We start from the raw sequence: 56,741 nt of genomic DNA, 5'->3' as shown, positions 1-56,741 counted from the left end.
AACAGCCAATCACAATGGACCTTCTTTAATTCTCTGATTGGTTGGTTTTGTGGCACAAATGTAACGCTGCTGCAAGTCGAGCGAGCGCGTGAGTGAAACGTCGAGCGAGCGCAGCGTGAAGAGGTGGAGAGAGAGAGCGCAGCAACGGCTGCCTGCGCGCAGAAAACCAGTTTGTGGAGACGGCACCTGAGTAAACTGCGCGCACGGGATGTTTTTCTTTGCTACAACATAGTTCTCTGTGCTCAAAACTTACAATTACGCGCTCAGGATTGTGGCACAAATATAACGCCATATGGCCCGCGTTCGGTTGAGGTGGGCTGCATCTGGCCCGTACCTGACTTGAGTTTGAGACCCCTGCTTTAGAGACACGCTGCATGGGTGTAAATTTAGACCTTTAGCCTGAAAAGCAAATCTACACTTTTATTCATGGTGCAAATTAATCAAAATTATTCAGTGTGCCACAGTTAGCAAAATATATATATTTTCTTTCTCAGGTCCCCGGGCACACAAACAATGACTTGGAACAGCTGTATTGAACAACATTATCCCCTCTGGCATTTCCTCTTGTTACCCCACCACTTCGATCCTTCATTATGCACCTATTCAGTGTGGAAGTGCAAGCACATTTAAAAACGGGGCAAACGTCTGCAAAATGTGGATTATGTGAATAAACACATTTAATACATGATAAATATGTTGTATCTATAAACAAAAGTATCAATATTTCATTACTTAAACCTGTTAAATCTCAATTAAGGTTATTGGAATTAACCATGATTTTCTAACCAAAGATTTTAAGAAGCAACCATATCTTTATTAATTTCTGAATTGACAGACTGTGTGTGCTGTGAAAAGTCCACATTACACTTAAGTGTGTGCTGATTCGTTTTGGGTGAGAGAGTCTTCCTCTAACAAACACTCTGGCCTTCATTTTATTGTGGGTTCATTTACATTATATATTGAATGAGTTATGTGAACACAGCACTAATAATTGGAGAAATAAGTAACAGCCTTTGCAGTGAGGTCATTGCATTCTCTCTACACATGAATGTGTGTGTGTAAATGAAAAAGAGAAGGAGAGAAACTAATATTTAAGGAGGCAGATTTTGTTAGTATTACATAACTCATTGGCTCTCAAACATTTTCTGTCACAACACACTTTTGAAGAAAAATTTTACTTACAGCCTCAACAATATTGTAAATGTTGAATTTTTATTGAAATACCAGTGTGACTCCTATGTTTTTTCAAATAATGGAATACAAAAACGGTATACACTTTTAGGTATTCATTACAATTGACATTTACAAGCATATTGTTATATCAATGGAAAAGTTTTCTCTCTGCAAAAAATAATATTAGGCAGAAAATAGTTTATTTTGGATGAAATTAACCTGTTTTTAACCCATTATCTTTAGAGATAATAGGGTGCAACCGGTGAAAAATAAAACAACAAATATAAGGCAATAAAGGCTTTTACACTGCATACATTTTCACCCTGTGCAAAACATAACAAAATTAGTGCAGATATGTATGAGCCATCATATACTAATAAAACACGTTTTATCAGTAATGGTGGCTGCATAAGCCTGCTTTCCACTACAAATCTTTTCAAAACATTTTTGTAGACTTGTTACGGCCTCTCTATTCATACATTATTGAGCATGGATTGTATTTTGTATTGAGAGAGGCAACAGCAGTCTGTGTACTTTTTAAAATATGGAATGTTCCCAGTAAAGTTGAAGGCGAAATACCTAGCCCTGAGCCAGCAGTTGGCTGAGTGAACTATTGAGGCTGGACCCCCTGTCACAACATATGGGGGTAATACTTGAGCCTACCTTCTCGAAAGAGAGGTTTTGGGCTATGTACAGTCACCGACCTGAAGTCTAATTACCGCAGTGTTGCCATTGCACATGTAGAGCGCAGCAGACACCTTGCGTTCTGTCTCCAAGGGAGAGTGATTCACGTCTGTCAACCTATTCTCATTTCCAGGGTGCGTCACCACAGGCAGCCCCTTTATTTACTGCCCAGAGGGCTTCCATTCTGACCCTCTCCGTGAGTACTTACAGGATGTGTTACTGCAGGGCGAAAGATACTGCTGCACTTAGACAGTTGGCTAAGGTTGCACCATGGCTAGGGCGTGGAGGGGGAGACAACAGTCTACTAGGGCGTGGTAGACTGTTGTCTCCCTCTCCACCTATTAGGTGGACTGACAACAGCCTCAGCTGTTGTTCCCTTGGTTTTGCACCCGGCTGCAAGGCCTCACTTGTATGGAGAGTCTCAGGGCAATAGTAGTATCAAAACGCTGCCTACTCACTTCATCCCCAGGGAGCCCCTGTGGCATTTTTCCTGTCACAGCTGATGCCTGCCTCCAGAGGTGATGCACAATGGTGTAGAGCAGGACTTTGCTCTGGACCACAGGGGCCTGCCAATGTTCAAGAGCTAGCGCTCTCCCGCTATACCGGGAGGGAAAGCAGGTGTTTGTCCGGTTGGACAACACCTCTGCTGTGTTATGACGACGATATCAGTTCTTACTCGGGCAGCCTTTGCCTGACCAGCTTTTGGGCAATAACCCAGCCAGGAGTGGCTACTGCATCCAGAGGTGATGCCGATCCACTGCCCCCACCGGTTCTCCCTGACTGAGAGGACCACCGCCAAGACCACAGTCAAGATGCTCTGGCTAGGCCTGTCGCGATATGCGATAAAATGACATATCGCACACTATCTGAAATCGCGTGCAATAATTTTTGGTGCTGCGATATTCATTTGACATATAAATGAACGTCACAAACATTTAAGTTGATTGCGCTGCCTGTCCTTTTTTTCTTGAGTAAAGCGGGGCGGGGCTTAAGCAGCACACACAGATACAGAGTGGAAACGGACCAGTGCGGAGAAGCAGTGAACCCAAATAAGTGGGTTTGTGGCTGGGGAGGCACTGACTCTTTCAAAGTCAGATTCACAAATATATTAATTCAACAAAGTAGCATAAATTCATAAAATGTCTTAGCATAAGACACGTGAAGTTCCCAGGAAATGAAGCAATAAGGTTTGCCAACAATACCCTTGAACAGTACATTATTGACGATAAAGTACAGCCTCTCGTACTTTATTGCTTAAATGTTCTTTTGGTCTTTTATTTTTGTTATGTAAAGCAATGTGTGCATGCTCTTACCTTTACTTGTAAATTCCATTCGCCTATCCTTCTGGAAAAACATCTATGACTTTGGTGTAAAAATACTCTTTATCTTCTTTTAGTTTCTTCAGTCTCCATGTCTTAATAGACATTATTGCTCGGGGTGAAAGTCGTCTTTGATCCGATTCAAACTGTATGTTTTCAGTTTTCAAGGACTGATAATGTGCACTTGTACGTCACTAATACGTACTTCACTAATACGTGAATAAAAACCACAGCAGAAGGAGCCTGCGTGCTTACAGACGCTCCCTTCAAGCCTCCGCAGCAGTGACAAGCAGGAAATAAGCTGCCAGTCCAGCTGCCTCCTTACCGCTTTTTAACTGCGGAGTTATGTCTGATTAGCAAGACTAACATACGTGAAATGCAGGACCCAGACTATGGGATGTGAGGACATGTGATAAAACTGTGTACAAACTTGGTGACATGTAGAGACACTTATTGAACAAGCTCAAATTGAGCAAAAACATGAGCAGCTCAACCGGGTTTATGCGGGATTGCGCAATATGAGAGGAGGCGCAGCTCGTCGCTGCCACCTCCCTGTATTTAAACAGGAAAATACAAATTCAAAATTGACAATCATCGGAATGATTGGAATCTAATAATTACACTATTTTTTTTTACATTTCATGATGACACAAGGGCCTTCGCTGCCTCCAATGACCGCACGTAGTTTGTGATGAGGGTCTCTTATGAGATGGTAGGTGGCAGGATTATCGAGTTAACCATAAGGATTACAGGTACTTGAAACTCTGAAATCAGGCAGGGTCCAAACCAGGATATCAGTCCAACAGGCAAACAAATCCAAAAAAGGGGCACGCAAAAATCCTAAATCAAGTAGTCAGGCAAACAGGGTCAGAACAGGCAGATCAGGAACAGTCAGGTTATGCTGGAGAGCTTGGCAGTGACAGACAGAGGTGGCAGAGGTGTCAAGAAGGTGCTGGGGATGAAGGCAGGACTCAAACGCAGAGTTTTTCGAAAACAAAAAGGGACTTTAATAGAACTGCACTGGGAAGGTGCAGGTGACTGGACACAGGTGGAAATAATCAGACAATCACAGGGGATGACAGGACAAGGCAGGAAGTGAAGTTACCCAGGGACGCAAGAGGCAGAAAGCTATAAAATAAGAAAGGAAACAAACCCAAACCGTGACAGTGAACAAGTGAGAGTGTGGGCACCTAAATAGTGAGGGACTAATGAAGGAATGGGCTGCAGGTGGGAAGGGCATGAGCACCAGGTCAAGGGAATGAGAGTTGATCTCGTGTTGATGACAGGATCTGAAATGACAGGAGAGTTAATTGACAAGCAGTCAAGCAGTGTTGTGGAAGATTTTGCACAGACAATCGGTAAATAAGAATAAGGCTCTGAGTCAAATATGTCTTTCCCCGTTTATTTCCTTGCAAGGCAAAAAAGGTCACAACACATACATGCTCAGTAGACTGCCAAGAACCTTCCTCCCCCTCACAACTGGGCCAGGCAGTTCTAATACCTACAGGTGGCCTCCAAACCAACTTGTTGTGTTTCTACAGCCAAGAGATTGGCATCTTATCAGTATGAGACACTCCAGCGCAATTATTTATCATGGCCACACCATCCCAGCATTTGCAATTTCTAACCTTGTTTATTCAATGAAACATTTTGAAGGGTTACATACATTTTTCCATTACAGCAGGAGAAAAAATAATAGGACAGAGAATTCGTGACAGTTAGTCCCCTTTAAAGGGCGCTCTGGGACTTTAGAGAAGCTTGTAGTTAGCAACATGTAAAGGTTTCTTACCTGCTTTGAGAGGTTTTATAGATCACCCTTTATTTGTAGGGAACATTACCTCATCTGTGAAAAGCAAGCTAACATTGACCAAGTCAACGCCACAATACCACCATTCTCCCTGAACTTTTCAGTTCCACTTTAAAGGATTAAAGTTTTGGTGCTGGTGCGATGCTGTCGGCTCACGCTCAAAAAGGCTTCGTCTGCGAGCGAGTGATGCAAGTGCCGAGTAGGCTAGAGTGAATAACTTTGTTTTAGGTGTTATTAAATGTCAAACTGATGTCACAATCTGGCTTGTTAAGAGTGTATGAATGCATGTACCTGTAACTGTTTCCTGGGTCGTGATATCAAGAGCACCATTCCCATATAAGGGCAGTGTTCCCTCCCCTTTTCTCTGTGTGTACCCGTCTCTCCCGTGAGCGGGCAGTTGAGCATGTTGTGCTTACATTAAAGAATGCCACGAGTCGGATGGCTAAAGAGATAAACGCCTGGACGTCCGTTCATTCTCCGAAAGTCATTGTTCCGCCGCGCAGGTAGGCCGAATAAATAAGCCTACCTGTCAACAGGTTATGGGCCCAGGAACCGGGAATGATTCCAAAGTTTGACGGACTTGCGCGTCGATGGCTAGCATGACCGCGCTAGCATACAGAAGTATCCAAAAGAGCTAGTTTAGCATCGGGAGAACCGGGAAGCTAAAGCTAGGCTAAATAAACGGGAGCTAAACCGAACTACAAACAGCCATGGCAACCCGAAGCAAGAGCCAGTGGCCCACTTTTGATGGGAGGGCAGAAGAGTATGAGCTCTGGGAAGAGAGGATGCTGTGCTGCATGCACGGGGTGGGGCTGAAGCAGACGATCCTGACAGAGCCCGCTGAACCACTGTCGGAGGAAGACAGGGCTAAAGATGATAAGCTGAATGCGGACGCCTACTGTGCATTGGCGCCGCTGCTTGACAACACAAGCTTGGGGCTGATATTCAGAGACACAAAGGACAAGGGCCGAGAGAGTCTCAGAGTGTTAAAAGAACACTACATCGGAAAAGGTAGGCCCCGGATTGTTCCCCTGTACATAACAATGACAGCGCTGAAGAAAGCTGACAACGAGACCGTAACCAAATACATCATCAGAGCTGAGCAGATCATTACAGCACTCAGGAGTGCAGGCGAAGCACCGAGCGAGGGACTGATGATGGCGATGATCATGAGGGGATTACCGGAGAAGTACAAGCCGTTCACACTGATGGTGACGCATGGTTCAGCTGACATGACACTGGGAGAGTTCAAGGCAAAGCTAAGAAACTTTGAGGCTTCAGAAGACGCAGACCCAGTCCTAGAAGAGGCAGGAGAAAGGGTGCTGAGGGCGCAAGCGGCGCCGAGGAAAAAGACTGGACCAGTGGAGATGGTGTGTTGGCGGTGCGGAGAAAAGGGCCACAGAAGGGATGACTGCACAGAGAAAGTTTGGTGCAGTTTTTGCAGAAGCAGGGGGCACACCGACAAAGCGTGCACAAAGAAGGAGCGTGAGCGGGGCGCCCGGTGCGCATGTGTACAAGATGGCGGCGGTGGCCGTAGGCCCGGGTGTGAACCAGACGGCGACCGGGGAGCCGCGGGAGGAGAAGACCGCACCTTCAGGGCACAAACAGAAGATGCCAGTCTCTCAAGGAAAATGCTGCAGACCCAGAGAAGGGGAATGATCGTGGACACGGGCGCGTCGTCCCACATCATCAACGATAGAAGCAAGTTCAAAAGCTTTGACAGCACCTTCAGGCCGGAGAGACACAGTATGGAGCTCGCAGATGGGAAGCGTACTGTCGGTGTGGTGAAAGGCAGGGGAGACGCACAGGTATGTCTCATAAGCAGTGGGGGGCACCGGTGTACAGTGACATTAAAGAACGCTCTCTACATTCCCTCGTACCCTCAAGAACTCTTCTCAGTGAAGTCTTCTACCGCCCACGGTGCCAAAGTGTTTTTCGACGAAGGAAAAGACGTTCTAGAGTCAACGGATGGCACAAGGTTTGAAATCTATGTATGTAAGAGAATGTACTACCTGCAAACCGAGTGTGATCTAGATGATGTGTGTCACGTCAGCTATGATATTCAGACATGGCATGAGGTAATGGGTCACTGTAATTACGACGATATCTTGAAATTGCAGGACGTGACAGAGGGCATGCACATTAAAGGTCCAAAGCGCAGGCCTGATAAAGAATGTGCAGTATGCATAGAGGGGAAGTTCACGCAGACGAGAAACAGAGACCCGACTAACAGAGCAAAGACGCCGCTTGAGCTGGTGAACACAGACCTAACCGGCCCAATTAACAATGAGTCCATAGATGGTTTTAAATACATGCAGTCTTTCACAGACGTGTGTACGGGGGCAGTGCTGGTCTATTTTCTGAAAGCAAAAAGCGATGCAGTTCAGGCTACAGAGAAGTACCTGGCAGATGTGGCGCCTTACGGCACTGTGAAGTGCATCAGATCAGATAACGGGACTGAATTTACTAACCGAGAGTTTCAGACACTACTGAGAAAGAACAAAATCAGGCACGAGACTTCCTGTCCTTACTCTCCGCACCAGAACGGGACAGCTGAAAGGGAAGGGCGAACTCTTTTCGAGATGGCCAGATGTAAGCTCATTGACAGTGGCTTACCTAAGAGCCTTTGGCACTATGCCATCCAGGAAGCAGCCTATACCAGGAACCGGTGTTTCAACAAGCACACAGGCACTACCCCATACACTGCACTGACAGGTAAAAAGTGTAATTTAGCCGATATGCATAAATTCGGGTCTGAGTGTTATGCCTACCAGCAAGACAGAGGCAAACTAGATTCTAGGTGTGACGGAGGATTCTTTGTAGGGCACGACAAGGGCAGTCCCGCCTACCTAGTTTACTACCCGGGCAAAGGAAAAGTACAGAAGCACAGGCTGGTAAAGTTTGTCACCAAGACAACCTGTGAAAATGAGACTCAGACTCAGGAGCTAGGACTGGATCCCAAAGGGGGTTGCGATAAGGGAGTGGTGACTTCACAGCCTAGCGTACCGAACACCGATGTATTGACTGACCGTCCACAATCCGCATCAGAGGACGACTGCGAGAAGCATCCTAGGGAGACGCCACACGACAGTGGGAGATACCCTACCAGAGAGCGTAAAGCCCCGGGGTATCTAAGAGATTATTCTCTGGAAGATGCTGATGACGACAGTACGCTAACTAGTGTAGATTATTGCTACCGAGCAGTTTGTGGTGTGCCTCTGACCTTTAAAGAGGCCATGACATCAACTGAGTCAGGAAAGTGGAAGAAAGCAATGGACGAGGAGATGGGGTCCCTAGAGGACAACCAAACCTTTACCCTGACTAAGCTACCAGAGGGCAGGAAGACAGTGGGAGGAAAATGGGTATATTCGATTAAGGGAGACATTGACGGAAACGACCAGTACAAAGCTAGGTTTGTAGCGAAAGGATACAGCCAGAGAGCAGGGATAGATTATGGCGAGACATTCTCACCGACAGCAAATCTGACAAGTATTCGTGTAGTGATGCAGAAGGCAGCCCAAGACGATTTGATTCTGCATCAAATGGATGTGAAAACTGCTTACCTACATGCCCCCATTGATCGAGACATCTACATGGAACAACCTGAAGGTTACAAAAAGGAGGGAGATGAGCTGGTGTGTAAACTAGAGAAGTCAATCTACGGCCTGAAGCAGTCGGGGCGAAATTGGAATGAGATGCTCCACACCTGCCTAGTAGATGACAACTTTATTCAGAACCCGACAGACCACTGTGTTTACACAAAAGAGTCTACAGAGACAGGGAAGGTAATAGTGGTCATTTGGGTGGATGATCTGATCATCGCAGCCAGCAACACCCAGAGTTTGGAGAGGGTGAAAAACATGCTTTCTAACAGATTTAAGATGAAGGACCTAGGTAGGTTGAAGTATTTTCTGGGCATGGACTTCAGCCAGTCTGACGGCTGGGTAAAAGTGTCACAAAGGAGGTTTGTTGAAAAACTACTGAATCGTTTCGACATGCAGGAGTGTAGGGTTAGAGAAACCCCATGTGAACCAAAGCTAGAATACTCTGAAGGTGCGCCTAAAATCTCTGATGTGAAGAAGTACAGGGAGGTTGTCGGCAGCCTCATTTACCTGACAACCTGTACACGCCCAGACATATGTTTCGTAGTGAACAAGTTATCACAACATTTTGCTGACCCTACAGATGAGCATTGGGTCACGGTGAAACATGTTTTGCGGTACCTCAGAGGTACTGCAGACAAACAGCTCTGTTTCACAAAAAGCCAAGGAAGCCTAGGCATACGAGCATATAGCGACGCAGACTGGGCTGCGGATGTTAGTGACAGACGCAGTACCACCGGGTATTGTGTGAGTATGAGTAAAGGTAGTTCCTTAGTATCTTGGAAAACCAAGAAGCAACCCACAGTAGCACTCTCCACATGCGAAGCCGAGTACATGGCTCTAGCTCTGACAATACAGGAGTGTATTCACTTGGAGCAACTACTGGGAGGGATGGATTCCTATGTGTATGAGAAAACGGTTGTCTACGAGGATAACCAGGGGACAATTGCGCTTGTTAGGAACCCGGTGTGCAGACAACGGTTTAAGCATGTGGACATAAAATATCATTTCATCAGGTCTACCATAAGGGAAGACAAGATGTCCCTTGTTTACTGTCCCACCGACAACATGGTCGCAGACGTTATGACAAAGCCTGCCTCCAAACTTAAGTTAAAGAAATTCGGGGAAATCATGTTTGGTGTATAAAATGTTGATATTTGACTATGCCATGTTTTTGTTCTGTTTTTGTTTATTTGGTCATGTAAGTTTTGCACAGTATACATGTCATTCATAAGTGGGAGTGTTAAGAGTGTATGAATGCATGTACCTGTAACTGTTTCCTGGGTCGTGATATCAAGAGCACCATTCCCATATAAGGGCAGTGTTCCCTCCCCTTTTCTCTGTGTGTACCCGTCTCTCCCGTGAGAGGGCAGTTGAGCATGTTGTGCTTACATTAAAGAATGCCACGAGTCGGATGGCTAAAGAGATAAACGCCTGGACGTCCGTTCATTCTCCGAAAGTCATTGTTCCGCCGCGCAGGTAGGCCGAATAAATAAGCCTACCTGTCAACATGGCTCTTAAGCTATGACAAGTATGGTGAAGACACAATAGTTGATAATAGAGAAGGAAGAGAAGAAGATAAAAGAGGCTGGGCAGTATGGCCAAAAATTCATGTCATGGTATTTTGTAAGATTCTGACGGTGTCCCGGTATATCACACTATTCATTCATTGACCCTGAAAAGGACCGCTGTTCACCGCTCATTGTTCACCGCTCTCTGGCCAACTTTCTCACTACCGGTCGGCAAGTTATTGGTTAGCGTGTTAGCTGGTAGACTACGGTATATGACAGCATTAAACACACACAATTATACAGTATCTGTCAACAATAACTGATATGGGACAAAGCACGAAATGAAAGACAACCGATTGAAAAATGAATGGTACGAAAGAGGTGAGTAAATAATAACGTGTCTTAGTCCTGCTAACTGCTTTACTGTTGCTATTAGCGAGCTAACACTAGCTTGATCAGCTGGATGACGAGTAAACAGCGGCTCGTTACGTTCCTCACGTCAAAACAGGACAACGTGGTGCTTCCGTGCCAGGTTACGTCGACTTTGCATATTTTGCCATTGACACACTTTCAGGGCTCTCACGTGTTGCGCATTGAGCGTGACAGTCACTCATTCCGGTCTTTAGTAACGCGTCATGTGACTCACAACAACTGCCGGCGCTGCTGGCTCCCCTTTCCTTTACGTCGGCTCGGCGCTTTTACTTTTGCTCCGTGCGCATCTCCGCAACTCATTGGGTGACGTAATAATCGTTCAACACAATGAATCGATAATGAAATTCGTTGCTGTCGGGATCTCCGATCCCCCCGAGTTGGTTGATGAGAAGGATCGCCACACGTTGATCAATTAAAGTCAAAAATGTAACATTTATTTAGAAGAGAAAAAGATTACATAAGCAATTCTCCGCAGATATCTGGCTCTAACTATTGCTTGCAAGCAGGAGGTCCAACACACCAGCATGTATTCCAGCGTTCTGTGTAATGGCGTTCCTGAGCAGTAAAAACGCTGAGTTTTTATACACTTGAAGACAGTTCTTAGCGCCAGTTTCGAGAAGCCACAAATCAAGTTGAGATAAGAACTCAGGTGAAGCTGAGGGTAACACACAATGCTCCTCTGATCGAAGGTCCGTGAGAGCAAGATGACCCCCTTCCCCAAACACAGCTGCAAACCCTAAATCTTTCCATCTCTACATCTCAGGGTCAACCACTGCGACCTGGCTTTTAGCACAAGACAATTGTTTACAGAATGTTTTTACCACTACATGCATCTCACATTGCCAACGCTTTTAATAATCAAATTTTATCGATTTCACTCGTTGCAGCCCTACTCAGTAGCAACTTTTGATTTAAAAAATAGTATGTAGATTACATGGTGTGAATTGTACTCAAGTTTGAGTAAAATGACACACAAAATACTAGTACCCAAAAAATCTACTTAATTACATTAACGTGAGTATTTGTAATTCGTTCTTCCACCCCTGCTGCACGGGAGTATTGAAATGCCACATTGTCCCATACAAATTATAAATGTTGGCTGATTTCTTCTCTCTGCATCCCTTTCCTCACCTAGCACAATCGTTCCTTTGAGATCATGCAGGAACGCAAGGAGACGTTCAGTGTTGTATGGCCCAATTAGTGGTTTGTGTAAAAGCAGTCCATCAGTGGCTATTGAGGCGCACATCGTGATGTTGGCACCCCTCTGGCCCGGGACGTCCAATGTGGCTCTCTTCCCAATCACAGTCCTTCCTCGTTGCTGTGTTTTGGCCAAGTTGAAACCCGCCTCATCCACAAAGATGAAAATGTGGGGTGATTTCCTGCTTTCAATCTCCATGACTCTAAAATAAATCCACGAGGCAACATAAGCTGTTGCAGTAGTAAACATTACCTCAAAAGTTGTCTTTGTGTGTGTTTGGTTTTGTTAAAAAACAGTTCTGTATATTATTGTGATCTTACTAGGGGGGTATTCCAGAAAGCGGGTTATGTGAAAACTCAGAGTAAGTTAACCCTGAGATCAGGGAAACTGAGTTATCCGTTCCAGATAGAGAGGTAACTCTAACTCTGAGTCAATCACCATGGTAACAGACTCTGAACATAACCTGCTCCCTGTCAGGTTTACTATATGAAACCCAGAGTTTCTACCCGTCTCCTCCCACATGAAGAAAGCTGGTAGACATGGATTGCCCATTCCTACCAAATCCAATTGACATCGAAGCTGTCGTGATTCAAAATGCTTTACGTCGCGAGAGAGTCTTCCGACCCAGATTAGACGTTTTATCATTTCCAGAGGAATTTCTGTTAGAATGCTACCGCTTTACTGGTAACTAGGAAACATATGGACGACAATTTAATTCCTACAGTTCCACATACAGATTTAACATGGTATAAACCGAAAATCTCACTGTTTCAAGCTAGAATGTGAATGGGCAGAGCACTGCCAGTAGATAATATTAAGACACACTTCAGTAGGCCCCTCTGGATCTCTCCCTGCAGCAGCAGACAGCGTTTCCTCCTCCTCATCCTCATCATCATCATCCTCCTGTGATGCAGGAAAATATACTGTTTCTGAATACTTTTAACTACCATCTGAGGCAAGATCGGAGTATCTGCAGGGTTTACAACTGTGCAGATGCCACCATCCACAACTGTTGGGTGGGTGGATATATATTAATTAAAAAGTAGGGTCTATATATATATATATACACACACACTACCGTTCAAAAGTTTGGGGTCACTTAGAAATGTCCTTATTTCTCAAAGAAAATTACTTTTGTTTCAATGAAGAACTTTAAATTAATCAGAAATACACTATACATTGTTAATGTTGTAAATTACTATTCTAGGTGGAAACATCTGGTTTTTGATGAAATATCTACATCGGTGTATAGAGGCCCATTTTCAGCAACTATCACTCCAGTCTTCTAATGGCACATTGTGTTTGCTAATTGTCTACATTTCCACAGATTACCTCAACAAGTGAACAGCTAGAATGCCAAAGGTCTGCAATGCTGTAATTGCTGCAAATGAAGTTTGAAGAACAAAATGAATATTTCAAATAAGAATCATTTCTTATCTTGTGTCTGTAATGTCTGGATTTTCTATTAATTTTTCCAACTCATTTGATAAATAAAAGTGTGAGTTTTCATGGAAAACACAAAAACTGCAGCGACCTCTCGACCCCGCTGGGCCGCAGCGCACAAACTCCCGCGATGGGCCGCAGCGACCTCTCAACCCCGCCGGGCCGTAGCGCACCACGTTCAGCGCTGGGCCGCATCGACCTCCCGATCCGGCTCCACGACTCAAGCCCCCGACTCCGGTACCGGCTCCACGACTCGTGCCCCCGACGCCTCCAGTCCCCACTCGACAAAGGCCCCCTTCCTCCCATCCCGTGGTCCTCTCCCACCCTCCCCTTGGTGTTCTGAGGGCCGTCTGGGATCCGGCTCTTAAGGGAGCGGTTCTGGCACGGGTTGGGCCGGCGCACCAGTGCCCAGCTCCATGTGTCCTGCAGCCGGCGCCCCCGAGCCCGGCGCCCCGTGTCCTGCAGCCTGCGCTCACAAGATACGTGATGCCAAATAAAAGAAAAGCTGCAGCTCAACTCAAAATCGGATAGGAACTTATAGGAAAAAGTCTGCTCAAGGTGTAAGGCGTTTTCAGCCTCAGCCTGCCTAAACCAACCCAAAGCAGCGTGGGAAGTGTGGCAAAACCCCTACACATGCATGGACTGAATGCTCTGCATTGCTCTGAATGTAAAAAATGTCAAAAGAGGGACACTTTGCATCTGTGTGCAGATCAGCTCAAAAGCTAGAATTATGTGGCGGCTTATTTAGGAGCTGTTGACCATCCACAGTCGTCTACATGAAATGAAATGCTTACCATAAATGGTGGCTCGTGACTGCGATTCCAGAAACAGAATACACGCAAGATAAATACGGCAGCTACAGTGACACGCTGACCTCTACTGGGCCCTGCCGGTCAACCTCTGGATTTTAAAGGGCAAGTGCATGCTGTCATTCAGAGAGGCAACAGAAAGATTGAGGGTGAGGTGGTCATCGTGAAAGATATGACCACACCCTTATTGGGCCTGCCAGCCATTCGCAGACTGCAGATGATTCCTCAGCACAATAGCATAGACAAAGCAGAGACCCACTTCTGCTCAACCTACCTACGGGGGTCGTTGTGGCGCAGGGGTTAGGGAAGGTGTGCTGGGAAGCACAAGGTTGTTGTTTCGAGTCCAGGCTGCCCCATGTTCCATGTCGAAGTGCCCTTGAGCAAGACACCTAACCCCTAATTGCTCTCAAAAAGTACTTTAATAGTCAAAACGGGCAAAAACCAAAAGGCCAACGGGCAAAAACACACACAGGAACAGGGGGCAAAAAGGCAGGCACATTCAGAATATTCAGGACGATTGACAATGACACGACAAGTGACACAAGAGACACACAGCTTAAATACACTAGGGAGGTGCAGGTTATGGACACAGGTGGAAACGATCAGACAATCACAGACGATGACAGGACAAGGCAGGAAGTGAAGTTACCCAGGGAGACAAGAAGCAGAAGACTACAAAATAAGACAGGAAATAAAACCACATAAAACCACGTATGGAAGAACCAACGGAACGGAGTACAGGCATGATCCCTATTGTGAAAACGTCCCTGACGATCTACGCATTTGTGTAGATTTGTGTAGATTAACCCATTTGTACGAGAGCGTCATCAGAGAGAGACACATCTTACCGGCAGTGGACGTGACGCTGGCCAAACTGGAGACTTCACAAAGCTTGACGCAACATCAGGCTTTTGGTAGTACCCCTCCATCAACGGAATGCTGTTGACCACGTTCATCACACCAGAGGACTGCACGACGATAGGCTGCTTGGGATGCTACAGAAAGAGACAGAGACAGAAGTTCGTTTTCTGGGCCACGTCATAAACTCCCAGGGCATCAGAGCTGACCCGGACAAAATAAAGGCAATCTGTGACATGCCTGAGCCAAAGGATGTGACAGATGTTCGCCGTTTTTATGGGCATGGTGAACTTTGTAGTAAAATATTCACCACGCCTGCCCGACAAAGCCCATTCGCAATCTGTTGAAGACAGAGAACAGCTGAACATGGGGAGAACCCAAACAGAAAGCGTTCGTGGACACTAAGAAAGAGTTGGAGTCAGACACTGTGTTAGCCCAATACAGCCCAGACCATGGTGTCAGGGGATGCCTCTTCGTATGGACTAGGAGGCGTCTTGACACAAAGACAGCTAGGCGGTGAGTGGAGGAGACCTGTGGTCTTCAAGAAGTTTGGTCTCAGAAGTCAAGATATACTCAAATAGAAAAAGAGGCTTTAGCTACGACCTGGGCACCTGAGTGCTTGTGCGGATACTTGAGCGTCCTGGATTTTACCATAAGAACAGACAAGCCACTCATAACACTCAAGTCCAGAGCACTGGATGACCTTCCACCGAGGATTATCAGATTCAGAGATTCATAACACATGAGACCTGACATTCTGCAGAGACTTCACCAGGGACATCAAGGGTTCAACAAATGCCTAGCTAGGGAGAAGAGAATCAATCTGTTGGCCAGGCATCACGTCTGCTGTAAAGCAGATGGTCAACAGATGTGAGATTTGTGCACATGAAGCTGACACCTGTCGAGCCTCTGCTCACGACTGACCTCCCGAGCAGACCATGGCAGAGGGTCGCAGCAGATCTTTTCCAATGGCAGAATGGGAACTATTTAGTCATGATATATTGAGGTTCGCACCCTACCCAGAAGCTAAACAGACTATTGCAAGATGTAAAGCTGTGTTTACTAGGTATCGATGCCTAGAAGTGCTAATCATGGACAACGGTCCTCATTTCGCAAGAGATTATAACTTTACACACGTGACAAGCAGCCCCCGTTATCCCTGCAGCAATGTGGAGGCTAAAAGGGCCATCAGAACTGTTAAGTCTCTCTTAGAGAAAGAGGAAGATTTCCACAAAGCTCTGCTGGCCTTCAAGGCTAGTCCCAGTGTCACCGCTGCAGCTACAACCACAGTGGCCTGATCTCAAAGAATTCAGAGAAAAGGACACTGCATTGAAACTGCAACAGCAACAAACGTTCAACCGGAGACACTCACTCAAACCCTGCAACCTCTTCAGTCTGGACAGCAGGTGTGGATAAGACACACACGCACCAGAGGGACAGTTGTGGGCCCTGCACCCACACCACGAATATAGAATATAAATATATTGGAATATGAAATGAGTTTTGAGTTTTCTTTTGTTATACACATTATCTTATCTTGTGTTTTATCAGACCTTCCATATTTTAGGCCCCGTTTTCATGACGCTGTGAACATAATTCCTTCTATGGTGAACTTGTTGTGAACCTTACGTGGTCTGTTGATCTTTATTGTCATCATAGTTCTACATACAACTGTATTTGTGATGGCACTGGAGCTGATAATAAGTGTAATCAATGCTCACATGATCATTTCAAGCTCTTAATCAAATATACAATGAGACAATGGCGTGTTCATCTGCAAATTATGCATGTTTGTTCCAGTTTGAAAGTATCTGTTCAGTGTACAAAACCTTTGTTGGAGTTGAGTTGAGTTTGTTGTCGTTGTTATGGACACACATGCGCACACACATTGAGACCCACTGGGCCTCACAGCTTTCGGCATGAAGGCCATTACCTGTCGCTGTGTACCTCTGCAGCCACGGCAACTTTCACACCTGCTCTCATTAGTGTCACAGTCTGACATCAGTGCAATCAGATGCTACTGTGAGACGAAACAAGGTAACATTAAGGCAAGATGCAATCGTTGCACAACAGACCAACTATTCCCTGGTTGGTGTTGTTTGTTTGAGGCAATTTCTTTTTCCATGATTAAATATTTGTGATGCAACCCCTCAGAGGACCTGATCAACCAAAATGCCATAAAATGTAATATTATTATAATTGCGAGAAACAATTTTAGTTGGTAACATTAAGGCATGATGCAATCGTTGCACAATACACCAACCATTCCCATTGAACAGAGGTTGTTTTATGCTGAAATTGTTTCTTCTTTTAGGGTTAGAAAGTCTATAATTTCAGTGACATTAAGCACATTCTTATGTAGCCATTGAGGCCTAAACAAAGTATTAAGAATTGTTTGGACATTCTTTATTGCTCAGACATTTGAAGTTACAAAGTTATTGGGAAACAAATATTTAGCCTTTGAGTGTTTTTTCAAAGTTGAAATTTCCAGGATTTCCAAACAGCTACACATTACATTACATGTAATATAGCAGACGCTTTTATCCAAAGCGACTTACAATAAGTGCATTTCAACCAAGGAACAAGAAACAAGAAAGTGCAAAAAAAGTGCAGAACGGACCAGTCCGTTCAAAGGCGCTAAACCCAGCGCTGTCCCATCAGACACCCCCTCTGATTTGACGAGGACGCCAAGTTTGAAGTTTTAAATTAATATAAAAATATTTATGATGCGGCACATTAGTTATGTGAAACATTAATTGATGAAGCACAAACAATTTAAACTAAGAGATTAATAAAACAATAAGGCTCTCGCTCGAAACTGCTGCTCTTGTCCGCCTGTCGTTGTTCAACAAATAGGGCGCCCTCTTGTAGTATTAAATTAATATATACTGCATTTTCCACACTCCAAAGTGCACTTAAAAGGCTTTAATTTTCTCAAAAAACGACAGTACTCCTTATAATCCGGAGCGCCTTATATATGGATCAATTCGTTAATCGGTTGATCCATACTGGTTGTACACGGCGCTCAAGGCGCTCTGTCAAACATGCCAAAGCTCGGTCTACGACGGCGAGATGCTGAGCGGGCGCTCAAGCGCGTGTGATATGGAGCTTGTTTCAGGGGGCGTCGGAGAAACAAAGCTGTTGTTCCTGCCGAGCATTTAATGAGATTAAAGAGCGAGAAACGGTGCCCTTTTCTCTACAGTAGCTGAACTATCTTAACGGGGAAAATAAGTTATTCTAAAAGCAGCCGAAGATTTAAGGCGTGGATGGCGAGGGGGGCGGCGGGAGCGGACGCACCTCGCAGCATAGATTGGACCCTGAAAGCACCGTCTCCATCTCCCCACACCCCCCCATCCACCCGCCCCGACGCCAAACGTTTGACTGCTATGGCGGGAAATCACCAGCCGGCATGCGAGCTGGATGCATTGGTCTTAATGTGCCGGTAATGATGCTAAATGATGGTTGTAGCTGTAACAAATGTCCTGTTCAATGATTTTACACCGGTATCGAGTAATATTTTATTTATTTTTTATTTTATGGATCAGATTGTTTTGATTAGATTGAGAGCTTGTTTGGTGTTTGTGCAGAGCCAAATTATTTATTCACAACTCACAATTAAAACTAATCTTGATTCGTTACAGGTGAGATTCAAGAGAGAGTCAAAATCCCTCATTAATTGTGAAATGTTTTTAACTGTTTGGAGATCTCCCTGCGCACTTTAAACGCATGTACCATGGATTCATTACTGTGAAACAATATAACAATGTTCAGTAAGGTGACATTACTACGAATGAGTAGTAGTTGCTCATGTATAATGCTGTACGTTTTATTATTGAGAGCAAATATTGAGAGAATGTTGGCAAGTTATGGAGATTTCCCTATTAGAGAGGTATGTATGAAATGAAAAAGCTTCCAAAACCAAGTGCAGAAGACTTTAACAGCTTAAATAACAAATAATAACAGACTATAACAACTGTAAATAAAACAACCCTAAATAATTTCCCCCCGCTATGAGACCTCCTCCCTCCACTTCTCCACAGTATTGCCCCCGACAGCAGCAGAGTAGGCTACACCGTAGAGCCGATTGTGGCCACTTTCTAATTTTTTGGGCTGGCCACACTTGGAGCAGGTGTACTGCTGACGGGGATTTTTGGGTGGCAACACCTGACCTGCAGCAGCCGCTGCCTCGGCCACCTTCCTCTTCCTCCAGACAGTGGTCCTACATTCTCTGGGAAGTTGAGGAGGTGGACCGGCAGGACCAGGGAAGACACCCAGGGGCAGTGGAGGAAGGCCGCTGGACGAGGGTCCAGGTTTTTCCTCGTCTGGAGGAGCAGAAGGCCCTGGCTGCTCCCCATCTGGCGGAGGAGGAGGAGCAGGAGGAAGGCCGCCGGATGAGGGTCCTGGCTTCTCATCCGGCACGTCATACTGGTAGGGCTGTCCTTGTCCCACCTGAACAAAGGACAGCCCTTTGACGGGAAGGAGGGGCTCGGCTGCGACACCTGCAGGGATGACGGCAGCTCCCTGCTGAAGCACAGCCGAGACCAACCCCCTCTGCTTGCGAGAGAACCTGGGAGACAAACACAGAATGTCGTCAGGCTCTTCATCCAGCGATAAATCAGAGTGCAGACCAGAACCCGTCAAAGCAGATTCACGTTAAACTCACCACTGGCTCAGGGTCCTGTGGTTCAGCTCAAAGAGCTGGATGTCCGTCTGAGCCATCAGCCTCGGGGTGCTCAGCACTACCTCTCTGATGGCCTCCACCAGGCGAGGGTGCAAATGGCCTCCACCAGGCGACTGGTGCTGGGCCAAGTGGAAGGCCCCGAGTTGACCCCGAGGAGGCAGCTGAAAGAGTCACGAGGAGTAGAGTGCGGGTCAGTACACAGCAGATATGTACCAGAGGAAAGATTCCTGCTCTAAAGGAGTCTCACCGTTGGAGAATCTCCTTTCCAGCACAGGAGGTGTTCTTCCCCTTCGCTGCCTTGAACCGCCCCTTTGGTTGCCTCTCCTGGTATCTGGGAGGGTAGTCGACTCGCCGCTTGTCCTGCTCCGCCAAGCGAGTCCAAAGCAGGATGAGTCGGTCTACACTACTCTCAGACAGCCCCAGAAGGTTCCTCCCTTCCAACAGCGCCTGGGCCAGCTTCAGGACGTTCCGGTACCCGGGCTGGCCATGAGGACCCTGGATGTCCGTCTGAGAAGAAACAAGGAGGAACAAAGCCCGTAAGCAAATAGTGCTGTAAGAGATTCTATCTCACAATCATCAGTATCTGAACTTACTTCAGAGTCTGAGGAGGGCTGCTGGGGATCAGGGTCCTGAAACTCTGGGGCCTCAGGAGGGGCAACTTGACCTGAAGGGGATGGCTCAGACGGTGCGTCAGCTGGATCACGTGACCGGGCTGCTGCCACGCTGGAGGATGGAGTATTCCTCCAGCTACGTCTTCCTCGATGCCCTCATCCTCTTCCAGCGCCTCGATGGCAGGAGCCTCGTCCGGAGTGTCAGGGTCCAGGCTGACGTCCTCAAGCACTTTGCCGGTCTGCTGGTACAGGTACTCCACTCCGATGAGCTCCCCTGTCACACAGAGAAGGATTCAGTAGAGGCTTGTTTTGCTGTCAGTTATGAGATGAGGTGTTTTCACATCGCATACCTGTGTACTCAGCCGGCTCGGTGAAGTCCTTAACCATCTGAAGACCAAGCACTCTTTGGCTCCTCTGGTTAAGGACGTGCTTGAGGTGGCCACTGTAGGAGTGCAGAGGTCCCAGCCGTCCCTCGTCTGCAGCCGGTGGTGATGCAGCTGCTGCTGCGCGGTCCTCGTTCCACCTCACCAGTCCATCCACCAGGAACGCCTGGAAGTGCTTGGCTTGGGTCTCTGGGGAAGGGGGGTTTTGGATCAGAGTTTGCATTTTCTTCAAGTTTAAATAGAGACTACATTTGGTCACAAGCTGTGAGGCACATGCCGGTACCTGGGAGAACCGGTTGAGGTGGAGGTGGAAGGACTCCAGAGAGGTGGAGCCCCTCGCGCAGCGATAAACGGGCAGGCTGACTCCTCCCTTGGTCAGCCGGCCCATCTAGGTGTACAGCTGCACACCTGGCGGGTCCTGGATGTTGGTGTAGGAGATAGCATTGCACATGTAGGTTCATTTCCTTTAGCTGCTGGATGTATTTTTGTCAGTTCCAATTTAAAAATATATCATGTTCTCTCCCAGACTGTCTGCATGCTTGTATAGAAACTTGAATTTTTTCAAAGCATGTAGTAACAACATATTTCACGGTTGTCGGACATGAGCACAAGAACCCGATGCATTTCTAACTTGACTCGAGGTCAGAGTCTTTCTGACTATATCACAGATGCAATAAAATGTCATAATTTGCATCACGTGGTGGTGATACCCATCTCTTATTTATGTAACGATGCAATCAGAAGAAAACAGAATTGCTTCAAAGCACTTGGCAGTCAGTGGATCATATGAGTCCATCCTTTCTGTCAGAATGAAGCACCTATTGGGGATTGCATTTCTGTTTGTTTTTTGCCTGTATGGTTGCCGGACCGGTGAGCTGACAGGAGAAGAGGACTTTATGCTTGTTGCTGGCCCTCTGGAAAAGCAGCTGGTGAGAAGTTTAGGCAATACGGTGACTGAAATGTTCGACTGTAGTCATCCTATACCTGCGGGTTCTAAACAGATCTTTGAGAACCTCAAGAATAGCGGGGTGACCCACTTCAAAGTGCCGCTGTCATGGGCTCAATTATTACCTACAGGCCTGCCAAGCCAACCACAGCAGGCGGTGGTTACCTGCTACCAGACCCTGCTTAAACAGCTGCTGGAGGTGGGCCTTCAGCCTCTGGTCGTACTTCATGGATCCACAGTCCCAGAGACTCTGAGATCAAAGTATGGAGGCTGGGAGAGTCAGGAGCTAGTAAAGATGTTTCGGTGGTATGCAGAGTTTTCCTTTAAAGAGTTCGGAGCACTGACAAACGCTTGGGTGACATTCAGTGACTTGGATGGTGTTTGGCATGACGGGCAGCCTGCAGGTGCTCCTGGTGCCCTGCAAAATATCCTCCAGCTCAACAAGAACATTTACCAGATCTATCACCAACAGTTTCCTGACAAAGGTAATCCAGAAGGAGGAGAGGAAAATATGTTTGATTTAGCTCCTTTTTGCGGGATCGGTTTTGAAAAAATACAAGAAATATTCCTTCCTGACCTCTTCAGAGATACTCTTAAGTGTCATATTGTATTGTTTGAGAAATAACTTAAGAATAATTACTTTACCAACTAACTGATGATCTCAACCCTTTACCCCATTACTGCACAGAATACGTGTGTAGGTCACCATACTTATCTAAATAGTCAGTCCAGGTGAGATAATGTGAGCGCATATTTCTCTGCACAGCTGTGAAATGTGTTTATATTTTGTCAGAATATCTTCAGTGAAAAAGTACCAAAGATCCTTAGTGTCTTTATATGTCCATTTTCACAGAGAGACGTCTGTCAATCGGAGTGAGAGCTAGTGATGCTGCAATTCTTCCCCTGATCAAAGGTTCATCTCCAGTAAGATGAATCTTCTGTTCCTCTTTCTTTATATAACCAATACATATATATTATAATACTGCTATTGGGCTCCAAATACCATTTGAGAATAGCAAATCAATATTAAAAGAACTGTTCAGTCATGTTCACCTTAATAGTATGTATGATTTGCAATTATTTGAAAGAAACATTTTGTCACATCTTCCTGGAAACCTTAAATATAAAAGAACTAGCATATTAGTGGTTGTGTGTATGCAGGGGACATACTGCACTAAGAGATTTCGAGTTATTTCCAAGTCATTGTATCTTCCCTGTCATGCTTCCTCCATCTAGCTAGATCAATCACTCTTTAACAATTCATGCTCAAGATACTGTCAGCAACTTGTTGCCCATGCCTGTATCTGCACTCTGATAAACATTATCAAACAAAGTCTATTTGTATTGCGCATTCCAAATACAACAGAAGTTGCTCAAAATGCTGTAAATTCAATAGATAAGCAAAGGTTACTTGATGCAATCAATGGTGATAGGCCAGGGAAATTAAATACGTTTTTAAAAAACTTTAAAAAGTAGGTGACAACTAAGGAAAAATTGTATCAATGTAGTCCGCGTGGCAATGAATATTTAACACTTCTATTTGTTAACATATGTTAGTGGGATAACATAACTGTGTCTCCAATTTTTGAACAGACTGATTTCTTGTCAGTGCACATTGAGTACAACTGTGCCTCCACATCCAACTTTGCAAAGGAGCTGAGCGCCTTACAGGTAAGAAAACATTTAAAGGTCCTTATTTTCAAATTTGCTATCCTACTACAGCCGCATAATTCTTATTTTGTAGATGTTGAATGTGGACCGGCCCATCCTGATATTCAACGTGACTGTTCACAATTGTCCTGACAGTCAATACGAGCTTCTTGGCACTTTCTTACAAGGTAAGTGTCGTTATACCTAACTTAACATGGTTCTGTCACATAGTATCGTCCAAAGTTAAATTTGGTCACGTAAAAATCATGTGTTCAGTTAGTTTGTGTGGAAAGCATAGAACTAATTAGTCATAGCTGTAGTAAATTCAACCAAAAAGTTGAACATTTCTATCATAATGTGAACCATTCTTGAGTTTTCACTGACCAAACAAATCAAGGCTAGCCTGTCGTGATTACAATAATCATTAACTTTTACAGTACAATAACAATGGGAGTGTTATTGAATGTTAGTGTTCACCAAGTTCTTCTTGGTACCGGCAGTGGTTTTACAAGAGAATCACACGCATGATCTAACACTCTTAGAAGTTAAAGCATAAGTGGTGGTCATGGGTGGTTGGATGAAGAATATAGTTTAAAGAAAAACAAAGTTAGATTTGGTGCAGAAACGCATGACCCTTTCAAGATAAAATCCTGATAACTGTAGTGACTCTTTAACTTTTTATCTACTTTGTCCAATGATTTGGCTTAACACCATAAACCTGCAAGTCTTACGGCATCCCTGCAGCCTAAGCTGTACTTTGAGTTGACATAATTAGCTGTAATATAATTTAATTGTTCTTTCATAAGATTGATCACATAACTGTCACTTTGTCTTGCATTTATCACAGCCTTAATGAACAAAAATAACCTGAATATTATGGGATGTGACATGATGGATATGTTCGATAAGCTGGACATGGAGGACGTCCCAACCAGGTAACAGTTTTTGTTGGTGAAATATACATTTTTTTATATGTATTGATGAAGCTTATTTCTTATATTTTTACACTGTTTATGTTCTTATTTTTTCCAACAGTCTTGGCATTTCAGACTCCAAAAGAATGAATACATTTACAAACAGTTATCAGCATGTGTGGCAGAAGTTTCAGTCCCAGACCACAGCAGAGCGAGACCTTTTCCTCAATGAATCATTCCCCTCAGGCTTCCAATGGGCTACCTCTAGTGAGTCGTTCAAGGTCGAGGGAGGCTGGGCAGAAGGAGGGAAAGGAGAGACCATTTGGGACCGTTTTGGTCATGACGGCCTAGCCAATGCACATGAGACAGCTGATCTAGCTTGTGACAGTTACAACAAGGTGGATTATGATGTCTACCTCCTGCGAGGTCTCCATATCAACACCTACCAGTTTTCCATCTCCTGGGCACGTATTTTCCCCTCAGGCCACCGGGGTAGCCAATCAGAGAAAGGGCCTCTCTACTATGACAAGCTGATCAACACTCTTATCGAGTCTGACATTCAACCTGTTGTCACTCTCTACCACTGGGATCTGCCCCAGACACTGCAGGACTACGGTGGATGGACCAACGCTTCCGTTGTTGAAGCCTTTAAAGACTACGCAGACTTCTGTTTCTCAAGGTTTGGAGACAGGGTCAAGACATGGAACACCTTCAGTAGCCCCTGGGTGGTAAGCCATGCTGGCTATGGCACTGGTGAGCATCCCCCTGGAGTCAAGGATTATGTGGTTGCCTCCTATCAGGTGTGAGAAAAAATACAATAATGGAAATATTCAAATATTCACTGTCTCGTCTTTTATTCTTATACATTTACCTCATTATTTATTTTGCCTTTGCAGGCCACGCATAATATGATTAAGTCTCATGCTGAGGCCTGGCATATCTACAATGACAAGTACAGGAAGGTGCAAGGAGGGAAAGTGGGCATTGCATTGAATTCTGACTGGGCAGAGCCCATGGACCCCTCCAAACCTGAAGACATAGCGGCTGCAGATCGCTACTTGCAGTTCATGCTGGGCTGGTTTGCACATCCTATATTTGTAAATGGAGATTATCCTTCAACACTCAAGACTAAGATTGAACAGAAAAGAAATGCGTGTTCTCTCTCTGAACCTGCAAGACTTCCAGTTTTCACTGCTGAGGAGCGCCAGAGAATACATGGAACAGCAGACTTCTTGGGATTAAACCACTATACCGCCCGGTTGGTCAACAACAGTGTTGGTGGCTGCACCCCCGGTCCTTCAGGGGTCGGGGACTTCCAGTCCCATGTGGATCCCTCATGGTCCTCTACAGCTTCTGACTGGATCTATTCTACACCGTGGGGACTCAGAAGGCTCCTTAACTACATTTCTACAGAATACCTAAATGTTTCCAAAGTGGCAATTCACATAACTGGCAATGGTATGCCTACTGAGTACATTGGAGACACTCTCAATGACACTGATAGAATAGAGTACATGAAGAGCTACATCAATGAAGCCCTGAAAGGTCAGTCAGGAATTTCTCTGATAGAAAACATTTACAAAGCATTCTAAATATTGTCAGCTTTAATGTGTTGTTGTTTTGTCGATTTCTTAGCAATATTGATAGATGGAGTGGATGTTCAGCGTTTCACAGTGCAGTCACTCATGGATGGATTTGAAGGACCGCAAGGTTACAGCCAAAGATTTGGTCTTCACCAGGTCAACTTTGAAGATGCAAACACACCAAGAACCCCAAGGCAATCTGCATATTTCTACTCTCAAGTTGTCAAGCTAAATGGATTTGGTACACATAAAGGGCATGCTTTTAAAGGATCAGAGATGCAATTCAACCGCCGTCCAAAAGCTTTATCGCCCTCTGAGGTTCCGTCTAAGTCCAAGGTTATCTGGGAGGAATTTTCAAACCAGTCGCCATTTCAGAGAAAAGTGTACCACTATGGCACTTTCCCTCATGGCTTCATTTGGGGAGTATCATCTTCGGCTTACCAGATTGAAGGTGGCTGGAATGCTGATGGGAAGGGACCGAGCGTCTGGGATACATTCACCCAAAAACCAGGCAGTATTCCTGCAAATGCCAATGGAGATGTGGCCTGTGACAGCTACCACAGACTCGAAGAAGACTTATACATGCTGCGAGCTCTAAGGGTGAAGTCATACAAATTTTCTTTGTCCTGGTCCAGGATCTTTCCTGATGGCCGGCTTACCTCCCTGAACCAGAACGGTGTTGACTACTACAATAGATTGATTGATGGCCTCTTAGCATATAACGTCACTCCCATGGTGACTCTCTATCACTGGGACCTTCCCCAAGCTTTGCAAGTCCTTGGTGGCTGGGAAAATGTGGAGATGATTAATATTTTCAATGACTATAGTGACTTCTGCTTTGCCACGTTTGGAGACAGAGTAAAATTTTGGATGACCTTCAACCAGCCTCACACAATTGCGTGGTCGGGATATGGACTTGGACAGATTCCACCAAATGTTAAGAATCCAGGAATTGCCCCATACAGAGTGGCACACAACCTTATAAAGGCACACGCCAAAGTTTACCACACATATGACGATAAGTATCGCAAATCTCAAAGTGGTCTAGTCTCCATAGCCCTCAATGCTGAGTGGATTGAGCCTAAAGATGTGAATGTTGCCCGTGAGGTGGAGGCCGCTGACCGTGCTCTGCAGTTTCAACTAGGTTGGTTTGCACACCCAATTTTCAAGAATGGCGACTATCCAGATGCAATGAAGTGGCAGGTTGGAAACAAAAGTGAACTCCAAGGCCTTTCAGAGACAAGACTACCTTTATTCTCTGACGAAGAAAAGACCTCCATCAAAGGAACTGCTGATATGTTCTGTGTAAATCATTACACTACAAAGATAGTTCGATATGTTACTGCTCAACTTACCCCTCAATCCTATGAATATGACCGGGACTTGAGAGAAGCAGATGAAACTGATTCACCAACGACAGCCATCACTAATCAGAGAGCTGTAGCATGGGGCTTGAGAAGACTCCTCAATTGGATCAAAGAGGAGTATGGAGATCCAGAGATTTACATTACTGAGAATGGAGTAGCCACAGAATCAAAGACAACTTGGGATGACTACGCAAGAGTATTTTATTTCAAAACCTACATTGATGAAGCTCTGAAAGGTACAATTATGTACATAGATTAGTTAAGATAAATTACATGATTATCCTGACTGTTTAGATTTGTAGTCTTAATCAATTATTTGTATGTATATTTTATTTAACAGCACATGACCTTGACGGTGTAAAGATCAAAGGATACATAGCAACATCGCTCATGGATTCTTTTGAGTGGCTTAATGGGTACAAAGTTGGATTTGGGCTGCACCATGTGGACTTCACCAACCCAAACCGGCCACGGACACCAAAGTACTCATCCCATTTCTACTACCAAGTTATAAAGGACAATGGTTTTCCCACAACAGATGATGAGAAGCTGATTTATGGATATTTCCAGAAAGATTTCATTTGGAGTACTGCTACGGCATCATACCAGGTATATTTGTGATAAAGCCCCTTTGCACATGTGTATACTTCTTTGTCCTAATTCAATCTGTTTTTGGCATGCTTTATTTTAAGGTTGAAGGAGGATGGAGAGCGGATGGAAAAGGTCTCAGCATCTGGGACAAGTTTGCTCACACTCCTCTTCGAGTGTCCAATGATGACAATGGCGACATAGCCTGCAACAGTTACAATAAAGTAGAAGAGGATGTTGCTATATTGAAACAACTTCGGGTGACCCATTATCGGTTATCAATATCCTGGCCGAGGGTGCTTCCTGATGGCACCACAGAGCACATCAATGAGGCTGGACTGAACTACTACAACAGACTGGTCGATGCGCTGCTTGCTGCAAACATCCAACCTGTTGTATGTGTACATTTGGCCTCTTATACAATTGCAATGGAAAGTTGGTTGTATTTTTTAAATGTTGCTTTTCTTTTATTGTCAGGTTACTCTCTACCACTGGGACCTCCCACAAGCTTTGCAAGACATTGGGGGCTGGGAAAATGAGACTATTATTGATAAATACAGGGATTACGCTGACCTTATCTTTAGCCGTCTTGGCCTCAAAGTAAAATTTTGGGTCACCATTAATGAGCCATACAATATAGCCAATGTGGGGCATGGCTACGGGGCAGCTGCACCAGGTATGCTTTTACTTGCTATTCACCTCATATCAATACACCTATGCCCACTTAAATGGTGTGAAACATAGGTTGAAAAGTAAAAATGTATCAAAACAGTATTAAATGGTCATGGTCATGTGGTATACCTAAAAAAAAGAAAAAATGGGTCTCTTGATCCTTGTCTATGTGTCCAGGAATAAGTTTTCGACCAGGCACTCTGCCCTACATTGTGGGTCACACACTCATCAAAGCACACGCGGAGGCCTGGCATCTCTACAATGACAAGTATCGGGCCAAACAGAAGGGAATTATCTCCATCACCATCAACTCTGACTGGACAGAGCCCAGAAATCCCTATAAACAAGAGGACATTGACGCCGCAAGACGTGTGCTGCAGGTACTTCAAAGAATAAGAGGGGAAAACGTATTCTTGTTGCTACTGTTCTTTGCATGCTCGTAGGCTTCATTTTTGACAATAGACATGTAAGGCCTGTTGTGTGTCTCCTTGTGCAGTTCTATATTGGCTGGTTTGCCCATCCCGTATTTAACGGAGACTACAGCAACATGATGAAGACCATCATTCGAGAGAGAAGCCTAGCTGCTGGTCTGCTAAAATCTCGGTATTACAAAATACAACAGTGAAACAAGAAAGATTATTCATGGGAAAAAGTTTTAAATCCAATAGGTACATTCATTAATTTACTTTAAACTCTCCAGGCTGCCCGAGTTCACTCCTGAGGAGATTAAGAGGATTAAGGGCACCCATGATTTTTTTGGGTTCAACCATTACACCACTGTTCTGGCGTTCCCTGTGAACTATGGAAAGCTTCAGCACTATGATGCCGATAGGTAAGCAAGTAAAAACATAACAGGAACCAAGTGAGAGAGGCAAGTCACACACACATCATACACAGGGAATTTGTTATTTGTTAAAAATGTTATTTTTGTCAAATAAAACCCTTTCACCTGTTTAATCTTCTTAGAGGTGCAGGAACAATTGCTGATCGTACCTGGCTGGATTCTGGCTCATCTTGGCTGAAGGTCTCACCGTTTGGATTTCGAAGGATATTGAACTTTATTAAGGAGGAGTATGGAAACCCACCCATTATCGTCACAGAAAACGGCATGTCAGAGCGAGGGCCAATCGACCTAAATGATATTCATAGGAGCTACTACTATGAAAAGTACATCAACCAGCTGCTGAAAGGTATCCAACCACATTCCCATTTTATATCTTCAAAGAAAGAATTGACAACATCTTATATATCTGAGAAATTATTTAGGTGTAATTGATCAAATCATGGGCGGCACGGTGGCGTGGTGGTTAGCACTGTTGCCTCACAGCAAGAAGGTCCTGGGTTTGATTCCGCCCAGCTGCCTTTCTGTGTGGAGTCTGCATGTTCTCCCTGTGTCTGCGTGGGTTCTCTCCGGCTTCCTCCCACAGTCCAAAGACATGCTCTGGGGATCAGGTTAATTGGGGACTTTAAATTGCCCGTAGATGTGTGAATGTGAGTGTGAATGGTTGTATGTCTCTGTGTTAGCCCTGCGATTGGCGGGCGACCAATCCAGGATGTACCCTGTCTATCGCCCGAAGTTGGCTGGGATGGACTCCAGCCCCCCTGCGACCCTGTGTGCAGGATAAGCGGTTTGACAATGGATGGATGGATGGATGATCAAATCATTCTTGCTGTTTCACAGAATAATGGTAATATTGAAAACAAGACACTGAATATCTGTATCTGCCTTCCTAAATTTGTTCATTTTCTCCTCCTAGCTTATCTGCTCGATAACGTGGATATCCGGGGTTACACAGCTTGGTCCCTGATGGACAACCTAGAGTGGGCTACTGGCTTCTCAGAAAGATTTGGCCTGTTCTATGTCAATTTCTCTGACCCTAAATTGCCTCGTGTGGCCAAGAATTCTGTGACCCTCTACTCCACCATCATCAACTGCAACGGATTCCCAGACCCCGCCTTGGGACCCCATGAGTGTTCCAGCACAGTGCCTGAAGGTAATTCAATTCAACCATTCATTTTAAAGCTCGTTGACAAAAAAGTAATTTTAGCAAAAACCTTTGAATCAGGAATCAAAACATTTATTGCCAAAATATGTTAGACATACAAGGAATGTCCAATGTTATTCAATGACCTACCAGACAAAAAAACATAATGCAAGAAAAATAGCAGTTCAATTCACAAATTTACCATTTAGATCTAGATCCCCGCCACAGGATAAAAAGTGTGGCGGGGATATAAAATAAAAGATAAATAAAGTGCACTGGCGAAAAGATAATCGTACTCTACACAACTGTGTTGTGAGTGTATGTGAAAGTGACATGTGCATGTGGAGAGTGAAGGGAGTGACGGGAGGAGAAAGGGATGTCAGAGTCAGTCAGGGGGAGTCCTGGCTCTGTTGATGAGCCTGACTCCCGACAGGAAGACACTGTTTCTGTGGCGAGAGCTCTTGGTCCCGATGGAGCTCAGCCTCCTGCCAGATGGAAGGCGCACAAACAGATGTGAAAAACAAAGACATTTGCTTTTGGTAGATCTCAGATTTTCTGTTTCCACATTTAAGAAAAGCAAACACTTTTTAGATGTGCAGTCAATGTTCAAATATATTAACCCGTGTTTTTCCCACAGCAACGAGTGCGCCTATCACGCCTGTCCCCTCAGTGAACAACTCGGTGATTTTCCTGGGTATGAAGCTCTCCACCCATGATGCTGAGATCGGACTTACAACCACGTTTGCTCTTCTAATTGTTGCAGTGTTTGGAGCTATTTGTATAGCTTTCTTTTTGTTTAAGGCAAAGAAGCATTCCAAAGAAAAACCTGATGTTGGATCTATACAATTAGCCCAACATGAATAACCAGCCTGCATTTTATTATTCCATCCATCCATCCATCCATTGTCAAGCCGCTTATCCTGCACACAGGGTCGCGGGGGGGCTGGAGTCCATCCCAGCCAACTTCGGGCGATAGACAGGGTACACCCTGGATTGGTCGCCAGCCAATCGCAGGGCTACACAGAGACATACAACCATTCACACTCACATTCACACATCTACGGGCAATTTAAAGTCCCCAATTAACCTGATCCCCAGAGCATGTCTTTGGACTGTGGGAGGAAGCCGGAGAACCCGGAGAGAACCCACGCAGACACGGGGAGAACATGCAGACTCCACACAGAAAGGCCACTGGGCGGAATCGAACCCAGGACCTTCTTGCTGTGAGGCGACAGTGCTAACCACCACGCCACCGTGCCGCCCAATTATTATTATTATGCATTTTATTATTGTATATTATAAATTATTTTAGACATTGCAGGCTGTATAAATCTTTAATTTTTCCTTTCATTCAGTCCATACATCTTAAATTGTTATTGCTCATGTTTTAGATTACGTTGCTCATGATTCATGTTATTTACTGCTAAAACTGATCCTATGTAGATGTATTGTGAAAATAGTTTTTTGCACATAATTGTGACGAGGAGAAGTCGGCCATCTGTTGTTTCTCGATAAAGCGCAAATAATTTGATCAAGAAGCTGCTTCAAACTACATTTAGATTTGTCTCATAGACTCTTAATGATGTGACCTCAGAGACGGTTACAAACACACTGCAGAGATCAGCTAATGCCACTAGATGTCAGTGAGACGTTAATTCATTATGCTGAGAGTTTGGTTTCAGAGGAGATTTGGCTCTTTTCAAATCAGAAAAATCCTGAAATGTCCAGCTAATTTAAAATGTCAACATTACAAAAAAATGAATGAATGCTACAGTTCATCCTTAATGCTACGAAGATGGTTATTGATTATCTGGAAAACTGGCTTTGTCAATTGTTATATTTTAGGGCTAAATGTGATTTGAATGTAATTTTTGAAATAAAATATTTACCTAATGTTTGTGTTGTCTAAAAGTGCAGCTCCTGGCAACACGAGGGTCACGGTGAGTACCCCGAAGGGTGGATTTTATTTAGGGGCTCTCCTTCTTCCTCTCTGTGCGCGGTGGTGTGTGGGTCCGTGAAGTCCATGGGGAGACGTGGGCTCGCGGTCACGCACCGCTGTCTGGGGGAAATAACAGCGATAATGTTAGCCGAGGCTTGGACATCTCCCCCCTCTGTGTGTGGCGGTGAGGCTTATCAAGGCAGCCTCTGATCAGGCGCAGGTGTGGCCGCTCAGCCCGTGATGAGCGGGTGCAGGTGTGTCTGCTCCGTTTCCCGGGCGACGCTGACGACAGCTCAGGACATTTTGTCACAATATATATATATACTCTATTAACCTGTTAATTTATATATTTTATTAATTTATTATTTATAATTTGCTTCCCGTTATTATTTTTTTCTGGATTGAAGCAGCTGGTACGTGCCATGTCTCCAGGGAGGTGTTGAAGATGTTTGTGAACCCCGGAGACACGGGCTGTGGGGGATGGAGTCAGGACATTGTCTATCAAATCTGCAGTAGAACTCTATTCAGCTCGTCTGCCAGGCGAAGGTCATTCATGGAGTGGTGGGTTTTGGCTTGTAGTTAGTGAGGTGTTTAAGGCCTCTCCAAACCGAAGCGGAGTCACTTGCTGAGAACTGTTGTTGGAGTTTCTCAGAGTACAGTCGTTTAGCATCTCTCACCGCCTTGCTGAACCTGTATTTTGACTCTGTGTACAAGACTTTGTCCCCGCTCCTAAATGCCTGGTCCTTCTGCAGGCATAGTTTTCTGAGTTCCGCTGTGACCCAGGGTTTGTCGTTGTTGTAACTCACCGAGGTGCATCATGGAACACAGCTGTCCTCACAGAAGCCGATGTAAGAAGCCACAGCCTCTGAGAACTCATCCAGACTGTTGGTACCAGTCCTGAAAACATCCCAGCAATTCACCTCCAGAACAATAGGTGGAGTAACGTGTTTTGCAAAGACGACCTAGAGAATGACGTCTTGAGGGCTCCCTGAGGCTTGCGTAGGCTTTGTTGCTAGTCTAGAAAAATTGCTCGACACACGCAAGGAGGGGTAAAAAAGCATGCAAGAGGCACGCAAGGGGCTCTTGGTCTGAAAATAATTAATATTGGTGTCATGTTATTGAACATTTTAACACTAATTACTTTGATACAGTAATACAATTCTAAATCCAAAATTCCCTTCATAAAAAGACCATGACTCAATGTTTCGAACCAAAATTAAACATATCTTTAGGAACCATTCTTCAGCTTTCAGGTTTCAGATATCTGTTCAGGGAATCTTGCACATATTGACTATAAGAATCTCTAGTGTAAATTACTCAATAATAAGCCTTTGATTAATGCTTCATTATGTTGAGTCATCATGGAGTGCTACCAAAAACCTAATTCATACTTAAAAATTGTAAAGTTACAGAGACTCAGTTGGGGCAGAATCAATATTTAGACCTCATGTTTAAGGAGTTTAAATACAAAATATAAAATTACTAGATGGCAGTAGTGTCGACCGAACCATCGTCTATGATTTTACCGGTCTGGCCCACTGATCAAAGGTCTGGCCCTAACCTAAAAGTAGTTTGACACCCCTGCTGTAAGAGAACGTGTGGCTCAGGTGCCTCAACCATAATCATAAAACTGATTTATGGCAACTGACCTGTCGTACAAACAACATCCGTACTCGAATGATGTGGCTCCGCTCAGTCGGCTCCTCAGCTCAATGTTGTGACGCCTGCCACGGAGTTGCCACAGATTCACTGAAGATCGTCACAGATTCACTGACGATCATCACAGACTTGCCATTGAGGACCAGTGCCACAAGGAGGATCTCGGCCCTGCTGCATTAAGTACTTCAACAATGAGAGCCGGCCCTTTGACCTATCTTTAGCCAGAGTAATCTCGACCATTAGAGAAGCATCTGAGCCGTCACGCGTCAGTTCAGACGGTGTGTCTGGGCATCGTTGATCGAAAGGTTAAAATCATTGTAAAATCATCATCATTGTATTCAATAAAAGAAAGGGTGTTGTGGTAAAAAGAACATCTCAGCTGAGGAGCCGCTGGTCTCTGCAACCAACAGGCCACAGGGCCCATTGACCATACCTAGTGCCTGTTTGTTGCCTCCACCAGCGAACTCGAGAACAATGGTTGCCTACAGGTATTTATGCCAATGCGTAAAGGTGTGAAAGTCAGTGTCCACACCTCTGGGAGTGGTCTTCTGGTGAGTTCAATGTAACTCGGATTTCGAATGAGCCTCAGTCAATATCAGTTGTTGTGCAAGTATTACATGCATGCATTCCAGTTGATTACATTACATTAAATACAATCATAGCTGTACATTGGTGTTATTCTATTACAGCTGCAGAATTACAGTGGTTTTACAACATTGTCAATACTTTATTGATTACACAGTTTCAGACTCATGGCTGTATTGTGGTGTACACTATATGCATTTTAGTAATTTTATGAACCGGGTCGTCAGTTTATTTCTAATATCCTACACTGTCTAAGTGGACTTCGATGACCAAGAGGTGAGAAAGGAGGAAAAATACTGTTGTGCAGATTGTGATGCCCTCTGAGGTAAAATTGAAATGTGTTCATTTAGGCTATATAAAAAATAATTCAAAACCTTCGGATGTTTGATAAAACATCTATTTCAGAGGGAGCTCTGAAGTTGTGCTAAATCTTAATAAATACAAGACAATAGAATTCTAAAAAGTATGAAATTAAAAATAATAACCATGAAACTTCTCAATTATATTATTTTGCATCAGACTATTCTGTTTTGTTTGTTATCCGAAATGTTTTAATATGCAAATTGAAACTACTGCTTGCTTTTGGTATCGTGTTTTGTGGAAGATACACCAACAAACAGAAAATGGATGAAAAAATGTCATTCATAATTACTCAATTGGATCTTGAACATTAAAGTATCAGTTTTCTGTCAATTAATTCAGATTTAAATAAAACTAATGATCAAAAGCAATGATGGAATTTATTAAACAACAGTGCAAAAGTTAAGACAAGGAGCAGGAGTTGGTGGTGAAGGTGGAGGAGGAATAAGCATCTCTGGAACATGGCTCTTGTGGTAGAAGGAATGATCCCGGCTCTCGATCAGCTCCTGGTACATCGGGACGTGTGGAGTCCAACAACAACTGGAGAAAACCACAAAAAAATGTCTTAAGTCACCGGGCATCAACAAAACACCCTCAAATTATGAAACCAATGCCAATTGAAGGAATGTTTAAATTCATAAAGTAAACAGACTTTCTAACATTTTAGGTCTTTCATTTCATCAAGAGTTTACTCCAGGTATTTTATAAGACTCAAATATAAAACATCCTTTTTTAACTAAATGACTTCTACAGGATGATCACTCTGCTACGCATCAGCCTGATGTCACTAATTGAGTTCAAACCAGCAGGAGAAAGCTGAGCTCTCTTTAGTTAATGTTGTATCGGAGGACGTACAGTTGGCTGGCAGATAGTTCAGTCAGAGTTGTAGGTGCACGGTGATGGTTGTATGTGGAGGTTGATGCTCTAGTGATCTTCAAGGATCTTCAGGTGGAGGCTTCCACAGGTAAGCAGAAGCTGTGCAATCTACAGGTAGAGGGCGCAACTGTGGGTTGCTGGCAGAAGCTATTTAGGAGGAGGTTCGGTTGCAGCTGGGAGAGGCTTCAGATGTAGCATGGCAAAGGATGCAGCCGCTGGAGCACGTTGAATTCTGGCTCAATGGGAGTTGTGGATGAAGACAATTTAGAGGTCGTAGGTGGAGGAACGGCAGGTGCCAGAATCTGCAGGTGGAGGGAACAAATGTAGATTCTGGCAGAGGCTGTAGTTGAAGATTTGAAAGGCAGCACTCTGCACAAACTGCCGGTGGTGGTGAGCAGCAGGTTTTGCCAGAGGCAGGAAGGTGGACGTTTAGGTGCCGACAAGTAACTGTAGGTGGCTCTAGGTGGAGGTTCGGTTTCAGCCGCTTGCCACAATCTACTGGTGGAGACGGTGAATGGCAGGTTTGTGGTAGAAGCAATTTAGGTGAAGCTTTGGTTGCATCTTGATGAGGTTGGACACATGGATGAAACATCAGCAGCTTGTGGCAGGGGCCTGAAGGTGGAGGTTTGAAAGGTAGATTATCACCAGGATCTTCAGGTGGAGGCAAAATCCATAGGTAACTGGCAGTGGTTTTAGATGGAGGTTCTGCTGCAGCTTTCTACAAAAGTCTACAGGTGGAGTAGGCAACTGCACATTGGCAGGCTAAAGGTGGAGGATTTCACGGCATCTGCCTGCCATACCCTGCAGGTGGAGGCGGCACCTACAGGATCTGACAAAGGCTTTACGTTGAGGCTTCAAAGGCATCTTTATACAAATGTCTTCCAGCATACTACAGTTAGAGGCGGTAACTGCAGGTTGCGGCAGATGCGTGGAGGTTTGGGAGGTAGAGTTAGGGTTCATCAGTATGTTCAGGTGGAGGCGGCATACAGAGGTAACTGGCGTAGGCCATGCTGGAGGCAGCTACAGCTGGAGGCAGCAAAGCAGGTCAGTGACAGAGGCTATTTAGGTGGAGATTTGGTTGCAGCTGACTGCCAACAACCAACCGTTTTAGGCAGACACTGCAGGTGCTGGCAGAGGCAGAAGGTTCAGGTTCAGTTGCAGCTGTCTGCCAATATCTGCTGGTGGAGAATGTAACAGCAGATTAGTGGCAGAGGCTGGATATTTAGCTACAGCTGGCGGTGGAGGTTTGGTTGTAGCCCCTCAACCCCAATCTGCAAGTGGAGGGTGCAACTGCAGGTTTGTGGCAGAGGCTGTTAAGATGGAATTAAGTTGCAGTTGTCTGCAAGCAGACTGCAGTTCGAGGCAAAAACCGCAGCATGCTGGCAGAGGATTTTAGTTGTAGGCTGGCAGAGACTGCAGGTGGTGCAACTGTGGTCGTAGGACGTAGGTGGAGGTTTGGTTGAAGCTGTCTGCCAGCAACCTGCAGTTGGAGGCGGCATCAACAGGTCACTGGCAGAGGATGTAGGTGGAGGTTTGGTTGCAGCTGGCTGCCAGCAACCTGCAGTTGGAGGCAACAACTGCAGGTCACTGGCAGAGGATCAAGGTGAAGGTTTGCTTCCAGCTGTCTGCCAATATCTGCTGGTGGAGGTGGTAACAGCAGTTTAGGGGTTGAGCCTACATAAGGTGGGGGTTTGGTAGCAGCTGCCGGCAACCTGCAGTTGGAGGCAGCAACTGCAGATTGCTACTTTTGAGTTTTCAGCTCTTCTGTGGTGTCCCTGGCTTTGGCTCCCCCAAAATGTCCACCTGGTGGAGGGGAGGGAAGACTCCAACCCCGTAGGAGACATCCACGTGCACCAGTCCGTCTCCGTTGACTGTTTCGGTGAACAGGGGACGGTCCAGTCTCTGCCACAGCTTCTGCTTGATGACGCGCCCCAGGCTCAGAGTGTAAGGACGCAGACGGCCGCTCTTGAACCTGAGAGGTAAAAACAACGAGTTTAATCACAACGTCACACGTGGTTCAAATGTTGCTGTGAGGGAATATTGAGCGATACATTTAGTTGTGATTGGAAGAATGTGCTAATTATGTGAGCGATTGTTGACACAACGCACCTCAGCATTTCATCAACAACCTCGTGGTACAGCTGCTGGTATTCTTCCACTGGGAGGTTGAATATCTTCAGAGGCCCGTCGTGCAGTGGAGCAGTGGAGGGCTGGAGGCTGGGGGCCACACAGGAGACTCGGGGCAGGTCAGCAGGTGGGATGGTGGCTCTAGGCTTCTCCACCAAAGACCCTGAATGGTCACCAGCTGGGGAGGGCTGCACAGCGGGGACACAGTCCAGCACCTCTGGATGGTCAGGGAGGGGACGGGCTCCGGAGGTGCGCTTCCTCTTCTGGTGAAGGTCTCCGGGAGCAGCAGAGGGCCGGCGCTTTCTCTTTAGAGTCGGCCCCTGGTCAGCAACACATCAAAGGGTGTGAGTGAACTTCACACTGAACAACACACTGTCACAGAGAAACCTCTGCATCACATGCACTGCAGAGAGCCTTCACAGATTCTGTCCATTTTGAAGGATTTTTAATATGCAATCTCTTTGCTTGTTTGTACACTGACTCACTCCGGGTCCTGAGGATTACATTGTGAACAGTTTGAAAGAACAAGTCTCACCTGCTTGTCCCTGCAGCATGAACACTGTCTCCAGGCTGAGGGCCTCGACGCGCTCTCTGCCTGGCGAGCAGAGGTTCTCCTTCCTGTCTGGTTGTCGGTCAGGAGAACGGGAACGTCACACTGCAACAACATAGACTTGTGTTAGAAGGAAGCTTTACAAGTACGGTCAAAGCAGAACGTTTCATTTCTCAATTCACTGTGAAAACCAACTGATATTTCCCCTAAAACACGGCGTGTATTTCCACACGCGTAGAGCTTCTATCAGTACATTCAACCATCGAGAGAGTTCACAGAGACCAGATGAAGTTTGTAGGGGCCTGAGCTGCAGGGCCGCTGTGAACACCTGTTCCTCACACAAGTACGCCGTGTGGACAGGTTGTATGTGCCTCAGTGTTAGCGGACCGACACTTAACTATTAATAACATGAATTAAGGAACATGTGATCAAGTGAAAAGACTGTCTGCATTTAAACCTCCTGGAGAAACTTGCTGAAGACATTTGTGGTCTTTGGTTTTGACTAAATAGTTATAATATCAAGCAGGTACAGTACAGCTGTCAGCTGAGACCAGTCGTCTAATTAAAGGTGGGGGGGGGTGTTCATAGCAGAGCTGATTATCACGTCACTTCTAGGGGTCTGAAGGTCTCAACGGTAAAACACAGAAAACATTGTTGACATTCAAAGGGTTCAAATCTCACATTTTCCATGATGAAAGTTACTTTAGTCGCTCTGGTCAGTCTCTGTGACTCTTTAGTTCTTGTAATGAAGGAAGAAGTCCGCAGTAAAAAAGGCTGTTAGCAAGAAATCGTTGAGCTGAACTTGAGGAAACACTTTTTGTGACTGCTTGAGTGGTTGTTTATGTTCAAATGAGGATTCCATAGAATCATCGGAAGGACCACAGCAACCATGGAATCCTGCACGTCCATTTTGTGTCTGTGTGTTCTAAGGTTTTATCCAACCATTTCTGAACATAGGAATGCATCCTCAGTCACAATGTCTGAACATGTTCTTTATATCATTATATATGGATATATTAATTGAGCTCTGCTGCAGGTCCATGCAATAATTAGATAATACAGATATTATAACTAGTAACATATTTAATGTTAACCTGTTATTTTATAAGCGTTAATGTGTTTACGGGAAGAAGTTGTTGGATACTAGTAATTGTTTTTTAATTTACCGAGTTCAGGGGGTCTCATGACATGTGAAGCTGTGGAACCTGTCAATCATCCTAGCTACCCATGGGGGCGGGTACAAGTGAGGGTATGTGGGGTTTGCAGAGACAGTGAGGAGGGATGTTTGTCAATGATCTGCTTGTAGTCGAAGTCAGTCTATGATAATATATGATTAATTATAACTATAATAATCTAGATTGCTTATCTATTGCTTATCAAATCAGCCCAAACGTTTTTCAAATGAAATATATGTGATGTGCAAGCTGTTGGTTTGGACTGCTGACATTTTTTGTATGAGCTCTTCCATAAGATGATATAGTTTGTTAAATGTCATTGTAACAAAGGGAATCGTTTTGGTCTGTAGCTGCTATCAGTCCAATGACGCGCTATGAGCTCATGTACGAGCGAGATCTTCATCTTTATTCCTATTTCATTAGAATCACAAATAACGTTTCAAATCAGCTATGCATAATAGTGGGTTTTTTTATGGGAACGTGGAGGTAGCAGATACATAAACATGCACTGAGGGGAAGACCGGGGGGCAAACTCTCTCTCTGGTTCCCTCAACAGGTTGATGTGACCATGACTGCATGTGCTTCATACAGATCATCTTTAGTCCAACGACATTTTATTAAACAAACAATTAAGACAATTATGTTTGTCTTACGTCCCTTCAATTGGTTCTCAGAAATATCTATTGACATCATAGTGTTTGTATGTGGGTCATTTGAACACTTTATTTTTGGAGAATTAACTATATTATTTTGAATGGCACGTTTAATTTTGCATGTGATTTGTGGGATGTTAAATTGTTTTTGTGAGTTTTGAGATTTAACTGAAGTGATTTACACTAGTAAAGGTTACTGGACTGATGTACACGGCTAACAACCTGCTGTGGCCACCATGCAAGTGTATGAAAAAGAGCAAATATTGAATAAGGTAACGAATCATTTGTACGGTAATGAATCAAGCATTTATGGAAACTTGTAATACATTGTGGTGATGTAGATAAAGTGCAACCCCAAAAATACAAGCCACCAGTATCATTTGAATAATGCTATACAATTTTAACCACTTTAAATGACAGAAGCTATCTTTTCAATCCAGTTCTATGTTAGACCTTGTGTTTCTGGAGTTATCAGAAAACCACTAAAGTGCTCAAGAAATGGCCACATGGTGCTGCTAATACATCAACTATTCACATGTGCCCTCAGTGGTGCTGACCTTTCCTCCTCTTAGCTGGAAAATGATGTTTACATATTTCAGCAATTCTGCAAGAATCAAGCTTTGTGTATGTATTGTGAAAATAGTTTCTGTTATCACACATAGTGAGCTGGTAGAAAGCAGACGCATCATTCATGCTGATTATTATTTACTGCTAAAGCATATGTGGGTTTCTGTTAAGTAAAGGCCTCTAGAAAGGTTGGAGGATATTTTCAGTTCAACGTTTAAATTACATTTCCACCCAAAATAAAAATATATATATATATAATAATATAGCGGTACATTTGATTGAAAAGTCAAAACTAATGTCGGAAACCAGAAGTGACTGTAATTCAGATTGAAGAGATTATTATTATCTAACAGTAACTTTATACAGTATATAGACTATAATTCCTTAAAACCGGATTCATAGAAAATAGTTATACGTATATAATATATATAGTGTATATATTGAAATGCAAAAAATACCACGGTCATGAGTTATTTATTTATTTATTATTAAAATATTAAATTATTCACTTTAATTCAAAAATAAACATGAGAACACGTAATCAGGTGACAGTTAAACAAGAGACATTCAGTCGTGTTCAGTTAGCCTTGTGAACTGTCCGTTAATCCCAACGGCCGGTTAAAATTCCGCAGTGCTCGTTATGAAGGTGTTTGACCTCATTAATCTCAATCGTGTGGCTGTTTTTCCCTTCGGAGGCATCAGTTGTGGCAACTAACGTAACAGTATGACATGATATCCAAAAGTATTTCATTTCTTTCTTAAACTATGTTTGAGGCATTAAAGTCTGCTAGAAGAAAACTGCTTAATTCACATGCTTTGGACTTTTGTACAGCTTTACCAACCGTCGCCAATCCGCTGGTATGAATTAGCCTTCTACCCACAACTTGGATTGGCACCACAACATCGATATAGAACATGAAGCAATTAAAAGATAAATTAGTATTGTGTCAGAATCTATCCTGTGTATACAAACTCAGATGTTGGAGGTGTTTTACTATGAAGGTGCACGTTTACTGCTTTTGAGAAAAGTGGCATTGCGCTCCAGAGTCACGGCCCTGCGGCCAGGCGCCTGGTTCAGTTCGCTCATATCCACGCCGGAGTCTAAGCTGGTCTCCCGACTCTCAACCGGCCTTCGCCGCCTCTGCTGCTCTGACACTGCGTACCGGATCTCAGCTGCGGGTTTGCCCTCCAGTGATACGAACCAGGCTCGGGGAGGCTGAGTCGAGGGGCTTTTAGAGAGTTCTGCGAAGGCATGCACAGAGTGTCTGCCGCCGCCCCTCATTTTATTCAACGTCCCCGGGACGGATGCGGACTCCGTCAGGCAGAAGTGCTCTCTGGAGGCGCTGGCCGGAGTTTCCGACCGATTGCCCTCCAGAACCCCGAGCTGGTCCTCATTTTCCGCGGCCTGGTTCTGGGTAGCCGACAGCCCTTCTGGCGGAGTCTGCGTGACACCGCTTGACTGTGCGGCTCAGCCGCGGACCCCACACGGGGAAGAGTGGCCGACTTGCTCCACTGGGGCTGCTCCTCCAAGTGGAAGAATGCTGGAGCGGGAAAGATGGCGACAAGTTCTCCGTCTGCTGGTTCGTTCTTCTCTGTGATCAGGTTGCAAAAATAGTAGGTGAGGGGAGGACGGGCTAGCTGTGCTCCAGATGTGGGCTGTGATGCAGAAGATCTGAGGTTCGAGTCCCGCCATCGGCAAGTTGCAAGCAAAGTGTGTTAAATGATGGCAGTTATGGAGATTTCCCTAATAGACGGGTGTGTATGGAATGAAAACATACAGGAGTGTATGAAATGAAAAAGCTTCCAAAACCAAGTGCAGAAAATACACTTTAATGGCTTAAATACCACACTAATAATAACGCATGACAATAATAACACACTAATAGTAACCTGCTTAAACCACACTTGTAAATAAAACAACAAATAAAAACCCTCATTTCCCCCCCGCTATGAGTCCTTTGGACCTCCTCCCTCCACTGCTCCACAGTCTTGCCCCCGACAGCAGCACAGTAGGCTATACCGTAAAGCCGAGTGTGGCCAGTTTGTAATGTTTTTTTTATTTTTTATTTTATTGATGCTTGTTTCAATTCGATTGAGAGCTTGTTCAGTGTTTGTGCAGAGCCAAATTATTTATTCTCAACTCACAATTAAAACTAATCTTGATTCGTTAGAGGTGAGATTTCATGTAGAAAGTCAAAATCCCTCATTAATTGTGACATGTTTTTAACTGTTTGGGGATCTCCATGTGCACTTTAAACGCATGTACCATGGATTCATTACTGTGAAACAATATAACAATGTTCAATAAGGTGACATTACTACGAATGAGTAGTAGTGGCTCATGTTTCATGCTGTACTTTGTATTTTCCTTCAGACCACGGCGCCTCTCACTCCATGGAGGACGACACCTGCTGGACCTTTGTGAAGCTGCACCGGTGTTCTTGTTTTTATGAAAACAGGAAGCAGGAAGAGCAGAGTTTGTTCAGAGGAACACACAGAAGTGTGGTCTGGACGACGTGAGCAGATGTTCCTCTGCGTCTGTTCATCTGAGCCGTTGTTGTGGCGGAATATACAGAGAGACACGTTTTTCATAAAGAATCCCCCAAAAATCCATCACGTCTTCTCTCTGACCTCGGGTCTCCTCATGAGGTTGTGATCTCTTCTTCTTAGTCTCCGCAGCGAGTTAGTTTCACACCTTGTGGCTCTGAACAAATGTTTCTCATTGTTACCGATTCTCCAAGAAAAAGTGACGTCATCCAGCCGTCTTCAGAGCGCAAAGAGGATCTTCATGTGAAGTCGGGACAGCAGCAGCGTGAGGACTCTCCTCATACCGCCTCTTTCATGCTGCCCCCCCCCTCCGTCTAAGCTTCCTCCTTCGTCACTCTATACGCGTCTGCCTCCTTCGTCACTCTCTGTGCGCCCCCCTCCCCCCTTGCCTCTGCGTGTCCTCCCATGGCTCACTGGTGGTCAAAGGTCGTCTGGGAGGAATGTAGGCGGAGCTGTGAGGGGATTCTTTTGTCCTCTTTGTCTGCAGCTCACCAATCCTGTGACGTCAGCGCTGGCTGACTAGATTTCCCAGAACCCTCTCGCGCTCCTCAGCAGAGTAGACGGGACCTGAAGCGGGTCGGATCAGGTTCTGGAGCCGGTGGAATGGTCAGGGTTCACTGCACAGCAGCCAGACCTCTCAGCAGTTGTGTTTTGGACCTAGACAGAGACACGGAAACATGGTTTTAGACTCCCTAAAGTGGTGCCACCGTCACAGAGTGCTCGACCCCTTCAGAAGCTTTTAAGAACCCCTCAGAAACTAGGTGCTGTTGTGTTATTTCGATAGCACATATACTAAAATTGGAACGATACAGAGAAGATTAGCATGGCCCCTGCGCAAGGATGACACGCAAATTCGTGAAGCGTTCCTCATTTTCTTTAATTATCTGGAATCTTTATGCTATTATAGGATTGCTTTAGGATTTGCTCTGGTTATTATACAGACTTTTCCCACTTGGGGTGAAACGGCGCCACCACGGCCACTGTTGCTACTGCAGAAGCAGAGTGGCGTCTCCCTAGGAGTTCAAAGTCTTCATTAAACCTGTCTAACCTCAATGAAAATGTCTGTCTTCTGAAAAATAAACATGTCTGTCCTCCAAACTATAAACAGTCTGTCCTCATCCCTATATAATCTGAGAAGAAGGGAGGTACACTGAGAGTCTCTGTTCTCTTCACCAGACCTCATTGTTTTAGCAACTCCGTTTACCGGAATATGGAGGAGAAACCGGCCGAGTTCCACACAGAAACGTCCGGTAACAGAACCCAAAAGACTCCGAAGGCTCGTGTTGCTGTAAACGTTGTCCGGATGTAAGTTAGTTCAACGTGAGAGCCGTTGGTTCTTCAGTTGATCTTGTGTTGGCCGAATAAAAGATCATCTCCGTGTGGTTTAGAAAGGCTCTTCTATTTGATGTTAGTGATGATGTTTGGGCCAGTTAGCCAGCAGCGTTTGTTTAATTCAACGGTTTCTGAACAGAGTTCTGCTGCACACGTCACCATCAGGCTGATCAGAGAGAAGCAGTTGCTTCGTTTGCCCACGTGAGGGCGCCGTTGCCCACAGAGTGATCAGTCAGTTCTGTGACTGTAAACAATCCGTGTATTATTCAATTGATGAACCCAAAACCAAATACGATTTGTTTTTCTGTCATTCAATTGATAAACCAAGAACGAAAAACGGGCCACTGGACGATATTAATGTTGAAAGTTTGTGTTTTGAAGTTTTTGTGTCCCAAATGACTGTTTATTCCACTAATGTCTCAATCATATTGAAGCCCATTTCCGCCACAAAAACAGAAAAGGCGAAAAGCGTGGTTGAAGTAAAGCAGTAGTTATTGAGAGATCTGCTTATATACACTACAGAATATGTTTGATTGGGAGGAATAGTCAATACCTGAACGGAAAAGTGTAGCAAGGCCAAAGTCATGGTGTTCATACACGGGTGTGTACTTGTTGTTGCTGTTGAGTAATTATTAACAATGTTCAATATTTATGCCAAATAATATTCAATACCTCCACTGTTGTGAATAGTAGCATCCCAAAAATCATGTCATATGCCCATGCGCGTGTTCTTGTTGTACTACACCTTTTACTTTGTTTGAACATTTCTTTTGACTATTTCTTTTGACTTTTTTTTCAATATTTATGGCAAATAATGTTCAATAACGCCACTTATGGACTCTGGAATGTCAAAAGACATTTTCAAACAAAGTTAAAAGGTGAAGTACAACGAGAGCACGCGCATGGAGTCTGAATCTGTGCTAGACGGTACAACAAACCTGCACGCTGTGAATACCGACGAGGCATTAATGTTCAATTTAAACATGAAGTTATGAATCTAAACTCTGCCCTCAAACAGACGTGACGTCACCAGTGAACACATCGGTCTCCGACAGCACATTCAGGCATGAAAACGCGTCAAGGGTGAAAAGGTGAGGAGGAGATTCCCCCTCTAGGGGGTTTCAACTGGTTTTGTCCCAGGGATCATTTTTTGGGTACCGACGAGGGGGGGATGGGAAACGGCCACAGAAACACGGAGAGACGAACCAATTAGCTCCAATACGCGTTTTAGACTGAGCTCCATTCACCGTATTAAACTAAAGTTAGTAATAATAACCATACATCTTTGCTAAAAGTTACGTGTGACGTCACGGCCGCCGCTAGCATCGATCGGCAGCAGGTTTGTTGTGTGCGAACTCATTTTCATTCACTCACATTTAAATAGTATTAGTATCCCTGCGTTCACTCATAATAAACACCCATTACCATGCGCCGTAGTACTAAAAGAGAACATAGTTGACGTGTTGTACTTACGTCTGCCGAGTATTGTTAGAATGAGACGGCAGTCCAGCGGTGATCCAACATGGCGGATCGAGAAGTCTAAATTGGAACAAATTGAGCATCTGATTGGACGCGCAAACCGTGGATCCTCTGATTGGTCGGCCGAGAATTGAAACAAGCTCTGAGGCCTCTCATTGGCTCCTGGGAATTGAAACAATTGGAACAGAGAAGAAGGGGCCTTCGAGAGCCTATGGTTCGTTCTTCTAAGTGAAAGCAGGTGAAATATCTGTGGTTCAAGTCCTGCCTCAGGCAAGGTAGAAGGGGAGGGGGTTATTGTGCTCCATGTGCGAGGTCATGCAGAAGGTCAGCAGGTCGAGTCCCACCTCAAACAAGGTATAATCTTAGTGTGTTATATGATGGCCAGTTATGGAGCCCGGCCCAAGAAATTGGAAACTGGCCACAATCGGCTCTACAGTTTAGCCTACTGTGCTGCTGTCGGGGGCAAGACTATGGAGCAGTGGAGGTCCAAAGGACTCATAGCAGGGGGAAATGAGGGTTGTTTTATTTACAGTTGTTATAGTCTGTTATTATCTGTTATAGTTTGTTGTTATTTGTTATTTAAGTCATTAAAGTCTATTTTCTGCACTCCAGGGTCTCTTCTTCCTGAGGAGACTGAAGAAGGCCCATCTGTCTCCTCAGATTCTAGAGAATTTTTACCGCTGTACCATAGAGAGCATCCGTACAAACTGCATCTCAGTATGGTATGGCAGCTGCTCTGTCTCGGACCGTAAATCACTGCAGAGGGTGATGAAACCTGCCCAACGCATCACCGGTTCCTCACTCCCCACCATTGAGGCTGTCCAGAGCAAGAGATGTCTGCGGAGGGGAAGCAGCATCGAAAAGGACAGCTCTCACCCTAGCCACAGACTGTTTGCCCTCCTCCCCTCTGGGAGGTGCTACAGGGTGCTCCGTTCCCGGACTAGCAGGTTCAGGAACAGCTTCATCCCTGCGGCTGTCATTCTCCTGAACTCTGCCCCCCCTGAACTCTGAACTCTGCCCCCCACCCCCACACACACCTCCCTCAGTGACTGTACTTCCCCCCTCCACCCTGGCTTGACTGCTACACACCTTCCTCCAGCCACTGAACATTTGCACTGTTATTGCATATCCATTTCTTACTGTTCATATCTATTTATTCACTTATTACACTTTACATATGCACATACTCTGCACTTTTGCTATTTTGCACTTCTGGTTGGATGTTAAACTGCATTTCATTGCCTCAGTACTTGTACCCTGTGCAGTAACAATAAAGTTGAATCTAATCTAGAAAAAAAAACTTGGTTTTGGAAGCTTTTTCATTCCATACATACCTGTCTATTAGGGAAATCTCCATAACAGGCCAACATTTAACACACTTAGATTACACCTTGTTTGAGGCAGGCATCTACCTGCTGACCTTCTGCATGACCTCGCACATCTGGAGCACAATAACCCCCTCCCCTTCTACCTTGCCTGAGGCAGGACTCGAACCGCAGATCTTTCACCTGCTTTCACTTTTCGAGGACCTGGAGCCCCTTCTTCTCTGTCCCAATTGTTTCAATTCCTAGGAGCCAATGAGAGGCCTCAGAGCTTGTTTCAATTCTCGGCCGACCAATCAGAGGATCCACGGTTTGCGCGTCCAATCAGATGCTCAATTTGTTCCAATTTAGACTTCTCGATCCGCCATGTTGGATCACCGCTGGACTGCCGTTTCATTCTAGCAATACTCGGCAGACGTAAGTACAACATGTCAACTATGCTCTCTTTTAGTACTATAGCGCATGTTAATGGGTGTTTATTATGAGTGCAAGCAGGGATACTAATACTATTTAAATGTGAGTGAATGGAAATGAGTTCGCACACAACAAACCTGCGGCCGATCGATGCTAGCGGCGGCCGTGACGTCACACACGTAACTTAGCCAAGATTTATGGTTATTATAACTAACTTTAGTTTAATACGGCGAATGGAACCCGGTCTAAAATCGCGTATGGGAGCTAACGGTCACGTCTCTCCGTGTTTCTGCGGACATTTAGGTGGTTTATTGGTGACGGAGTTTACGTGACTTTATAGCATCGGGGATGCGTCACATGTTGACAACAACAGGTGTTACCAAGTCATAAACGTTACTTTATTACAACGTATAGCAACGTGTTTTATTCATGTGTCATTCAACAGTCCAGTAGAATTGTGATATTTGTCATTTATGTGGAATAATAACAAACATAAAAAATATGTGCATATTTAGAGACAGACACAGGGTTTCCTCTGATAGGAAGGTTTTAATGACAGGGTAAAGAGGCCGGACGAGGTGGACTCGGAGGCCTGGGCTCATGTCGTCTCCGAGTGCGGTGACGCCGCCAACGCCGCCCTGGTCCTGAGCCGGTGGGAGGTGCAGTTTGGCCGCTACCAGGGCAGAACCTTCCACTGGCTCCTGGAGAACGACGTGGGCTACAGCGCCAATCTGGTCGCCTCCCACCAGAAGGAGCGCGAGAGGACGCAGGCTCAGTCCTCGCTGATGGCCAACAAGGTCATTCACAATACTTGGAGACAGTTACAATTAGAGAAATGATGGCATTTAACCTCACTGTGTAATCTCACTTTGTAACCTCACAGGACGCCTTCACCCGCTACTCCTCCGCCTATCCTGACTTGGTGGAGGCTGTCAGGTTCCACAGGGCATTTGAGGAGGCGCGGGCGAATTCCCTCCAGCCCGGTCAGCAGGGACGGGCCCTTGTTGGCTTCGTGGACTTCAAATCCGAAACCCTGGAGAGCCTCTACGAGTCTACTGACAACAAAAAGATCCGGTGAAAAAGATCATTATTATTTTTATCGTCACATTGCTGTGGCGACCACCGACCATCAGAATCATGTTGAATGTTTGATTTGTGCAGTTTTGTCAAGTACCTCCGGAGGCCGTCACCAGCTCCAGGGACGCAGATGGAGAATTTTTATAGTTTGTCTATGTCTATTTAATCTCCATAACTGGCCATCATTTAACACACTAAGATTATACCTTGTTTGAGGTGGGACTCGACCTGCTGACCTTCTGCATGACCTCGCACATGGAGCACAATAACCCCCTCCCCTTCTACCTTGCCTGAGGCAGGACTTGAACCACAGATATTTCACCTGCTTTCACTTAGAAGAACGAACCATAGGCTCTCGAAGGCCCCTTCTTCTCTGTTCCAATTGTTTCAATTCCCAGGAGCCAATGAGAGGCCTCAGAGCTTGTTTCAATTCTCGGCCGACCAATCAGAGGATCCACGGTTTGCGCGTCCAATCAGATGCTCAATTTGTTCCAATTTAGACTTCTCGATCCGCCATGTTGGATCACCGCTGGACTGCCGTCTCATTCTAACAATACTCGGCAGACGTAAGTACAACACGTCAACTATGCTCTCTTTTAGTACTACGGCGCATGGTAATGGCTGTTTATAATGAGTGTAAGCAGGGATACTAATACTATTTAAATGTGAGTGAATGAAAATGAGTTCGCACACAACAAACCTGCTGCTGATCGATGCTAGCGGCGGCCGTGACGTCACACACGTAACTTTTAGCAAAGATTTATGGTTATTATTACTAACTTTAGTTTAATACGGTGAATGGAGCTCAGTCTAAAACGCGTATTGGAGCTAATTAGTTCGTCTCTCCGTGTTTCTGTGGCCGTTTCCCATCCCCCCCTCGTCGGTACCCAAAAAATGATCCCTGGGACAAAACCAGTTGAAACCCCCTAGAGGGGGAATCTCCTCCTCACCTTTTCACCCTTGACGCGTTTTCATGCCTGAATGTGCTGTCGGAGACCGATGTGTTCACTGGTGACGTCACGTCTGTTTGAGGGCAGAGTTTAGATTCATAACTTCATGTTTAAATTGAACATTAATGCCTCGTCGGTATTCACAGCGTGCAGGTTTGTTGGACCGTCTAGCACAGATTCAGACTCCATGCGCGTGCTCTCGTTGTAATTCACCTTTTAACTTTTTTTGAAAATGTCTTTTGACATTCCAGAGTCCATAAGTGGCGTTATTGAACATTATTTGCCATAAATATTGAAAAAAAGTCAAAAGAAATAGCCAAAAGAAATGTTCAAACAAAGTAAAAGGTGTAGTACAACAAGAACACGCGCATGGACATATGACATGATTTTTGGGATGCTACTATTCACAACAGTGGAGGTATTGAATATTATTTGGCATAAATATTGAACATTGTTAATAATTACTCAACAGCAACAACAAGTACACACCCGTGTATGAACACTATGACTTTGGCCTTGCTACACTTTTCCGTTCAGGTATTGACTATTCCTCCCAATCAAACATATTCTGTAGTGTATATAAGCAGATCTCTCAATAACTACTGCTTTACTTCAACCACGCTTTTCGCCTTTTCTGTTTTTGTGGCGGAAATGGGCTTCAATATGATTGAGACATTAGTGGAATAAACAGTCATTTGGGACACAAAAACTTCAAAACACAAACTTTCAACATTAATATCGTCCAGTGGCCCGTTTTTCGTTCTTGGTTTATCAATTGAATGACAGAAAAACAAATCGTATTTGGTTTTGGGTTCATCAATTGAATAATACACGGATTGTTTACAGTCACAGAACTGACTGATCACTCTGTGGGCAACGGCGCCCTCACGTGGGCAAACGAAGCAACTGCTTCTCTCTGATCAGCCTGATGGTGACGTGTGCAGCAGAACTCTGTTCAGAAACCGTTGAATTAAACAAACGCTGCTGGCTAACTGGCCCAAACATCATCACTAACATCAAATAGAAGAGCCTTTCTAAACCACACGGAGATGATCTTTTATTCGGCCAACACAAGATCAACTGAAGAACCAACGGCTCTCACGTTGAACTAACTTACATCCGGACAACGTTTACAGCAACACGAGCCTTCGGAGTCTTTTGGGTTCTGTTACCGGACGTTTCTGTGTGGAACTCGGCCGGTTTCTCCTCCATATTCCGGTAAACGGAGTTGCTAAAACAATGAGGTCTGGTGAAGAGAACAGAGACTCTCAGTGTACCTCCCTTCTTCTCAGATTATATAGGGATGAGGACAGACTGTTTATAGTTTGGAGGACAGACATGTTTATTTTTCAGAAGACAGACATTTTCATTGAGGTTAGACAGGTTTAATGAAGACTTTGAACTCCTAGGGAGACGCCACTCTGCTTCTGCAGTAGCAACAGTGGCCGTGGTGGCGCCGTTTCACCCCAAGTGGGAAAAGTCTGTATAATAACCAGAGCAAATCCTAAAGCAATCCTATAATAGCATAAAGATTCCAGATAATTAAAGAAAATGAGGAACGCTTCACGAATTTGCGTGTCATCCTTGCGCAGGGGCCATGCTAATCTTCTCTGTATCGTTCCAATTTTAGTATATGTGCTATCGAAATAACACAACAGCACCTAGTTTCTGAGGGGTTCTTAAAAGCTTCTGAAGGGGTCGAGCACTCTGTGACGGTGGCACCACTTTAGGGAGTCTAAAACCATGTTTCCGTGTCTCTGTCTAGGTCCAAAACACAACTGCTGAGAGGTCTGGCTGCTGTGCAGTGAACCCTGACCATTCCACCGGCTCCAGAACCTGATCCGACCCGCTTCAGGTCCCGTCTACTCTGCTGAGGAGCGCGAGAGGGTTCTGGGAAATCTAGTCAGCCAGCGCTGACGTCACAGGATTGGTGAGCTGCAGACAAAGAGGACAAAAGAATCCCCTCACAGCTCCGCCTACATTCCTCCCAGACGACCTTTGACCACCAGTGAGCCATGGGAGGACACGCAGAGGCAAGGGGGGAGGGGGGCGCACAGAGAGTGACGAAGGAGGCAGACGCGTATAGAGTGACGAAGGAGGAAGCTTAGACGGAGGGGGGGGGCAGCATGAAAGAGGCGGTATGAGGAGAGTCCTCACGCTGCTGCTGTCCCGACTTCACATGAAGATCCTCTTTGCGCTCTGAAGACGGCTGGATGACGTCACTTTTTCTTGGAGAATCGGTAACAATGAGAAACATTTGTTCAGAGCCACAAGGTGTGAAACTAACTCGCTGCGGAGACTAAGAAGAAGAGATCACAACCTCATGAGGAGACCCGAGGTCAGAGAGAAGACGTGATGGATTTTGGGGGGATTCTTTATGAAAAACGTGTCTCTCTGTATATTCCGCCACAACAACGGCTCAGATGAACAGACGCAGAGGAACATCTGCTCACGTCGTCCAGACCACACTTCTGTGTGTTCCTCTGAACAAACTCTGCTCTTCCTGCTTCCTGTTTTCATAAAAACAAGAACACCGGTGCAGCTCCACAAAGGTCCAGCAGGTGTCGTCCTCCATGGAGTGAGAGGCGTGGTCTGAAGGAAAATACAAAGTACAGCATGAAACATGAGCCACTACTACTCATTCGTAGTAATGTCACCTTATTGAACATTGTTATATTGTTTCACAGTAATGAATCCATGGTACATGCGTTTAAAGTGCACATGGAGATCCCCAAACAGTTAAAAACATGTCACAATTAATGAGGGATTTTGACTTTCTACATGAAATCTCACCTCTAACGAATCAAGATTAGTTTTAATTGTGAGTTGAGAATAAATAATTTGGCTCTGCACAAACACCGAACAAGCTTTCAATCGAATCGAAACAATCTGATTCATGAAATAAAAAATTACTCGATACCGGTGTAAAGTCATTGAACAGGACATTTGTTAAGTAGTTGTTAAAAGTCTTCTGTTTAACAGTTGGGAGGTGAAACACATTCAAGTCCTGCGTCAAGTTTCTGCTCGGAGGTCTCTCAGCCTCTGGATTATATAGTGGAGATGACACATACACAAGTTCTGCATCAAGGTCCAACGTCTGCATCTCAATCCCAAAATGATGACATATAGTCACGAGACATGCATCAAGGCTTCTCCATGTCTGCGTCTGGTTAACAAAGCACACACCAGTTACACACCAAGGCTTCTCTGCAGGGAGGTCACACTGTGTGGCGTTCTACAGTAGTAGTGCTTCAACTAAAATGAGCTTGTGTTCGCTTAAACTGCAGTTAGATTTTTCCAGTGTGCAGTTCGGGACCACAAACACAAATGTATCTGCAAGTTCAGGTGCTTGTTAGTAAAACTACTGTGGAAGCTTTTATATGTTTAAATACTTCCACATGGTTTTAGTTGCATGTATGCATGCTCCTGTTATAGCAAACTCATATAAAATGCAATTCAATGTGGAAGTAATCCCAAGTATTCCGAATACAATACTCAGATTAGTTAATGTATCGGAATACGTTCTACATTACATTTTTGGGCATGTATTCTGTAACTGAATATGTTTTAAGGCAGCGAAGGGGAAGAACACCTCCTGTGCTGCCATGACCCTCATCTGGTGGCCTTCCTCCTGCTCCTCCTCCTCCACTAGATGGGGAGCAGCCAGGGCCTTCTGCTCCTCCAGACGAGGAAAGACCTGGACCCTCGTCCAGCGGCCTTCCTCCACTGCCCCTGGGTGTCTTCCCTGGTCCTGCCGGTCCACCTCCTCAACTTCCCAGAGAAAGTAGGAGCCCTGTCTGGAGGAAGAGGAAGGCGGCCGAGGCAGCGGCTGCTGCAGGTCAGGTGTTGCCACCCAAAAATCCCCGTCAGCAGTACACCTGCTCCAAGTGTGTTCAGCCCAAAACATTACAAACTGGCCACACTCAGCTTCACGGTATAGCGTACTGTGCTGCTGTCGGGGGCAAGACTGTGGAGCAGTGGAGGAAGGAGGTCCAAAGGACTCATAGCGGGGGGAAATGAGGGTTTTTATTTGTTGTTTTATTTACAAGTGTGGTTTAAGCAGGTTACTATTAGTGTGTTATTATTGTCATGTGTTATTATTGTCATGCGTTATTATTAGTGTGTTATTATTGTCATGTGTTATTATTAGTGTGTTATTTAAGCCATTAAAGTGTATTTTCTGCACTTGGTTTTGGAAGCTTTTTCATTTCATAAACTCCTGTATGTTTTCATTCCATACACACCCGTCTATTAGGGAAATCTCCATAACTGCCATCATTTAACACACTTTGCTTGCAACTTGCCGACGGCGGGACTCGAACCACAGATCTTCTGCATCGCAGCACACATCTGGAGCACAGCTCTCTTTACTCTTGGTAAAGTTCTGTTGGTTTATTTGTCACTTAATAAACTTCTGAATGTTCCACATTTCACTGCTTCAATTGATCAAATGTCTGATTATGAACAATGGATATATAATGATTCTCACAAACACATTCACACACATAATGAAACTCCTATGGTCATCTACACATACATATGGTACATAAGCTGATACAGTACATATATCCTATTCATATCAAATTGATTCTTTGGGCCTGTTTTCATCTACATCCTCTGAAAGAGTTGAGAAAACGGGAAAACGGGTCAAGGGTGAAAAAGGTGAGAAGGATATTACCCCTCTCAGGGATCATGTTTTGCGTACCGACGAGGGGGGGGGGATTGACAACAACTAATAGCGGACAAGTCATTAAATACTCGTCATGCATCATAGTGCATTGCATATAATGGGCGCTGGTCAACTAGTCTAAAATTCATTTTAGACACATTTATGCGTAGTTTAGAGTGACAAATCGTACCAGCGTACTTTGCAGTCAGAATGCGTATCAGGTGGGCAGGTCTGCTTATTGATAGAACGGTGGAGCACTTTACCTTCTGCCTCGTCAGTTCCCTCACCTCAAAATCTACCTCCTCAAGAACGCTAGCGTTAGCTAATCATTTCCCACCCGCCTCTATTCATCAGGCTGTAGCTAACGTTAGCTAAGTCTATGTCAACAAAGCTCCTGGTAACTTGACTTAGACCCGAAAATATTACAATGATTGAAACCATCACTCACCCTGTTCGCAGTTCGCTGAATATGAATACCCCCCCCAAAAAACTCATCCAATCTACACGATTCACGTAGGTCACCTATTTTGGTTTCAAAACGGCGAATTTTGCCGAAAGGTGAGTTTCATGCCTGTTAAATGTTATTCTGTATCGCACAATTTTGCAAATTAGCCTCATGTGTCTTTACAGTCTGTACACATGTGACATCCTCAGAAACCCTCACATCGACACAGGAAAAACTCCCCAAACAATGAAAAAGTATTTGATGGGGAGAATAAAGGGAAGAAACCTTTAGAGAGACAAAGGACGATCCTCCCTGGGACGGACAGAATGAACAACGTAAAATATGTATTATGCGTTAAATTCATCCGACAGAAATGGTTCAAATTAACATATTATCTCATCATATGTGTTCATGATCATTTCCTGCTCGTCACCGGAGAAAAAAGACGCTCTTCCTTTAAGTTTGTTTGTTACCGTTAAAAATCCTGGTTTCGACGATCGACTCTTCCGCCTTCTGACGTAAGACGCGCGCGCGCGATTATTCTGATGATTGATGATCTGGTTCAAACTAACAAGACGGTTCGAGCGCCGATCCGCCTTCGAGGAACCGAGATAGCCTGATTCAATCTTCTCGGTAATTTGAGCTGGATAATCGGACATCGACTTAGTTGAACCACGTACGAGGAACAGGGTCCTGGTCTACCGCGATGGCTGCAGATCCTGCAGGCTACAAGGATGCAGCCTGGCGACTTGAGACACCCTCCAGATGATGACGCCTGAGTGCGCCTCATTGTGTTAGGCCCCCCGCTGCGCTCCAGCGTCAGGGTCACGGTGGAAACAACAGACACTAACTAACTAATCACCGCTTAGATCCCCACAAACAAACAAAGATGAACTTCAGGCTGTAAATGGTTATTCAATGGTGAAGAATAACTAGCAGGTAGACTGTGAACCCAGAAAGTAATGTAGTGTTAGCCAGAGCTTATGGTTAGCGTGTTAATGAGCTAACTTGATTTAGCATGATTTACAGCATGATTTTAGCATTGACCATCTGTTCTTAATGTTTTGCACAAAGCAGCCATTAAAGTCAACATCACCTTTTAGACCAGGGGTGCCCACACCTGTCTGGCTCGCGAGCTACTTTTCAACTGGCGATCAACCTCCCTCCCTCCCTCCCTCCCTCCCAGGACCGGCCGGCTGATGGGGTGTGGGGGGGTCGACCGGTAAATAGTCGGGTGACCAACAACAGCGCATAACGAGTCGAAGTGAAGAAAACAACGAGCCTCTCATCTGTCAGAAGGAGGGAACCGTCACAAGCATCCCGCACATCGGTGGTCGATACCTTACTGGAGTCAGTTAGGATGCTAATTAGCATTAGCATTCGTTCTGATCATCTCCCGCGGTAGACCGCACGCGTGACGGACGTCTTTTTTTTTTTTAAGTCGACAACTGATACTGCCTTCAGACGGGGTGAATTTATGAATGAAGAACGTTCTGTCACAACGGTGTTGTTATCACGTAGACTACACCACTGGTTTAAACCAAGATCAGCACCCATGAGAGACTCTGGAAAATACTGGACCCGGGTTCTGCTACCCTGAAGAAAACACATTAACTCTGTTCTCAAGTGGTTCTCAAACGTGAACATGGTAATGTTGACGTCGTCTGCAACGTACAACCAAGGGAGAGAGCTATGAGGCCGAGTAATTGATTTCCTACCTCGCGACGGAGGCTGTGGCCTCTGGATGCCACACCGGATTTGGCAGCTGCAGCTGACTTGCCCCCGGCCTTCGTGCACTG

At 44.9% G+C, this 56,741-nt stretch overlaps 2 protein-coding genes, 2 long non-coding RNA genes and 2 other non-coding genes across 6 annotated transcripts; 3 read left to right on the top strand and 3 right to left on the bottom strand.

The window, feature by feature from the left end:
* Positions 1-21,245: 21,245 nt before the first annotated feature.
* On the top strand, positions 21,246-31,094 carry LOC120834490 (lactase/phlorizin hydrolase-like). The gene is made up of 17 exons (XM_078090067.1): positions 21,246-21,942; positions 22,311-22,381; positions 23,051-23,128; positions 23,202-23,295; positions 23,955-24,042; positions 24,143-24,821; positions 24,918-25,566; positions 25,657-27,207; positions 27,312-27,580; positions 27,664-27,954; positions 28,037-28,235; positions 28,409-28,611; positions 28,728-28,834; positions 28,932-29,063; positions 29,198-29,421; positions 29,989-30,225; positions 30,854-31,094. The coding sequence occupies exons 1-17, from the start codon at positions 21,321-21,323 to the stop codon at positions 31,078-31,080; spliced, it is 5,721 nt and encodes a 1,906-aa protein (XP_077946193.1). The 5' UTR covers positions 21,246-21,320; the 3' UTR covers positions 31,081-31,094.
* Positions 31,095-41,172: 10,078 nt separating this feature from the next.
* Positions 41,173-46,452, bottom strand: LOC144388859 (uncharacterized). Its single transcript, XR_013453128.1, has 2 exons — positions 46,060-46,452; positions 41,173-43,911 (listed from the first exon to the last, which is right to left on the bottom strand). It is a non-coding gene; the product is annotated as an uncharacterized LOC144388859 (long non-coding RNA).
* Positions 44,024-44,129, top strand: LOC120834542 (U6 spliceosomal RNA). The gene has a single exon (XR_005714459.1). It is a non-coding gene; the product is annotated as a U6 spliceosomal RNA (small nuclear RNA).
* A 1,145-nt stretch (positions 46,453-47,597) lies between the features above and the next one.
* Positions 47,598-54,256, top strand: LOC144388857 (uncharacterized). The gene is made up of 5 exons (XM_078091415.1): positions 47,598-47,804; positions 48,361-48,598; positions 48,685-48,875; positions 48,963-49,444; positions 51,594-54,256. Exons 1-4 carry the CDS (start codon positions 47,716-47,718, stop codon positions 49,042-49,044), a joined length of 600 nt encoding a protein of 199 aa, XP_077947541.1. The 5' UTR covers positions 47,598-47,715; the 3' UTR covers positions 49,045-49,444; positions 51,594-54,256.
* LOC144388858 (uncharacterized) lies at positions 48,331-51,627 on the bottom strand. The gene is made up of 2 exons (XR_013453127.1): positions 51,490-51,627; positions 48,331-48,853 (listed from the first exon to the last, which is right to left on the bottom strand). It is a non-coding gene; the product is annotated as an uncharacterized LOC144388858 (long non-coding RNA).
* On the bottom strand, positions 51,376-51,481 carry LOC120834541 (U6 spliceosomal RNA). The gene has a single exon (XR_005714458.1). It is a non-coding gene; the product is annotated as a U6 spliceosomal RNA (small nuclear RNA).
* Positions 54,257-56,741: the final 2,485 nt, after the last annotated feature.

The sequence above is a fragment of the Gasterosteus aculeatus genome, chromosome 16 (genome assembly GCF_964276395.1).
Source record: "Gasterosteus aculeatus chromosome 16, fGasAcu3.hap1.1, whole genome shotgun sequence".
Taxonomy (NCBI): Eukaryota; Metazoa; Chordata; class Actinopteri; order Perciformes; family Gasterosteidae; genus Gasterosteus; species Gasterosteus aculeatus.
The sequence above is the reverse complement of the archived record's forward strand: the minus strand, read 5'-3'. Positions and strand labels throughout refer to the sequence as shown.

Excerpts from the sequence above, each read along its gene's own strand:
- LOC120834490 (XM_078090067.1), top strand. The coding sequence starts at position 21,321 with ATGAAGCACCTATTGGGGATTGCATTTCTGTTTGTTTTTTGCCTGTAT. Across the intron at positions 28,612-28,727 it reads CCGCAAGACGTGTGCTGCAG|TTCTATATTGGCTGGTTTGC; the intron begins GTACTTCAAAGA and ends CTCCTTGTGCAG. Across the intron at positions 30,226-30,853 it reads TTCCAGCACAGTGCCTGAAG|CAACGAGTGCGCCTATCACG; the intron begins GTAATTCAATTC and ends TTTTTCCCACAG.
- LOC144388857 (XM_078091415.1), top strand. The coding sequence starts at position 47,716 with ATGCTCAATTTGTTCCAATTTAGACTTCTCGATCCGCCATGTTGGATC. Across the intron at positions 47,805-48,360 it reads TCTAGCAATACTCGGCAGAC|GGTAAAGAGGCCGGACGAGG; the intron begins GTAAGTACAACA and ends TTTTAATGACAG. Across the intron at positions 48,599-48,684 it reads CCTCGCTGATGGCCAACAAG|GACGCCTTCACCCGCTACTC; the intron begins GTCATTCACAAT and ends GTAACCTCACAG.